The sequence below is a fragment of the Sceloporus occidentalis genome, unplaced genomic scaffold (assembly GCF_023333645.1).
Source record: "Sceloporus occidentalis isolate IW3139 unplaced genomic scaffold, rSceOcc1.0.p SCAF_132, whole genome shotgun sequence".
NCBI classification, from domain to species: domain Eukaryota; kingdom Metazoa; phylum Chordata; class Lepidosauria; order Squamata; family Phrynosomatidae; genus Sceloporus; species Sceloporus occidentalis.
This window is the reverse complement of record NW_028317112.1, coordinates 2,049,551-2,121,639: the sequence shown is the minus strand read 5'-3', so window position 1 is coordinate 2,121,639 and position 72,089 is coordinate 2,049,551. Positions and strand designations below refer to the sequence as shown.

Genomic DNA, 72,089 nt, shown 5'->3' with positions numbered 1-72,089 from the left:
GAACAGCCTCACGGTTTCCAAGGAACACATCCATCTTGCTGCCTAGATGGGAGAACACTGGGATTACCTGGGCCAGACTGGCAGTGTTTGAGCTTAAATTTTCTGTGGCATCCCTGAATGGTTTAAGGACTGCCACTAGCTGGGCGATCACTGTCCAATCCTCCCTATTCAATGGAGAGGTAATCCCAATATTGTGCTCTGAGGCAAGATTATGGATTGCCCTCTGCTGCTCCAAAATCCTCTCGAGCATGTCTAACGTGGAGTTCCACCGTGTACTGACATCCTGACGTAGGCAGTGTACGGGAAGACCTGACCTCTCTTGCTCTTCCCTCAAAAGTTGGCTAGCCTTAACACTATGGTGAAAGTGCCCAGCGATCTTTCTGCAGCGGGACAGAACTACTGCTGCCACATTAGTTCCTTCTGACATTGCTGCCTTCACTACAAGATGGATGATGTGGGCTGCACAGCGCACACCAACAATATGACCATCTCGCAGCGCTTTCACCATATTGGCACTTCCGTCAGTTACCACAAAACCAACTTCGACATTGGTGCCCGCCTCTGCTCCCACCCAAAGGCTAAACATTTTCCTCATCGCATGCAGAATGTTTTGGGAAGTGTGCTTTTCATCCATCACTTCTGCATGGAGAAGGAAAGATCGGTAGCCTGCTGCAGCAGCTTCCTTAGACACACCGGGCTGCCACCAGTGTGCTGTCAAAGAAAGAAAGGCATGCTGGCCGCTAGGTGCACTCCACAAATCTGTAGTGAAATGAACAGACTGACCAGCAGCCTTGGAAAGCTCCTCTTTCACTGCTGCAACACAGGACCGATACAATGAGGGGACAATGTTCCTGCTGAAAGTGGAACGTGACGGAACTGTATATTGTGGAGCCACAGCCGCCATCAATTGTTTGAAAGGCTCCCCTTCGATCATAGAGAAGGATGCCCCTCCAACAGCAATGAACTGACCAATCAGTCGCGTTACTTTATTGGCCTGCTGTTTGGGCATTGACCTTTTGGATTGGAATGCCACAAATTGTTCCAGGGTGGGCTGGACATGCAGTGCTCCAACCTGCCTTGGTCTCTGGCTGCCAGCACTAGTTGCTGCTGCTGCTGCTGCTGCTGCTATTGGCTCAGAAGAAGAAGCTGTTGGGGTTTTTCCACGGCCACCAGCTATGCTGCCTGCACTAAGTTTTCCCTCTGCATCTTTCCCCAATAGCACAGCGTTGTGTTGAGTGCTGAGGTGATGCTTCATGCTAGCACTGGTAAAATGGCCAGACACTTTCCCTCTGCTTATTAGCTTCCCACAATGTTTGCACTTTCCATAGCGCCCTTCTTCAACATTTTCAAAGTGCTCCCAACTTGGGGCGCGCATAGCCTTGGAGTGTGCCTTGGGTGCTGCTCCTACTGCTCGGGGTGGATGAACAGAGGCAGAACTAGTGGTGGTGGGACTGGTGGTAACAGTACTGGCCATAGTGGGACTGCTAATTGCTTTAGATTTGCTAGGTTTTGCTGCTGCTGCTGGTGGTGGTGGATTTGGTGATGATCGTAGCGGAGAAGGTGGAGGCTCAGGGGAAAATTGTGCACTAGTCATTTGGACACTGCTCCCTGAGGAATCTGATTCCTGACCACTCATCTCCTCTACTTCCTCTGGCTCATAGTCTAGCTCTTCATTAGCCAGATCGAATGGAATTCCTGCTAGGCTGGAGCTAAGACTGATATCGTCGTGAGACTCGTGACTAGTAGTAGTGCGAGCAGGAAGAATAGACTCTGCACTTGGCCTCTCAGTCTCAGGCTCCTCTGCTACCTCGCTAGGTGGAGTTCCACTATGTGTAGCCCTCTCTCTAACTGTCTTTACAAAAATTTTGTAAGGACTTGGTGGCTTGCTAGAGGTACTAGGAGGACATGGCGTGGCGGTACCAGTGGGAACAGTAGGCGCAGCACTAGTGGTGGTAGAGGCGGTAGAGGTGGGGGTGGTGGTGGTGGTGGTTTTCCCTACAAAGGAATGAGATCGCTTTGGTTTGGGACCCCTCTGAGTCTTGCTGCTAATTTGGCTCTGCTTGGTACCTTGCATGCTGCTGGTGGATGGGGAAGATGCTGCTTGGGGCAAAAGGCACTTCTTTTTAGTCACTGGGCTGGTACTACTTGTGCTACCCTTTAACTTTGAACGTGCTTCTGGTGCTTTAGGCTTTCCGTAAAAAACCATAGAGCTTGTGGGCCTAGCCGCACTACTACTGCCTGCTTTTGGTGCCTTTCCTTTACTTGATGATCCTTCAAGCAATGCTTCCCCAAATGATAAGCGAGAGCTTGGCCTACTTGGCCGACTAGACTGACGCAAAGGCTGCATCTTAGAACTGGTGGTGGTGCTGGTGGTGGTGCTGGTGGTGGCGGTGGTAGATGGAGCTTGTCCCTCCTTAGTCCCAAAAGGAGGATCCATTTCAAATTTTGTCTTGTGTGTGTAGTGTAGTGTAGTGTTTAAAAAACTATAAAAAAAAAAAATAAAAAAAAAATAAAAAAAAAGGAAAAACGAATTAAAGACAAAAAATTAGAGGAAGTTCTCTTCAGTGCTACTGCTTAAAAAGTAAAACTATGCACTACTGCACTGTGCTGTGTGCAATCTGCCAAAGTGCTAAAGTTATTTAAATTATTAACTCAAGATTAACTATTTAATAACTAGCAGTATTTTATTTTTAATTTGAATTTACACGGGCCTAAGAGCTTAGCCTACTACTATGCTAGCCTAAAGCTATATTTCCTTACTATAAGTCTACCTCTAGGCAGACGCTCTCAAACCCACTAAGCTAAAGTGAGGTTAAATCAGATTCAGTATATGATTTATTAATTAATATTAAGTTATATAATATTAATAGATTAGAAATAATTTACTTATATATTATGTATTATAGATAGAAGAATATAGATTATGAATTAGAATTTAGAATTAGAATTACTTATATTATAGATTATGAATTAGAATTTATATTGTTATATATTATTTATAATATATTATAGATTAAGATTAAAGAAGATTAGAATTATTTTAGTACTACAGCTAGTAGCTTGAAGCTTTGCTTAGTACAGCTCGTCACAGTCAATTTTTCTTGAAAAGAATTAGAAATAAAATAAAATGTCACAGCAAAACAGTTAGCTTCACTGCTGGCTGCACTCACTAGCCCAACAAGTTCACTTCACTGATGGACTGAGGTGAGCAAAACAAATGAAATAAAATGAAAGATTAATTAAGAAAAATTGACTTGGTCTCTTGCTGTTGCTAAAACAAAGCACAAACTATAGAGCTGCAGCACCAGTACTAATAAGATTAGCTGAACTATACGCTAGTAGTAATTATTTAATATTATTACTTTTATTTATAGCTAATTTAATTAACTATTAAGACAAGAAAGAATTATAGAATTATTGATATTACTGATTTTAGATTAGACACTAGTAGATGTCTTGAATGTCTACAGTACACTCTACACTAGTATACTATTACTAACTATAACTGACAAATATATATAATTTTATAATGAATTCAATTATTAATTATATTAATTAATATTACTGATTTTAAATTAGACACTAGTAGATGAATGTCTACAGTACACTCTACACTAGTATACTATAGTATATATATATATATATATATGACTGACAAATATATATATATATAATAATGAACTATTAAATTATAGATTCTATTAAATTATTATTTATAAATTCTATTTAATTTATTTAAGCAGGACAGGCAATAGGCACTAGTGCCAGCCCAGGGCAAGGGCACCCCAGTGCCACTGAGGCACTGGGTGCACTGTCAACTCAACAGCACTTACACTACAGTTGATGACAAATTAAATAAAAAAAATTAAATTAATCAAATTATTATTATTAATTATATTAAGTAGCACTGAAGTGAGGATGAAGTACACAGTGAGAAATGGCAGGCTAAGGCTTACCAGTCTCACACAGAACAGAACAATCTCTCTCTGTAACGCTCGGATGCAGCACAGCAGTGTTGCCAAAGCAGTCACAGCGAAAAATGAATGGATCTCTCAGGCAAGCTCTGGTCTTATAAAGGCGCCTTCAGAATTCAAAAAACAGCAGCACAGGCATTGGACGAGACCCTTAGCGTGACGTCACAAGAGTGAGCTGATTGGACAGACGAGATCAGCTCACTCCTGTTTGAAATTTTGGCGGCTGCGCTGCAAAAACGAAGACAATCTTCGATTCTTCGTGGTTGTGAGTCTTCGTCTTCTCCTACGTTTTGCCGGCACTGTATTCTCTTCGGTGTATAGTAAAATTGTTTGATAACACTTATACCCCACCTGGAAATGAAACGTGCCATACATTAGACTTGTTGTTTCCCAAGGTTAAAAGGGCTCAATTACCTCCAGCAGTGCAAATATATGAGGGAAATTACACCTGTATGGAACTTCACGGTAATGGCAGCTATTTTGATTATAAGGATTTGTCTAATTCACTATGTGTCGAGACTTTTCCCACAGGACTTCGGCAGCCAACCCAGATGAGAGCAGATATTTGGTGGTTGTGCGGAGACCAAAAAATAAGACCTTTCATCGATCCAAGAGGAAAAGGAAATGTGCTATATACAACTCATCATACCTTTGAACCTATTAACTTCACGGAAGGAACCAAATTCTAGGCTTAAACGATCAATGCAACCACAAGGATCGTTTGATGATCGAATATATATTGATGAAATTGGAGTACCACGAGGAGTTCCAAATGAGTTCAAAGCCCGAAACCAATTTGCTGCAGGTTTTGAATCGGTCCTTTTCTGGTGGACTACAATAGCAAGACGTCTACGCTATGCTTTTTCTATATATATATATATATGCAAAGGGTCAAGTATAGGCCATACTTAATTATGCAGCTTAAGAGGCGTTACCTGCTTGAAAAGCAAGCAATCAGAATATATATATTATTAGAAGTAGAAAAGATGCTATATAAACCATGTAATCTAAACATGTAATTAGACAATGCTTCGATTTATGTGTGTTTTGTGCCTTGCTACAGGAAAGAGGTTTGTTATGTCCTGCTGCACGTACATACATTTCGCTCTGAGAAGTAAAAGCGTGTATTATTCCACGATCTAAAATTCTGAATTTTAACTTTCTGTGGGATCCTTCTGCTTTTTTAGGGTCTAGGAGTTCCCCTGTGCCGGAGCAGTTTGCTTGGAAAAATCGCGTTGTAACACCAGCTTTACCCAGCGCGGAATACAAGTACGATATCTTTTAGTGCCAAATGGGGTTCTTTCTGATTTGTTTCTTACAAAAAGATCCCCGACCAAATAAACTTTTTAAAGGAATGGCAGCAACTACAAATCCAAAGGTGGCTTACAGATTTAATCATAATATATTAGATTTTGTATTGAGAGGTCCCTTTAAATTCCCATTGTGGCCCTTTGCCCTACTCCCCCAAGCTCTTTTCAATGCAGGTGAAATGTTTACCTTCTGCTTTATTTGTGAATGCATTTAAATGTCATACATTTTCTAAAAAAATATATGCCTATGTCCATTACAGAAAGCAGGAGCAATACAGAACTGCCAAAGGAGACCATGAGAAAGTGGACTTTGATAAATACAGTTTCTACCACCTGATAAGGTAAGAATGAAAACATTTTTTAGCAATTTTTATTTTTAATACCAGTTATAGTCGATCTTTCTTTCAGCCCGTTGGCTTTTATTGCAGAGACGAAGGTTAATCTGAGCATGCCAGATATATACATATAACCAGAATTAGGCCGATCAAAATATATTTTTGAAAGAAAGTACAAATCTTTTATTTTTTAATTATATAAGCAGCTAACCATTGCTAGTACTATCAGTAGCATTTAGGGTTACAGTAGTTTATCAGGATAGGATTTCTCCTAACCATGGCCCGCAACGACTCGCAAATGGACATTGATGTCTACTCCAGCGATGACGTTAGCAGTGAGGATTTTCTTACTGGAAACATCGGATGCATTATTTTGCTGCTTGTTATATGCAATGACGTGTAAAATATCAATGACAATGGAGCTTTAGACACTTCCATTGGGATGTATTCATATATTCGGTATACTCTGCTGGGAAAAATAAAACAATGGAAAAAGAACAAAACAAAAAAGTAAATCTTTCTCTCGTATTAAGATTTTCTTCAGCTCGATTATAGCTGGGCCTGGCTTGTGAAGAATGAAGGCGTGTGAAAATGCCTTCTGTCCCTTTAATATTTCGGTCTTTGGGTTTTCCTTGTGCCGCCGCTGAGTGCTTCATGTAGTTAATCCTGATGTCTGGCTTGTGCCGTGCCGCTGGGTCTACTCGCCCTCCCTTAAGCCTGGTAAATCAGTCATAGGTTTCCAACCATCCGTGTGGTTTGTATTTGATGTCAATAAGTTGAATGATAATGTAAAGATTGCTTTAGTATTTATTGCTCCTTTTATGTATGAGATCCCATTTGTTCTTTCTTTTATACATTTCTTTTCCTTTTTTTTTATTATACAGTTAGATGAACCAAGCAACATCTCAAGTCCATCAGTGTCAGGGGAGGAAGAAGAGGAGGAGGACGAACACACAAATGAAACAAACGCAAGGTTGTATGATGAGCCATAATAATACTTTTACTAAAGAAACCCTGGAGTCATAGGCGAAAGGGGAACATGACCCTGCCAGCACTACAGGATGGTGCACATGGTATTAGGGCAGGAAAGGGTTTACCCAGCAAGGGTCAGTTTTCTCCCCTTCTCTTTTTCTCTTCCTTCTCAAGCTATTTCAGGGTTAACTGGTGGGTGCTGGTTCGGGTTTGGGGTTGGCTGGGAGTGATAGGGGTGAGGTTCGGGTGGATGTGTTGGAAGGTTTGCGACAGTTTATTAGGTTATTTGAGGGTGGGTCAGGTCATAATACCGGTGCTGTTGGTCCTCAGTTGCCATCTCAGGTGTGGGATGTATCAGCGGGTTCGGGGCCGCTGGCGGCGGCTGCCCCTGTTCCAGTTGCGGCTTCTGTGGCGTCGGTGGGGGATACGTCCGCTGTCGCTGCTCCCGTGGTTCCGGTTGAGTCGGTAGTTAAGGATTCTGAGATTGAGCATTTGTCGGATTTTGCCAAGGGTGAGGTATATGTCTGTTATGAAGGGCCGCTGGGGGCCCATCTGAAGAGTGACATGAGGGAAAAGATCTGGAAAGGTGAATACGTTGAGATTTTTTCCTTGCTTCCTTTAGAGCCTTTTAATTTGGATAAACCGTTGAAGCGTGAGGATGCCAAGAAGATTGAGAAGGAGGAAAAGCGTAGACACCGGCTTATCCCACATACTTTTAGTAATTGGTTGCAGGCTTTTGCAATTTTGGCTAGCGTAATTGGTGAGAAGGCGCCAGAAAAATTGCTCGGCTTTGTTTTGTTATCAGGATAGCATTGGTGAGGCTTACGGGACGTATGGGGGTGTTGGTTGGTTACGATATGACGAGCAATTTCGGCAGCGGAAGGCTGTTCGTCCGTCTTTGCGCTGGGATCAGAAGGAGATTGCTTTATGGTTGAAGGTTATGACCCCCTCTAGGTCTGGTTCCCAGCCCTTTCGGAGTGGCGCCTCCACGTCGGGGGCTGTTGCTGCCAAAAAAGGCACCTGCTGGCAGTTTAATGACGGGCAATGCTTGTGGGGCAATGCGTTGTAGCGGCAGCCACCCTTACTCCAAGTCCTATAAGAAGGATAAGCAGCCCAACCCGGGATCTGCTGGTAAAGGGGGTGTCTCTGGTGATCGTGGCTTCCTTGGCTTCGTGAATACCCTGATAGGGATGCGGCTGTTTTGCTTGAGCAGGGTTTTTCATTTGGTTTTAAAATCCCTTTTTCTGGTGATTCTAAAGGTTTTGTTGCTATGAATTTGAAGTCGGCACTTTTGCATCCTCAGGTTGTCACGGACAAGATTAATAAGGAGGTTGAGTTGGGGCAAATAGCGGGCCCCTTTTCTGAATTGCCATTAGCTGATTTGATGGTTTCGCCGCTGGGTGTGGTGTCCAAGAAGGAGAAGGGTAAATTTTGTTTGATTCATCACCTTTCTTACCCTAAGGGCAGGTCGGTGAATGACGGCATTGACAGGGAGCTATGTAGAGTTTCGTACACTTCTTTTGATGCTGCCATACGTTTGGTTCGGGAGGCTGGGCCGGGTGCCTTGATGGCTAAGGCTGATGTGGAATCTGCCTTTCGGCTCGTGCCTGTACATCCTGAGTGTTTTCGGTTGCTTGGCTTTTATGTGGACCGTTGCTTGCCCATGGGTTGCGCGATTTCCTGTGCGCATTTTGAGACGTTTAGTTGTTTCCTGGAGTGGGTGATCAAGCGTATAGCGGGTGTCCATTCACTGGTTCATTATTTGGATGATTTTTTATGTGTGGGTCCAAGGAATACGTCAGTTAGTTTGGTGTTGTTGGAAACGCTACGTTTTGTTATGAGGCGGTTTGGTGTGCCGCTAGCCAAGGACAAGACACCTTGAGATGAATACATTGTAAAATCTCAGTTAATGTCAGTTGGTCTAAATCAGTTATAAATATATTTGAACACATATATACTTGGTGTTATGTTCCTGTTCACATTTTTTTAACTTGAAGTTGACAGACAACCTTTATTACTTTGTGTGATGTACTTTACAATGTTCCTGACATATTTCAGCTTCCTGTGTTTTTTTATATTAAAGGCAGAGTGATTTAACACCTGTTTAGATTTGTCATCCAAGCCACAAAATAAAAAGTATGCCGTTTTCAATAAACTTTGCATAAAATAGTTAATTTGCATTTAATTTTAATGGTTCAAAGAATGTCAGGCAAAATGGTCGGCCCTCGCACATGTTCACTTCATCAAATCTGGCACTCTTCGAAAAAAGTTTGGACATGCCTGGGTTAGAGGTTAGAGTTAATGCCCTCCCGTTACAGGATTAATCAAAAACTTAAGGTGGAGCTCCCCTATGCGACCGGCGGTCGTTTGGACGATTGTGGTATCCGGCGGAAGGGGTAGTGTGAATCCATTGTCTGTGTTTAGGTTGGGAACCCTCAGCTGATTGTACACAGGTGTACAGAAGACTGTATACTATTTATACAGAAGTTATTATTAAAGTGTTTTTTTACAATAATTTATAAGATTGATGCCCGTGTAGTCAGAATGGAACGGAAGGGGCCTTGACAGGGATGCAGAGCAGGGCTAGGTCAGGGGGTCATAGAAAGTTCAGTGGGGAGGGGGAGGGAGTGAAAGGGGGTATATAAGGATGGGGCATAAGGGGGTTCGGGGCTTTTTGTTGTGCCAGCATACCCGGTGTGTTTGTCCCACCCTCCCTCCCTTTTATTTTATGATGTTTCCTGTGGTTATGTGACCTTGTTACTAATTTTCTTTGTTTTGTTTCAGGTTTTTGTCACAGCCTGGGGGCAGTAGCTTGCCAGGTTGCCGGGGGGTGTTATGTGGTTATTGCCACTGGTGTTCAAGTGTCGGTGGGAGGTTCCTGGCTGGGCGGTTGCTGGAACCTCAGGTGGGGAGGGGCATCATGGTATGCCCTCCCATAAGGTGATGCTTACGGTTCGGCCCCGGTTGGTCCTGGCAAGCTTACGGGTGTTTTATGGTATTTTGGGTCATTGCCGTGTTAATGCACCTTTTTGTGTTTACAGGTTGCGTGGCAATGACGTTAATAAATTGGCTGTGGCCTTTATTCATCCCACATTTGGTGTCTGTGTTTTTATTGGGGGGTGGTTGTCTGGGATGACATAGCCCGAGAGTCGAGGCTACCCCTGTCAGTTAAAGTTATGTCGAGACATTTGTTAAATAAATGTCTCGGCTTTTTCTAAGTCCAATCCTGCTGGTGTCTGTCTTTTATTTCGGGTTTGGGAAATGGGGAACCTCCTGGGTATGGGCAGTGCAAGGGTCATGTTATTTTGTAATCTTTAATCAGGTTTGTTGGAAGTAGTAGTGTATTATAGAATTTCCCATTGTACTTAAACATGTATGACACCTATATACAGCATTATGTAATAAAAGTGTCCTAGTTATTGCTTTGTATGTGAGTTGCCCTTATGCTGAATGCACAAAGGCTTTACTGGACCGTTTAAGTACAATTTACATTTTTAAAGGGAGAGTCCAGCCATCGTATGCACTTTAATGCATCAGAGACCTCATTATTCCTTTTAAACTATTAATGTTTCTATTGCAAACGCATGAAAGGATTCAGCAGTATCTCCCCATTTTCAATATTACCCCCCCTTCCGCAGCTCTAACCAGCAATGGAACTCATCCGATGAAGAAAGCGATTTTTCTCCAGCATCTTCTTCGCTACGACGCGCCTCAAGCCGGCAAATCCTTTTCTCCAGCGAGGACAGTTCCAGCAGCTCCTCTGAAGAGAGTCCCCGCGGAGCTTCACCTGATAACGCAGCCACAGCATCCAGCAAATGCAGCCAAGAGGAGTCTGGACGATGGCCCTCTGACTCAGGTAAATGCTCTGCGGGTTTTCTTTTAGATTAATTAACTTGAGTTGCTGTTTCCTAGTTAGTGAGTCTTTTTTATTTGTTTCCTCATATGGTTACTTTGCTAGTATTTGTCCCTTTTAACTTAAAAAGAAACAGCTTAAGTGGAACCTACTAGCTGTACGTTAGCACATAGGTAAAGAAAACACAGTAGGATTTATCAACGATGTACAGGCTAAATTAAACATTTGAACTCAACAGCCTAATAATTGTATTATGGCAAGGTTCTCCTGCTAAAAAGGACCAACATAAATGCATTACGCAGGGCCAGCTTTGGCTTCTGGATGACGCTCAAACTGAGAATGATTCCAGTAGCAGCGATTCGGATACTTGTGTTCCTTCCGTGAAAAACCAAGAAGCGAACGTCCTCGTTCTCCATCACCAGCTGGTACTGGCCGAGGACTCGCCGGATCGGATTCTTCCCTTTCCGATTGGAATCCACTTAACAACTTAAAGCGGAAACTCAGCGCTCCGTCGCGTGACCCGAAAAGGAAACGCTGCATCGATGATTGATGGGAGACGCACAACGGGAAGTAACGGAAGAACAGGCTGGCGAGAATCGGCGCCACTTATTTCTTGATTCAGGAATATTATTTGATTAAATACGTGATTTTAAAAAAAATTACTTGCACTTGCTCTGTAGGGCTTCAACCGTTCAGATGCCAGCTTGTACTTTCGACTCTGGACAAGCGTGTTGTTTTACTCAGATTCAGGACCTTTGTTGGTAAGTTTCCTCAGCTACCTATAAATACTAAAAAAAAAAAAAAAAACAACAACAAAAAGCCTCATTTAACTGCTAGGAATATTAGCCATTGAACAACAAATTTGCACAAATGTACTTTGTTTGCAGACTTCTCTTAACGTCGAGGTAATTTGTAAGTTTCAAATTATATAAAAAAGAAATGTGTGCGTTCCGGAGACGTTTAATACAACCTTCTGTTCCTCAAACCTGATCAGGGATGTTGCTTCCTATTGGTACATATCGATGCCATTTATTTCAACAAATTTGTTTAACCCCACCGTAGGTAACCAGTAACAAAGCGGAACAGTATAAGGATAGGGGTAAAGGGGAACAGAGGACGGGAAGGCGCAAGCACCGGGGAGCTGGTATAACCAAGCAATGATGAATTTACTTGGTGCACTTTTATAGGGTCAAACATGACATTTTGTGCATTCTTGCTCTTTGTTACCTATTCCTTGTATGGGGAAGTGGCGTACACGCTCTGTTCCGTGTGCACATGCGCGCCATGCTGCAGAGGCCACCTCATGCCCTGCTTATACCCTGCCTTATAAAAGAGGAACTAGGAGCGATGGAAATATAAACAAGGCCTTGCCGATGCATTTTACACAATGCATCGCTGCATTTAATTAGCATTGACAGTAATGTCTAATACTGCTTTATACATGCATTGGTCAAGCAGATGCAAGTATCTTTTCCTAGAAAATTAACCTTTGTGGGCTCCTTCTTTGTGTTTTGTAATGATCCTTTCACATAGGTGTGCCTATTATCTTAATTGGGGCGGGGGGTTATTCACTTATGGGATGGTGTTTTTTGTATAAATTGGCATTTTTGTTCACATTTTTTCTATAGTATGCCCGTGTAGGTGACCGAAAAGTCGATTTGACCTAAATTAATAAACATTTTTGTACTTTAATATGAAGTCCTGCGAGCGCTCCTAAAGTGTATTTATAAAAATAACTACATATATATATAAATAAATATGTTTTTAAATGGTTTCAATGGTGTTGCTGAAATCCCTCGATAGCAAGGCATTCGGTGACAACGAAATGTAAAAAAAAGTCCAAACGTTTATTATTATGAGCAACTGCTAAAATTAGTGCTGTATCTTCCCAAAAATCCTGACACGGAAAGAGTTAAAATACTAGCATTTAAAATACCCAAGGTGTGTCTACTTAAAAAAATCTATGGTTTTGACAGCTTCAAAGATACCCGAAATAGCACATAGGGGCAGAATTACTACATTTGGAAAAACTTTACTTATTGTACTTATTGCCCCATAACATGCGTAAAAAAGCAAAAAAAAACCATAAAAACATTGGGTTTTTCTAAACTCTGGACAAATAGTAGAATTTATTTAGCAGGGTTTCTTTAATTAGCTTTTCCATTATTTATCTTTTTTTATTTTTTTACAGGGAATTAGATAATATGATTAAACAAAAAAGTTCAAGATAATCCTGGAAAAAAAACAATATATTATTTGTGTGGGTACACTAAATGGGGGGGGGACCACAGCTAAACACGAAAGGGTACAAAAAATAAAAACAGCCTGGTCCTTAAGGGGTTAAATTGAGCGCCTGTCACTCATCCCCCCCCTCACCTCACAAAAACCCCAGTGCCTCCAATCCGTCCCCCCACCCGTACAATCTGTACATTTGCAGTATATATGTTAAAGATAAAATTGATACACGCGTGACCCTTCGTGACATGGCCGTTTCCACACAAGTGTTGACAGGGGTAAAATACACGCGTTAATTCGTGCAGTTGTAAAATCTTTTTTTTTTTTTTCTTCAAGCATAACTACTATGCACAACGCGAACAAAATACGTTGTTGCAAAGATACCTCTGTCACGCCAGGAGGGGGAGCTAAAACTGCAGAAAACCGTTAGCGATCTCCGTTGAAGCCGGATTTACAAATCGCAGCCTCTGCGGAGTATTTTATTCTGTAAACCCACTTTTGCAAGAGGGCTCGGAGGGGTTGAGTCTGAGCTCTGTGGACGTGAGGAGGGCAGTACGCCCGCTCTCCAGTCTCCAATCCTGGCCGGCATGGCAGAACAGCCGGGACCCAGAACATCCTTTATGTTAAATAAAGTAAAAAAAAAGCCAAAAAACGATGCTTTAATTTAAGTCCCGGGCAGGGGCGCTGTGAAGTTTTCAGCAACCGCTTTGCGCCCCTCACTCTCCGTGACTCCGTTGCGGTGCCGGCATTTCATGTTGAGCGCTGGAATATGACATCATATTCCGACACTCAACATGAAATGCCGGCAGAGCGAGAAGACGGATGCCTCCCGCTCCCATCGCAGGACTCCGGCAACAAGGTAAGTGAGGATAATGAGAAGTAGGGAGAGGGAGTAGATAGTGAGAAGGGGTGGGGGGGGTAGTGAGAAGGGGCAGGTGGGGGGAGGTAGTGAGAAGGGGCGGGGGGGTAGTGAGAAGGGGGCGCCAGAGGAGTAGAGCGCACAGGGTGCCAGAACATTTAAGGCCGACTCTGGGTGTGCGTGTGGGTACAAGAGCTCAACCGTGAGATAAACTATATGGAGCTGGTCTCCAAATGTTTCCAGGGCTGCTTTTCATTCCCAATCCGGCCCTGGCTATTGTATCCATTAAAGTGGATATGAAGGCTGGAGTGCCCCCTTTAAGTACGAGATGGTTACACTAATAAAGATTGACAGACTTCTGGCATGAAGCCCTAACAAGCAAATCTTCATGGACTTTCTAATAGGGTACCTCAGGGACCAGTATTCGGACCCGTACTTTTTTATTATTACACAAGTTTTTAATGGTGAGGTCTTTTTCAGATGATACAAAGGTCTGCAACCGGGTAGACCTTCCAGGTGGAACAAGTCAAATGGCAAATGAATGGCTGCAGTTTAATGTTGGTAAATGTAAAGTAAGGCACTTGGGATGTAAAAATCCCAAGGCACAATATAGCACTGGGGCACTGTTCTGTTAGCAGTAATTACTGTATCTGTTCAATTATAAGATGATCCTGATTATAAGACGACCCCCCCAAAATTTGAATATTAATTTAGAAAAAAAGAAAAAGCCTAAATATAAGACTACACTATAAGAAAAAAGTTTTACTAGTAAATATTAATTCACATGTAAACAATTTTTCATATTTAACACCTTAACGTCCATTGACAGGTCAGGCACGTCACGCAGAAACGGTCACTTAACGACCAATGATGTGCCTGACACGTAATTTCATTAAACAAGTTTAGAAAGTGATCTACCATAACGAGGCAATTAGCAACACCGAGATCGGCATCAGGGACCATGTCTGGCCCCTCCCCAGGGAGTCAACACTGTATGGCGGCGGACGCCGGTTTTAAAAGAGTTTAGGAGGCGATCGTCTCCTAAATTTTAATTGTGTCGCTGGATCAGAATGCATTCAGCGACACCGAACACTCACCCCAGGACGAGGGGGTTGCAAGATGGCTCTTGATGACAATTGCCGATCCGGGCACGTCACGGAAAAACAAGTAGTTTACAATTGACGTGCCAGGACCATCATTTCTTAAAACGGGTAAAAAATCGATCTGTGATCGATTTCTTCACTCAAACGATGTTGCTCTAATGCCTCGACATCGAGGCATTGAGCAACACAAAATAAAATTCTTGGCCCCGTACGATCACTCCTAGGAGCGAATAAAATTTGAAAGACGTCTTTCAAATATGGCGGCGTCTTCCGCTGACAAACGAGTTTAGGAAGCGATCGAGAATCGTTTCCTTCGCTTAGCTAGTGTTGCTAAGATGCCTCAGTAGCGAGGCATTTTAACAACACCTGTCTCGCAAAGGAAACGACTCGCGATCGCTTCCTAAATGTTTTACTTACCTTCCGGGTACTGGTGTCTTCGAAACACACGCGGTGTTTCAAGATGGCGGCGCCCAGCAATCCGGGGGGCGGCGCCCAGCAATCCGGGGGGCGACGCCTGCTGTCATCCTCAGGGGGTTGGTTTCTGTCCGTCAGTAGAAAGCCAGTGTGCATCAGGGCCTATAATAAGAACATGGGTGGAGTTGATCTGTCAGATCAACTCCTACAGCCCTACCTCATTATGAGGAAGACAAAGGCCTGGTACAAGAAGGTTGCTATTTATCTCATGCAAATTGCAATCTATAACGCTTTTTTGTTGCACAAAAAAAGCTGAAACTGTCTTTTTTGCAGTTTCAGCTCCAAGTAATTTGAGGTATCCTTTACCGGGATGCACCTGGTTGCCAAGTGGTGATGGGAACCAGCAGAATTGGGGCTACCCATTTTAATTTTAAAATCCCCCCTACAGCAAAGAAGCAGAATCCCCAAAAGAGATGCAGGGTATGCTACAGCAGGGGGCAAAGAAAGGCCAACACATTTTCCTTTCCAGATTGCCCTGGAAAACCTGCACTCGGTAACTGCTTGAAGTTGTATCTAGACTTGTGCATTCGTCTTCGGGCGAACATGGAAACGAACACGAAGAGTGCGTTTTCGTGTTCGTTCCGAAGACACGCCGAAGAGAAGACGGCGGCGGTAAAACGTAGGCGAAGACGAAGACACACACCGCGAAGATCTTCGTGATTGTCTTCGTCTTCGTCTACCATCCCCCCCCCCCTCTTCTAACTTACCTTGTCTTCGCGGCAGTTCCCGGAAGTGGAAATCCGCAGGTTCGCCGTCACGGGTTACAGGGCAGAGGAAGACCCTGCAGGTGACCAATAGGCTCACTCGCACGGTCTTTGTAACCCCTGCCAGCGAACCTATGGATTTCCGCTCCCGTTAACCCCTTCGATGCTGCGTTATCTAACACAGCATCGAAGGGGTTAACGGGAGCGGAAATCCATAGGTTAAAGGGCCGTGCAAGCGACCAATAGGCTCACTTGCACGGCCCCTTAACCCTTTAAAAAATAAAGTTAACCCCTAACTAATTGAACAGGGAGGGAGACCAGTGGGATGTGCCGGGTAAGTTGCAGCATTGGGGTTTTAAAACCCCAATGCTGCAACTTACCCTGCCGATGCCACTGGTCTCCCTCTCTGTTCAATTAGTTAAATGTCCGTACGAGCGACTTTATTGTTCGCTCGTACGGACATTTAATTAATTAAACAGGGAGGGAGACCAGTGGGATGTGCCGGATAAGTTGCAGCATTGGGGTTTTAAAAGTCTGCACGAGCGACCAAGAGAGTGGCTCGTGCAGACTTTTAAAATCCCAATGCTGCGACTTACCCGGCAGATCCCACTGGTCTCCCTGTTCTATCAGTTAATAAATGATAGAACAGGGAGACCAGCGGGATCTGCCGGACAATTACGGCACCAGGAGTTTAACAGTCTGAACGAGCGACCCTATTGGTCGCCAGCAGGGGGCTCGTCTGCCATCAACCAATGGCAGACGAGCCCCCTGCTGACGACCAATAGAGTTGCTCATACGGACATTTAAACTCCTGGCGCCAGAACGGCTTTAACCCCGTTTTAACCCCTTAACCGGGGAAAATGAAGAAAACCCGAACACGAAGAATGTCCGCGAATATTCGCCCGAAGAGAAGACAGGACCAGGCGAATATTCGCGGAATACGAAGTTTTTTTTTTTGCCGAAGACGAGCACGAAGACGAACACGAAGAGCCCCCTGGTGCCCAAGTCTAGTTGTATCACACATTTTTTGTATTTTTTTTTATTTTTTTTTTACATTTACTGTTTTTAAGGTTTTATTTGCTCCACCAGGCTTTCTTGTAACCTGTCCCTACTGATAGTTGGGTAAAAGCATTTTTCTTTACCCAGATGTAAAACTTCCAAGTTGAAAAACTGAATTGCTCATGTTCCAAATGTGGCCCTTTTGCCCCCAAACAATCTGACAAACCCGTGCATGTGGGGTATCAATGTACTCAGGAGATTTTGCTGAACACATATCAGGGTGTTGTGGGACATCAGGAGCTGTCATTTCACACCTGAAGTACAAAGTGTGTGAAAAAAACACCAAAAACAATTAATATCACAAACTTTGACAAGGGCTGGGGGTAGGATTAGTGCATGGAAAGGGTTAAACTATCAGCATCTGAAATACCCTGGGGTGTCTAGTTTTCAAAAATATATGGTTTGCTGGGGTAAATTTCATTAGCCGGCTTCAAAGATTACCCAAATACCACATGGAGACAGAATTACCAGATTCAGAGAAAAATGGTTTTGAATTAGCAAAACGCTACTTGTACTTATTGCCCCATAATGTGCAGAAGAAAGCAAAAAAACATAAAAACATTGGGTATTTCTAAACTCGGGACAAATAGTAGAATCTAGTTAGCAGGTTTTTTCAGTAGTTTTTTTATGATGAATAAAAGATTTTTCATATAAAAGTGACAAAATGTGGGTTTTTTTAAATTTTTCATCATATTTTATTATTTTTATTATAGGAAATTACATGATATGAAAAAAATAACATATAATAAGAAAGCCCTTCTTGTCCTGAAAAAAACAATATATAACTTGTGTGGGTTCAGTAAATGAGTTAAGAGAAAATTACAGCTAAACAGAAACACCGCAGAAACGATAAAACAGCCATTGTCACGAAGGGTACAAAAAAATAGAATCAGCCTTTGTCACGAAGGGGTTAAACAAAATAAAGTTAAAAAATGTTCGCTAGAGAACTCTGGCTCCACTTGCAGGTTGAATACAGGTACTGCATTCAACCTTGCAAGTCAATGGAGTCCACCTTGCTAAACACAATGTGATTAGTAAAATATTCAAAAAAATAATTTAAAAAATATGGCAAAAAACAAGCTTAAAAAAGTGGTAACGTTCAAAAATAATTATGCATCAGAGGAACCATCCAGTTCCAGCAAAATGTAAAAAAAAGTCCAAAAAGAATAAAATAAATAAAGTTTATTATTATGAACAAGTGCTAAAATTAGCACTGTATCTTCCCAAAAATCTTGACATGGAAAGAGTTAACGTAAAAGCATTTCAAATACCGAAGGGGTGTCTAATTTAAAAAAAAAAAAAAAAAAGAATGGTTTGATGGGGTAAATTGGAGTGGCCAGGTTCAAAGATAGGGCATAGGGACAGACTGACCAAAATGGAGAAAAAAGCACACACTTCCAAAATGTGGCCTTTTAAACCCAAACACCAGACAAACCCATGCATGGGTGGTATCACTGTATTCGGGAGATGTTTCTGAACCCATATTCAGGTGTTGTTTGATAGTGATGTATACCTGGAGCTTTAAATTTATACCCGAAGTACAATTTGTGTGAATTTTTTTAAAAAAAACATTACTACCACAAACTTTGGCAAAGGCTGGTGGTAGAATCTCATGTATGGAAAGGGTTAAATACTACCATTTAAAATACCTTGGGGTGTCTAGTTTTCAAAAAAATATAGGGTTTGATGAGGTAAATTAATTGGCCAGCTTCAAAGATGGCCCTATTAGGACATGAGGGCAGTAGGACCAGATGTAAAAGTTCCAAGTAAAAAAATGCGCTCTTCCTAAATGTGGCATTTTACCTCCCAAACAATCCCAAAAAACCCATGCATGGGGGGTATCACTGTAAGTGTCTAGTTTTCAAAAATATATGGTTTGATAGGGTAAATTGCATTGGCCGGCTTCAAAGATACCCGAAATAGCACATGGGGCAGAATGACCAGCTTTGGAAAAAATGGTTTTAAAATAGCAAAACGCTACTTGTACTTATTGCCCAATAACTTGCAGAAAAAAGCAAAAAAAACATTGGGTGTTTCTAAACTCAGGACAAATAGTAGAATCTATTTAGCAGTTTTTTTCATGAGCTTTTTTTGGATGAGTAAAAGATTTTTCGGGTAAAAGTCAGAAAATTTTGGGTTTTTTTCCAATTTTTCATCATATTTTATAATTCTTTATGGGAAATTAGATAAAATGATCAAAAAAACAATATATAACTTGTGTGGGTACCCGAAATGAGTGAGGAGAAAATTACATCTAAACACGAGCACCGCAAAAGTGTTAAAACAGCCCCGGTCCCAAAGGGTACAAAAGGTAAAAAACAGCCTGGTCCTTAAGGGGTTCATAATAAACTATGACTGAGAAAAATGCATTTTTTGTTTTTATTTCCTTTTAGTTGCCAACCTGTCCCCTAGTTATGCACATCTGCCCCACGGCTTTTTACTCTGCCCCCCTGATGTGCCACTCTGCCTCCTTGATATGCCTTATACGACCTATATTCCAGTTGGCCCCCTCATATGCTTTATACCCCCTACATTCCACTCTGCCCCTCATATGCCTTATACACCCTATATGCCACTCGGTCCCCCTGATATGCCTTATACTCCCCTATTTACCACTGCCCCCCTGATATGCCTTACCCCCCCCAACTTACCGATGCATCCCTTGACTTGGCCCCCGTGCTCCAGACTCCCTGGTGTCAAGTGAGGGCAGACAACCTCTGCTGCTACCCGGGACTTCCGCTGGGGCTTCTAAGACTGAGCTGATGATCCAGGTCTCCTGCATCGCTGCAGGGGATCCTCGTCTCTGGCAGCGAAGTGACGTCTGCTCACTGACAACCTCCGCTGCTGCCGGCTGGTACTTCCACCGGGGCTTCTATGATGGAGCACCGGAAGGTCATGTGGCGCCGGCGCGCCTTCATAGAAGCCCCGGCAGAAGTGCCAAGAGCAGCGGAAGTTGAGGATCCAGGTCCCCCGCAGCGCTGCGGGGGATCTGGATCTTAGTCTCATAGTCAGACCTCTATTTGAGGTCTGATTATAAGACAACCTTGATAATAAGACAGGGGTATTTTTCAGAGAATTTGATCTGAAAAAAACTCGTCTTATAATTGAGCAAATATGGTACTTGTAATGAACACGTCATCAGAGACATTATATCCATTCTAAGACCTTTTTTACAATAATATAAGCAAATTCAACTTTTCTCGCCTTTCTTCATAACTAAAGTGTTCCATTCCTCTTATTAACTATGTCCCCCCCCCCCCTCTGCGCTTTTTCAAGCTCCATGATGTCCTTTTGCATATTGCAGGTGGGATCTTACCATTGTCTTATACAGAGGCAAAACTAGATTTCAATCTCTTGAGCCAATATCTCTTTTTATACATGCCAATATCCTACAGTCTCTCGCAGAAGCTGCCTGATAGTAAACACTGTTGCCAAATGTATTGTCTACAATTATTCCCAAGCCCTTTTCAGTTTAATAATTTCTTTTTCCCGTTTCAAGTGTAATTTAAACATTGATTTATTTTCCAAAAAAATGCATAACTTTGCATTTGTCAACATTAAATCTCACCTGCTACTTGGTTGTCCAGTGCTCCAATCTGAACAAATCTCCTGGCAGGGAAGTCACGTTTAGTCCAGACATTCAGCAGTCCTTTCTCTCTCCATCTCGGTCGTGGATCTCGTAAGTTCCCTCATACTTACCGTTGACATCTCGGCTCCTGATGTGACCAATGCCCTCCTTACGTGATCGCTGTGTTTCCTTAGATGACCTGCGCTCGGCAGGGTCCTAGTTATAACATTTTTTGTGGAGTTTATATTTTGGAATATCCTCATTAATTCCACAATGTAATGTAGAGAAAGAATAGAAATGTGAAACAATCCAGAGACAAGGTTGCAGAAAAGGGATATTGTTGTATTTGTTTTAGGAACGATAAACCAAAGAAGTCAGCGATGCCTTATAGCGGACCAACGTTTATTGAGTAAGCTGGTGAAACGACCGCCCCAATCCTTCTACTTCCTCGTATCTCCAAGTGTCCTGAATTTCTACTATATGCCCCACTAACTGATTCCAACTGTTATCATTTATTACTAATGAATACTCAATTACCAGTAATTGGTAGAGCATCTTTAGCTGCCATAACAGACAGAATGTTGGAAGATTCGAGTCCATTCTTCCTGGCAGATTTGCTCCAAGTTGATTGGATGTCGCTAGTGGACTGGAGTCTTCGAATAGTGCCACAGATTTTTAAGATCAGGACACTGACTTGGCCACTCTGGGATAATTCAACCTTTTTTGTTCTTGGGCCACCATACTGTGAGGCACGGACAATGTTAGGTTTGCACCAACTTATGACTTTTGACCAAAAGGATGTACCTTGGTCATACCTAACCTCAAATGATACTTTTTGAGCCGTTTCGCACTTGCCACCTTCACATACAGCCAGAGCTTGTAATCAGTTTTGTGCAGAGCTCTTCAGAAGGTTGACGCCATTACTTTGTAGGTCCTTCATAGCGATTGATGGACTGTCTTTGGCTTCTCTCACAATTCTCTTTGTTTGAGGGCTGAGTTTGAAGGAACATCCTTTTCTCATAAGTTCACGAGGCAGCTTCCACTTCCTGATTATAGATCCAACTGGTATCACTGGAACACACTTGGATATGATTGTGCGCCCTCATGGTGTTCCTTAGCTCTAACTTCTATAGAACGTTCTTTGGTCTTCATGTTTCTTCAGATCCTCATTCTGACCATCAATCTTTCTTTGTATCTTAAAATATGGCAGCAACTTTAATCACAGGCGGAGGCCAATGATGATGTAACGATGTCCTCATTAGGGCAATTCCTTTCACAAGCTCGGGATCAAAAACGTATTTCAGCAACATATTATTATTTATTTTTTCTTAAAGCAATGTAACCTTACAGTAAGTGATTAGGAATTTCAGTGCTTTAAAATCTCACACAGAATGACATTTTAGTGAAACATTTATAATTTAGTAGTGCGAGAGATTATACCAATGAGCAGATTATGTACTACTAGTGTGATAATAAATGTGGAGTAATAATGGCAAGTCCGCCATCAGTGTCTGTAGTAATTACTGTGCCAATTAACGAGTAACGAAAGGCGTTTGTACAGAATAGAATTAAACATAAAGGATACGTGTATACAAAATGACTGGTTCTTCTTTTATGTTTTTTTTTTTGCAGTAATAACTTGATTTAATTACCTGTTTTTTAATAAAATGCAGGAAGTTAAAATATCTAACTACTTCCTTTTTTTGTTTAGTCTTCCTGCAGCACACAAATTTTGTGAAATCAAAATTTCAAAACTCACGGATGGATCTGGTTTCATACTTAGGTTTAATTTCCCCAATTGGTTCCCTCCATTTGTATTTTACTTGTAACGTTCCCTGCTTGTTTTCTTACATAGAAACATAGAATCCGCCGGCAGATCGGCCCCATTCGGCCCCCGTCTAGTAGGCCGTTTCTCCTGCTGTAAAGACTCAAACTTTAATCAGTCGTTGGTTTCGTCTTGGGTTCAGGAGCCGTATGTCTATCCCATGCATGTTTAATACCCTCACTGTATTACCCTCTACCACTTCTAATGGGAGGCTGTTCCACTTATCAACCACCCTCCAAATAAAATAAAACTTAAATACATTAAACTGCCAACCTTCTAGTTTTAGATTATGGGCTCTTGTTCTAACATTTCTCCCGAAATAAACTTCCTGCGCATGCTGATTTGTTTGCAAATATACAATTCTTCTTGTAATTTGCATTTTATTGATACTTAGGGAAAGAGTAATAAAAAATCCACCAATGAGTATACGCCGATCAGCCGTAACACTATGACCACCTGCGTAATATCACGTCGGTCCCCCTTTTGACCCGTTGAGGCGCGGACTGCACTTGCCCTCCGAAGCTGCGCTGTGGCATCCGGCGCCGAGATGTTAGCAGCAGATTCTTTAAATCCTGTAAGCTGCGAGGTGCGGCCCCCATGGACGGCCACATGATGAAAAAGAAACCGAGATTCATCAGACCGGCCACCTTCTTCCATAGCTCTATGGTCCAGTTCTTTTGCTCACGTGCCCATTGTAGGCACTTTCGGCAGTGGTCGGGGGTCGGCGTGGGCTCCCTGACTGCGTGTTCTGACTCCTTTCTATCAGAACCAGCAGCGCCCCGGAATCTGCTGGTGTTACACAAATAAATGTAATGTTGTGCATCTACGCCTCTTTCAGTCTGCGGAAACCCGTAACCGATGCTCTAATAGCATAAAGCCGATTCACAATTTCCACCGACTATCATTGAAACATTGTGCAAAATTTGCGCCCGCCGTCTCACCAGCCGTTATTTCTTTGCACTAACCTGCTAAAACTAAAACGATTTTTATGAACATTAATGAACATTATTCAAGCAATATGAAATATAAAAAAAATTGTAACAATGAATCCAAAAAAAATGCAAGGATCCTAATATTAACAGACGCATTAGGCTCGTGGGATTATACCACCTATGGGGCCAAATGCTCAGGAAGGAAAAATCAAAGATGAGAGATTCCAAGATGGTCCAAAAAAAAAAAATTGTTTCACTGCAAAAAAAAACCCAAAACACACAAAAACATAATGCGGGTCATTAAGGCAAAGGGGAATCGGGAGACCAAGATTTTAGAGACTATCTTAAGGATGTTTTGCCCATTGCTGGGTTGTGTTAAAGTTGCAGACATTGCATCTTTTTGCTCCGGACCCAACAAATGTTTTCTTGCCCGTTAACACAAGGGTTAACATACACACACATTATATATGTGTATATATATATATATAGATATAATATATTTCTCCAGCTATAGGAGGTCCACTTTCATGCATTAGAGTTGGAGGGATCGTCTAAGCGTTTACCCCATCATAGCTCAGCGGTCTTGTTGCAGAAAGGATCATCATACTAGATTTATTAACCCCTTAAGGACAATGGGCGGTCCCAAAACCCATTGAAAATAATGCATTTTGAGCCCTACATGTACAGGCTTCGTCATTAATGGGTTAAAAGGAAGTGTAAGCACTATACATAACTACATTACGGTATACAGCACTATTTAATGGACATACGGGTTCCTTAGTGGGACTTCAACAGTAAACACTGATAGCGAGACATGTCAGATTTATTCTGGATAACTGTTTAATTACATCATATAGCACGTTGGAACACAAGACAATGACATCAGATTTAATCGGCTTTTTCTTTGTAAGATGTCAGCACAGTTTGAAGAACATAAAAAAAATACATATAGCAGTAAGTGAATAGCGGCATCGTCATGAGAACGATCACATCATGCGTTTGGATTGTGGTTATTTAACTAGGACAAGAAAGGCATAAAGAAGGTGAGGGTAACAAGATTGCTTTACAACCAACCGCTACACTACGATTCATATCACAGGGAGCTATGCGTTGAAGTTTATTAGGAGGAAGAGTTGTAGTTATATATGTGGTATACAGTGAAGGGCCAAAACCCAGGTTGCTCCAATATGAATGACTGAGGCCATGTATTGTGTAATTTAATGGAGCCATTGAAGAAATCCAATTTAACTATACATAATACAGGACCAGACAAGCTTTCTGCAGAAGCTCATAGGGCCTGGCCCTCCATAATGTATAAAAGTCATGGCTGAAACCACAAGTCCCTTTAATGATTACTTTTCAGCAGAGCTGATTGATGTAGTGCAAGCCACCACCTAATTGACTCTTTGTAGCTTTAAACTAAACAAGATGGGTGTATTCTAGCTAGTGAAGGGAAATTAATCTTCAGGTAAAACTCACTGGTAACATACCATGGTCATGAGCTACACACTAAACATGGCTGGCAAAGCCCGAGTATGGGTCCTTCTGGTGTTGGGGGGGAGCTTTACATACATGTGCTGTAATGTTACACACCACTAAGCCAGTGTTATACGCAAAGCTTAATTTTAAAATTCATGCACAGGCAGATATTGGCATGGAAGGGCACAGACGCAAGTTCAGACACCGATAAGACGGGGGTGGGGGGTGTTATCAAAAGTTGAACCTATTAGGATACATAAATAAGTGTTTTTTGTTTTTACAGACACAAAACCGACAATTACAGTCCAACAAAATCCAGGTAAATTTTTAACCAGGTTTTATTGGTTTGGTGATAAGTACACAGACACTATCAACAATCTGTACATTTTTTAACTCTTAAACTCTAGAGTGGAAATCTAGGAAAATAAAAACATGTAGTTGAAATCATTACTCTAGCGGCTTCCCCTCCCCCCATCTTAAAGTTAGACAGCTTGTTTTGTAGAAAATCTAGCACCCCTCGTACCAGCATCTTTGATGCGATAAATACAACCCCGTTCTTTCCCCAAGGAGGCAAAACCGAATTTCATCCGAAAAAACAAAAAAACAAAAAAAACGGGGCAAAAGGTTGACGTTGGATCCACCACGTTCTCCTATCCAGTACGCCACATCACACACTACACACGCAAGGAAGTTTCCCCGGAGAGAGAGTCACAGCACTTTTACAAAAGTTACTGAAAATAAAATACCACTACCCAGAAAAAAAATAAAAACAATGTCACAGATAGTACACAATTCTTAGAGGGAGATCCGTCACCAGGGGAGTTTTATTAAGTTGTAAAATTGTACGCAAGACATGGGTACAGAACAGATAAAAATGTTTTAAGACATTTGAAAATGCAGATTTGTTTGAACCAGTCAGGTGCCAGTCTTAGCCGGGAGGCAACTGTCCGAGCTCACAGGTTACATCAGTTGCTATCTTGTCATACAAGAGACAGATTAAGCCGTCGTAGTCACCGGCAACTAGGACATTAGTCAGCCCAAGACCTACACTTCCTCAAGCATAACAATTTCATGCAATATTTTCCGACGGCGGAAAACCAGTATGCGATTACTACTCGTCCTATTAAACACAGGCATTGCAACTCCATCCAAATGGATAATAAAATTATATGGGGAGAAAAAAGAAATATGGAAAAAAATGCGGTGGGATTCCCTCCTATTTTAAAAATGTGTTTTCTAGAATTAAACTACTAAAAAACTTGAATTTACAAAATAGTTGATAAAAATATTCCTCTGAATTGTACAAGGGAGGTACAGGAACCACTGATAAAAGACTTGGTACAAGATGTGGGTTATTCAGACTTTGTTTCCTTGTCTCCTCCATCAGAAGCTGGGGCCTAAAGAGAGAAGAGTCAAGGTTAGAATGACAAGTGAGAAATAAGGCAAGATATACATGGGCTTCGGGTCATTGTAATAAGTTATAGAAGTTTATTAAAAAGGATCATTCCTTAGCTTACCATTAATGTACAGCACTGCTCGATATGATGGTGCGATACAAATCAACAACAATTCTAGCCAGAAGCTACACATTACTTTACCAGACTGCTGCTGCAATTAAACTAATCCTGCTTAACATCTTATGTTAATAAAAAGTTATCTTTTCAGTAATAGAAGCTACTAACCTCATCACTTTTTGTCTCCCCATTTTCAGAAGGCAGATCTTCCTTGGTTTCCTCTTTGTTAGCATCCTCAGTCTGTTTGCCTTTGGCTCCCTTCTTTCCTTTAGCTGGGACTTTTTTCTCTTCAGCCTTTTCCTGCAAAAATATATGGAAACATTTAACATTCACAGCTCGGCCAAACTGACAGCGAGTCTTATCAAGGGAAAAACAGGCTCAGTCTAGAAGCATAAACCTCTGCCAACAAAGTTAAAGCCATTGTAACGTCCACTTCCATCTGCTGGGTAAGCATCTTCTATACCAGGCTACTTGGTATGTCATAAGTGTTAAGTCTACCACAACGTCCAACGGATGCTTAGTGTTGCTCAATACACGCATCTAATACTGTGCAAGCCTCAAATTACTGAGGGAACACAAGTTACACCAGCGCATCACCAACTTGTTGCACAACAGGGCCAACAGTATACCAGGAAATACACACAAGACAAGTGGAGGATGGCATCAATGCAACTGCTTGGATTGCAAGTATAGACCCTACATTGGGGAACTCATGTAATGCTACAATGCCAAGAACTGGTATTTCCAGCCTTATGGGGGAATTTACATTGATGCAGTTCTGCTACACTGCATTTTCCTTAATTATAAACGTCGATGACTGCATGAAGCATTAGTGTTAAAATCAATGAGCAGTTTAACATTTTAGTTCAATACAGCATTAGAATCTTTTAGTAGCGCAAAAAGCATAAACAAAAGTTACATTTGCCACGTCTAGCTTTTCTGCTGGGAACACTTCAATGTTTGAGACACTAAAGCAGGCACTGAAATTACGTGGCAGAAACATGAGGAATAAGGGCTGCGGCTTAGAGAAAATTATCTGCCAAGTTATATTTAACGTACTTACAAATACAATTAATGTATTAAGTGGAAAAAGCGAACTCTGTCTAACCCCCCTGAACCAGACCAGCATTACACATGAAATCAAAGTCATGTCTGCAACGCGCTTAACCCGGTCAGAACCTGCAGCCACTGACGAGAACATTTCTAGTAGAGAAGCAAATCACATACATACCTTTACTGGGGCCTTCTCTTTTTTGGCCTTTGGTTCAGCCTTTGGTGGTGCTGGTTTCTGTTAAAAAAAAGCAAAATACAGAATATTTAAAAAAAAAGTTGAAGGCAAGCAAAAAAAGTGCTTGTTATGTACATAAGAGTTAATACACATAAAATGCATACTTACAGCTGACAACCGTGCCGATCTTCTCTTGGGCTGGGGAAAATAATTTACATATGAGAATATTAAAATAGAAATATATGTATATATATCTATAAAGTGGCAAAAAGATACCAAATTCTTACCTCATCTTTTGCATCCCCAGCTTCAGCTGCATTGACCTATAATAAAAACAATACACGTTAAGGAGGCTTTTCTAGAAAAAAAAAATAAGCTTAATATACTACATATTTATAAACAGCATATAACATGCTTGCTGTTGTGTATTAAGCAAATTGCAATACGCATCTTATGACAATAAGCCTGACCTTGGACAAGACAGCTATTTGCAACAGGTAGTTGGTCCTCCAATGATATTAAACCTGCAGAGGGCGCCAAGCTTTCGGATACAGAGGCAAGACTATTTCCCTCTGTGGTTAGACCAAGTTGGACAGCAGGGGGGTGTGACAAACACTCACGCTGCCTCAGACAAACAAGCACCCATAGCATGTGCATGTAATCTCACTAGCCCACCCCTCCTCCCCCGGAGCGTGGATCATGCCCCGTCTGTGGAGAGGCAGAGGATGTGCTCTCCCCCTGCGCTGGGTCAATTACACACATACACAAAACACTAGGGACTCGATGACTCGTGACGTCAGTCACCTGCTCTCTTATTCGCATGCCCATTGGCTGCGGGTAGCCTGAACGTTCTAGAACGCCTGGACCTCCCCGCCACACGCTGACCAGTACGGACTCTCGAGCGCGGAGGAGAACCCGCCAACGAGGGGGGGTGGGGGGCAGGAATGGCTCAGGCTGAGGGGAGGAGGAAGAAAGCAGCTTTTGCTCCCAATCCAAGTGCGCGCCATTGCTCTTCTATCCGACCCCCCTCTTTCAGTCAACATACGCACCCTCCTTTTTACACAGATCACAACGTAAACAACGCAGACAAAGCAAATTAAAAAAAAAAAGATTTAAAAAAAAATCCCATCACCGAACTCCGTGCAACTAAAATAAAACTCGGTAATAAAAGCGTCACGCAACTCAGTGCAGTTAGCACGCTGCATAGAAAAAAAAATAAAAAAAAATGTTGAAATCTGAGGTAAATAATGAGAAATGGTGTGCAGCGATGCGGAGCGCGGGATACTTCGCAGAGGAATTACGCGAATTAAAGACACCGAAGGAGAACAATAGAGCGAGAGTACTCGCCAAGAATTTGGCGGCAAAACAGAAATTCACCAGGCGGACCAGGTGCACGAGGAAAGTGGTGCAGGAAGGCGCTCTCTGACAGGAAAGCATCGCGGGACCGCCTGCGCCTCATAAACACGGCTCGTCCTTGAGCTCTCCACATCTCCCACTCTGCAACAGAATGTCCCCGAGCCGTCTTACCTTTCTCTTGGGCATGGCGAAGAGTTTGTGCTTCAAACGCTAAAAATTGAAAAAATAAATTACAAAAAAAATCCCAATTTGGAGAAAGCGCGTAAAAACAAAAAAAAAAGAGCGAAAAAAACAAGTCTCCGCGGCTTGCAGCTCCAAACACTAATGGACGCCTGAAAAGCAATCCCTTTCCTCCTGCAGATGGAGTCCTCACAAAGAATACCTCGCTCCCTAGCGCTTGCAAGCGGTTAATATGCCAGCCACAGAACTAGTTCAAACCGGATAGGATCCCTCCGCCTCTTTATCTATTCACCGCTCCAACCTGCTGGGGGCAGGGGGAGGGACGTTACCTTTATCCCGCCCACCTACCCCTGGGATTGGTTCGTCTCTTCTATAGAGCGCCTTTCAAACCATAACACGGGCACCTGTCTGGGTAGGTTAGCCTGTCAGTCATGTGCCCCCCTCCCTGCGCCACAATGTAAGGGGGGGGTGAGACCGGGGGGGGTGAGACGGGGGGGGGGGGGGGGTTGTGTAGTAAATCGGCTTTAGGTAATTTTTTTCCCTCCATCGGGGAGGCTTTTTCACGTTTGTTTGAATCGCTGGTGGTAAATAGAACGAAGCGCGCTGATTGGCTAGAGCGCGCCATGGTGGATGAAACGTCATCATCCTCAGCATTCCAAACATATGTTTAAACGTTCCATCCCATATCCCAATGTTCCAAGGAGGACGGAGGGGGGTGGGGCGTTACAGTATGGCGACTGTACCCTTTTAAAAAAAATGTATTTATTAAATTAAAGTCAATGTCAGAAACGATTAGAAAAGAAGTGCGTGGCTTTCCGTGCCCCGGTGCGAGGGAATAACATAACCCGGGTTTCACATCCGAGGCCCCCCGAGGGGTGGAGTTTGGTTATTGCTATTGTGTGATGTGACCGTAAAGCGGGGAACATGGCGGAGAGCTGTGCGTGGTTGCTAGTGCTGAGCACTGTGTTTTTGTGCAATCTCTTTAAAATCCTGCTTCCTTCCTTTTCCTCAATAGTAAGTAAGCAAAGGGACGCTTTAAGTGACCCCACGGAGGCAGATCACTTCCACGAATGATAAAGGGGCGGTAGATCTATGAATTAGGAGCCTCAGACGGGAGGTGTAGCGCGGGGATCGGTTCCGGTCCCGTTAGTTACCCACGTTCTTTGTTTATAGTTCACAGTGATGCAATGTAGCTTTAGAACGCGAACACCGGATTCGTGGAATCCCGGCCCTTCGCGATGAATTAGCTGCCATGTTCCTCGCGCGCTGTTTGGATTCGGGTTCACCTCACGTAACCCCAGAGCGTTAAAATGGAAAACACTCCACGCGTGCTCTTCACAGCCCCGCAAAACCAACCGGCGCGCAGGGCTATAATCCCCTCCGTGGCCATCTGGAGAGGGTCAGGAAAGGTGCCTTATCGGGCATTACCGGTCCCCTGCTGCAGACACGCACCGCCAGTGGGTTTCAGGCACCATTATACCACCCAACTCGGGGCAGGGGGTTACAGTAACCATGGTTACTAAACTTTGTTTTACCTGAAAAGTAATTTTAAGAATTTTTTTCTACATTGTTGCAAACTTCCCCATGGAAGTGGAAATATAGTGAAGCCCTTGTGTTATTAATAATTTCATTTATTATTATTATTGCAACAACAATGCGCTCAGCGCTCGTTACAGTACAGATATTCAGGGGTTAGGACCAGACTAGAATTGACATTTTTAGCTTCCCAATATTACCCAGATTGTATTGATAAAGATGTTTTATTGTCCCAATACTATATTATATATATATATATATATATATATATATATATATATATATATATACTGACTAACAATATACTATACATACTATATATTGTGTGTATATATATATAATATATACACTGGCTAACACTATACTTACTATATACTGTATATATATATATATATATATACAATGACTAACAGTATACATACTATATATATATATATACACACACACACTAACAGTATACATACTACATTCTGTATATATATATATATATATATATATATATATATATATATACACACATTGACTAACAGTATACATACTACATACTGTATATATGTATATTATTATATATACCCTATATGTGCCGATATGTGTCAGTGATCATTACTGATCAGGTAAAGTTACATTTTTAGGAGCCATGGCTACCTTCCTTTGTTGGGCATGAGTCCGTGTGATAGGAGTGATTTCACTTGAAAAGCACTAAAACCTCTTTACCCCCAGGCACCGTTATTATTATTTATCGTATTATATAGCGCCATCATATTCCACAGCGCAGTACAATGTGTAAACAGGAAAAATAGTATATAACAATTTGACTTTCAGACACAACAGGCGAGGAGGGCCCTAAAGAGCTTGCAATCTAGAGCGTATACACAAAATACCGCGCAAGCTCATATTTTTATTGTCAGTATGATTGAATTTTCAAAAGGCAGTCCCGGGCCACGTTACGAGATACACGGACCGTATCTTGTTTAGGTATCACCCGTTATCACCTCCTCGCCCTTCTAGCACCTGTGGGCTACATCTCCTAAGCAGCGGGAGAGCCAGAGGTTGCTGTGGATGGAGGGAATAAATAAATAAATTCTTCCCCCCCCCCCCCTTTTTCTTTCATTTCTTCAGCTGTCTCGCTTGTTGCAGAAGGATGCGGAGCAGGAATATCAGATGAGGTCTGAGATCCAGGGGATGAGGCAGGAGCTCTCCAACATCAGCATGATGGACGAGTTTGCCAGATACGCCAGACTGGAGCGCAAAATCAACAAGATGACGGACAAGCTCAAAACCCACGGTAACGATTGCAAGCTTCGCTGGCCGGATACATCTAGGCGCCTCTCATCGAGAAAAAAAAAACAAATGAACCATGGTGGCGCTTTGACGCCATGTTACCGATACGTCGCTCTAGCCGATTGGATAGGAAATGTATGGCCGGAATGGTCCGGAGCCAAACCGCAAATATGGCTGCTCGATGGGCAACGTGTACCGACGATTGTCACGCTGCGGGGGTCGTGTGCTGCCCACCCTCAGCCATATTAGTCATTCTTGTGTCGATGTCATCAGTAGGCACAGCTCTCGATAATTAAGGCTGGTAATTCCACCCCAAAAAACCCATACGTGAAGTCCTCTACCCCCCTTTAGCTCTATTGTCGCTTTTTGATCTATACGTCAATATTTTGTACGTTTGCTTCACGTAGGGATCAATGAGAAAAAATATGGCTGCTGAGATATTTATTTCCCCTAGTTATGAAAGTCCAGGCTTTGAAGGACGCCATCGAGAGATAGTCACCAGGATGTTCTGCACAAGGTGGTGGGTCTTTAGGGGTCATGTCAGCGGATCAATGGGGGGGTTTATCAGTTTATACATAGATTTATGCACAAGCTGGTTCATTGAACCCGATTAAATTAACGGAAGGCAATGGATTATAATTAGCTATGCATTATATAGGGTCTTCCAGGAGACTGAGACTTTAAGACACGGAGCCCCAGCTTATGATGTCATATCTAGGCACTTGGCGTCTAAACGCCACGCGGCACCTTCTAATGCAGCCTACGGGGGGCTGCGCTGTAACGGCACAGCCTCCATGGTGTAAATGGGCCGGTTGGGGAGATCAAAGATTTCCCTTCTAACCGGCTCGTCGAGCAGCAAAGACACCGGGGAGTCCGATCTCCCAAGATTGCTGCCTACCGGCCTAATCCAGAATGAATCTAAACTAGAGGGGCAATAGATGTAATGTAAGGAAGTTCTACTTTACTGAAAGGGTGGTAGATAAATGGCGCAGCTCCCAGCAGATGTGGTAGAGGGTCTTTAAACATGCACAGGATAGGCATATGGCTCCTGAATGCAACACGAGACCGACGTCTGATTAAGGTATAGACAGACAGGCAGAGCGAATGGTTCTTATCTGCCGTCCAATTCTTAAAAAAAAGAGAGGGATGACAATGTGCGATGGCGGCCAGCGTAACAAGCATGGAGTGAACACACTGTGTGCCGTTGATTGCGCCATGGTTTCTATGCTTTTATTTGATGTATATTTGTGTTTATTCATGTTTTTCTGTGTGCGGTTGGTCTCACGGTTTTGTACCTGCGCAGCGGGGCGCCTTCATCTTTATCAATGGCTCGGCCGTAGGTGTAAACGGTCTTTTTCAGATGGATGAGGCGGCCTAGCAGGAGCCCCGAAAACCCGGCTTTGTTATCCATTTGCTTTCTGTAGGTGTTTGGTCGCTGAGGAGAAAGACATTCACATGCATGAAACTAAACGGCTACACGCGGTTCTCTCTTTGCTCATGTAAATGCATACGAAGCGGGGCGGGCGACACACCGGGGGTCCGTTATTATCCCGCCACTTTTGCATTTAGATTACGTGGTAAAAGTATATAAACAGCCCTTCGCCAACTAAAGATAGTTCAAACGTTTGGGGTCACTTAGACATTTCCTTGTTGGGGGGAGCACATTTTGTCCATTAAAATAACACGAAATGGATCAGAAATCCAGCACAGACGGGGTTAAATGACTATTGTGGCCGGAAATGGCTGATTTTTAATGGAATCTCTTCATAGGCGTACAGAGGCTCTTTATCCCTCCCATCACTCCTGTGTTCCAATGGCCCTTTATCACTCCCATCACTCCTGTGTTCCAATGGCCCTTTATCACTCCCATCACTCCTGTGTGCCAATGGCCCTTTATCACTCCCATCACTCCTGTGTTCCAATGGCCCTTTATCACTCCCATCACTCCTGTGTTCCAATGGCCCTTTATCACTCCCATCACTCCTGTGTCCCAATGGCCCTTTATCACTCCCATCACTCCTGTGTTCCAATGGCCCTTTATCACTCCCATCACTCCTGTGTTCCAATGGCACGCTGTGTTCGCTGATCCAAGTGTAAGTTTCAAAGGCTAATTGATGGTTAGAAAACCCTTTTGTAATTATGTTACAGCCAAAAATTTCCTTGTTTTCCATGAAAACAGCTAAGTGACCCCAAACTTTTAAAAGGCAGCTGAAGTGTACCGCGAGAGGCACCCCGTATTAAACACCTTAACGCCGTTATCTCCAGACGGACTAACCGGTTTCCAGTAATCAAATGCAAGACCTGCGGGTTCCTCCTTCACTTCTTGGATCCAAAAGGCCGATGGAGGCCATTAGCACCATAATGGAATTTCTAAACGGGGCAGCTAAGCTGGCGTTTACCCCGGCTCCAGCCATACGCACGAAATTGAGTGTTTGTTTGTTTAGTCTGACTTCCACCTCTGGTTACTGACGCCTTCTATATCAACAAAATGTAAATTCCACCAATGGCTTGGACGACTTCTTTCTATTAAAGGTACAGGAGCATCATCACAAAGAAAAAAAAAAGCTCCATTTTTACCGTACATTTAGCTGTAAAACACAGGTTTTTAGTGAAAGAGAGGAAAAAAAAAAGGCCTGAATATAAGACGAGCCTATGGGGTAAAAACATTTATGTACAATAGTGTATATATAGAACTGGGGGGTAGTAATGTGGAGTGGTCATTTAATCCATAGGCGTACAAAATCTTGTACCGAGGATCATGGGATATGTAGTCCACGAAGATTTGCATGTTGGCTTGGAGTTCACACTCTGGCAAGTCTTTGAGTGCAGGCGAGCGCGTATATAATATGTCCGGGGGGCTGCAGTAAGCGGCTGAAGGGCTCGGAGGATTTTTTTTTTTTTTCCCTGTAAAATATGGTATATTTGGGGAAAAATAATAAAATATTCCTTTTTTAAAAAAAATTCCTCATTTAGGGTCTTGCATAGTTTGCATGTTTTGTGTCCAAATATTTTTAAACTTTTCCGAAATTTTGAAAGTACGCCCAAATATTTTTCAGTATTTTTATAATATGTTGAAACGACGGGCACACATTAATATACGTTAAAGGTGTGCATTTTTTCAGTTGAAAAATACGAGATTCCGTTTATTCCGTTCACCGGTTTTGCTCTTTACAACAATGAACTAGAGGGACGTCTATTTATTTTTAGATTTATTAGTTTATTTCTTAAATATTATTTATTGCTACAGTTTAGGCACTAAGATTAAACTGCCCTCCTCCTCCATGAGAAGATACTTGCCTCCTACCTGAAATCAATGGGAGCGTTTTCCCGCGCAGGCACACAAGGGATCCGAACCACACTGGTTGCCAAGCCGTCGCTGGCGCGGGGGGTGTGCGTATATTTCGCGCACGGAGATTTGTTCAGCCAAACACATCACCTGCACGGAAAATAGCCGAGGGGTGGGGAAAATGCATACGGGGGGCTTCTGCGGTATCACCAGAGTTTAAAGGGGCCATGCGTTGTGAGCCCGTACATATACGGGCTTTGTCATGAAGGGGTTAAATAGGATTTTCTGGCTGTTCCCTGGTTCCTCACCTGTTTGTATGCAGATATTGGTCATGTCAGCAGCACCCTGTAATCTGTATTTAAATTAGGAAATTAGGGATTATTAGAGGGAACTCCTCAGGCTAGAGAAAAAGATGGGTTTATGTTACAAAAGAAACATTTGTATTATACCAAGTGCAACGAGGGGCGACGTCATTACATAAAAATTATAAAAAAAACATCGTGGGAGAGAAAAAAGGGAAAAAAAAAAAAATACCCCTCGTCCGGTTCTCGGCAGGAAGGTTTCTACCCTGGCGCCCATTGCTGAGACGCCCCCCCCCCATTTTAAGGATAGCTGATGTAAGGATGCGGAAACCCCCTGGTTACTAAGGGGTTAATCAGTGACAGACACACAAATCTGTCTACTTATCGCTAGGTTTTACAGCACTCTAATCTTCCGAGATTAAACTCTTATACAGCCAACCATGACATAAAACAAGACAATTCATCAATATTATATATATGAGTGTATATATATATATAAGGATCTCCATGAGATTTTGGGGGGGTTCTGTGGGAATTTTTGCCCGTTCATCCAGTAGAGCGTTTGTGAGGTCCGGCACTGATGTTGGACGAGACGCCCGGCTCACAATCTCCGTTCCAGTTCATCCCAAAGATGTTCGATGGGGTTGAGGTCTATATACAGTGTATATTTATATATCTATATATCAGCTCTGTAATATTTGGCCGTAACGACCATAGGCGTCCCAGATATTTAAGGGTCTCCTACTTGCAACTCCAAGGTGTGGATTTTGGCTTTATTCACACGTGTCATTTTAACAAAGTCTTTCAAATTGCAGCCAGGCCTGATCTCTGCCCTTGAGTATAGCAAATTTCCAAAGTTTCCCACCAATCAGATCAAAGTAAAAAATTTTTTGAAATTACCATAGCGAGGATGAGGGTGGGGATGGCTTCTGCCCCCAATTTGGCGGTTACACATTTTTTCCTGAAGTGGTTAAGCCACCCGTGGTTGCTGCAATAAACGTGTGTATGCTTTGGCAATGTGCCTATAAGTAGAATTTTTAACAAGATTTTTTATGGGTTGTTTTTTTTACGTCATTAAATGTATTATGACATCATAACCCAGCACTCAAAGCCCCTTACAAAACCCCCCACCCCATTCCAAGAAGAAACCAAGAGGAGGGATAGTAGTGGTGTGTTGGCGTGAGCGCTAGTTTAACTAATGAACAGCGGTAGTATAAAAACAATTTTAATATTCGCTTGCAGCGTCCCTAACAAGCCAGTCGCCGGCACTCATCCAGCCCCCGTCTCTCGGGAATCATCCTCCGCGCTGTTCTGCCAACGCATTTTACATCAGAACCAACAACTATCGTTTTTAATCATATCGGGAGCGTCCCGGGCTACACAGCGATAGACTTATCTATTAAACAAGAAAGTCTCTTTATGTTCCATTCGACAACCGCTTACCTGTGAAGAAGCCGGAATCGGTGAAACGCATCGGGTCATCCGCAACACCATTTATTTTGGTGCCGGAACATAATAAGTTCAGAGACATACAAGCATATATGTCATCAGAACCGTACAATTCTTCATTTTTATATGCTTGTTTTTTACAACAACATTGACTATTAAAGTAATTGTTTTTCCTCACTGTATTACCCTCTACCACTTCTGCTGGGAGGCTGTTCCACTTATCTACCACCCATTGAAGTAAAAATCCTTTACATGTCATCTAAGCATCTAGCCCTCTCCGGAGGCACCGAGACCCCCCCAGTATTGGACTTTGCTTTTGCTCTGCATTAGTCGGACGGTCGATCCAGTTTAACTCTTTACTTACCCCCCCCTTCTTGTTCACTAACCAGGATTTCTTTTACAGTTAAGGCCAGAACTGCTCAGCTTGCGAAAATCAAGTGGGTCGTCAGCATTGTATTTTATGTTCTACAGGTAAGTGAATTCTGTATTCTAAACAGTTTTGGGGCATGTGGGGTGGGGAGGGAATTATCTACACCTGCCTGTATTGTTTTATGGCATCAAAATATAACACTTGGCTGGCTAATCGAATCACAATATCCCTGTTTAAAAAGGTACCGATTGGGGGGGCTGAAATGCTCTTAATAGATCCCCCTAAAAGGGTCCGTCATGTCTGTTTATTTTGTATTCCCCAATTTGGAATCTTTGAAGCAAATATTGTTATCCAACCTGCGGCCCTCCAGCTGCTGCAGGACTACATCTCCCATAATGCTCTTTCAGCTAAGGGGCTGACTGAGGAGGATGGGAGATGTAGTCCCGCAGCAGCTGGAGGGCCACCGGTTGGACACCCCTGCCATAGATGAAGGGGCATACCCAAGAAGTGCTGGAGAGCCTTTCGAGGAGAAACACTCCACATAGCATGTCAATAGCAGAAGAAGAGATAGTTAGGGGTGTCAAAGTTCATTTACATTAAACTGTCCCTTTGCGTATCATCCAAAGGGGCTCCTCCTCGGCTGCCATCATCACCGTATAGCGATCGTATATGATGTCATATCCCTGCGCTACGTGTCATAAAGGCATGCGGTTGCTTTCATGGTATCCTCCAAAATGTAAATGGCAGGATGCCGGGGCGTGGAGATTGGGGGTTCGATTCCTGAAAATAAGGACAGAGGAAGACTTCGGCAAGAATGGTTATTCGTCCCATTAAGTTACTCCTCCGCTTTGTTGGTTGGAATGGACATAAGGTCAGGGCAGGGTGGCAATTAGATATTTGGGTTTTGCCCCCAACTGTCACACAACCCAGCTTCATTAAGGTAAAATAGCCCCTTTTAAGGACAATATCTACAAAATAATTGATGAGTAAAAGGAAAGAGCAGCGGCTTCCTCCGTGGTGTCCTGTCATGAACTCTATGCCTGTTCAATGTTGTGGTAGACTCATGAACAGAGATGTTAACCGGCTTCAATGATTCCTTCAAGACTTTAGCTGTTACTCTAGGGTTCTTTTTTCACCTCATTCAGCATTCTGCGTTGTGCCTTTGAGTCATCATGGCTGGGCGCCTTACTTCTAGGGAGAGTAGCCACAGCACTGAACCGTCTCTATTTATGAACAATGTGTAACTGTGGACTGATGAATATGTAAACTCTTTGAGATTACTTTGCAGCCCTTTAACCCCTTAACGTCCATTGCCGGGTCAGGCACGTCATGCAAAACGGTCACTTAACGACCTATGACGTGCCTGACATGTCATGAGACTTAAACAAGCTTAAACGGTGTTGCTGTAATGCCTTGATGTCGAGGCATTCAGCAACACCGAGATCGGCATGATGGGCCATGTCTGGCCCCTCCCCGGGGCGTCAACATCCGCCATACATTGTATGGCGGCGGACGCCCGTTTTAAAAGCGTTTAGGAGGTGATCAACGATCACCTTCTAAACTTCAATGGTGTCGCTGGAATGCCTTGATCAGGAGGCATCCAGCGACACCAAATACTTACCCGAGGGCGGGCTGTGACCGCTCCGGAGAGCGGTCACAGCCGCAGCTGCACGCAGTCTTCGCCATCCTCAAGATGGCGGTGGCCCGGGAAAAAAAATAATAAAGTTGAAAAAGTTCGCTAGACGGTCTCCAGACCCTCTAGAGAACTCTGGCTCCACTTGCAGGTTGAATACAGGTACTGCATTCAACCATACAAGTCAATGGAGCCCAGCTTTCTAATCACTATGTGATTAGTAAAATATTAAAAAAAAAAAAGAAAAAGCTTAAAAAAACATGGTAATATTTAAAAATTATTATGCTTTAGAGGAACTATCCAGTTCCAGCAAAATGTGAAAAAAAAAAGTCCAAAAAGAGTAAAATAAATAAAATAAAAAATAAAGTTTATTATTATGAGCAAGTGCTAAAATTAGCGCTGTATCTTCCCAAAAATCCTGACATGGAAAAATTTAAATAAAAGCATTTCAAATACCCAAGGGATGTCTAATTTAAAAAAATGAATGGTTTGATGGGGTAAATTGGAGTGGCCGGGCTCAAAGATAGGGCATAGGCACAGACTGACCGAAAAGGGGGGAAAAAAAAGCGCACTTCCAAAATGTGGCATTTTAACCCCAAACACCAGACAAACCCATACATGTGGGGTATCACTGTACTTGAGAGATGTTGTTGAACACATATTAGGGTGTTGTTTGATAGTGACGTATACCCAAAGTACAATTTGTGTAAAAAAAAAATACCAAAAAAATACTAACACAAAGTGTGGCAAAGGCTGGTGGTAGAATCTCATGCATGGAAAGGGTTAAAATACTAGCATTTGAAATACCTTGGGGTGTCTAGTTTTCAAAAATATATGGTTTGATGGGGTAAATTGAATTAGCCGGCTTCAAAGATGGTCCTATTAGGACATGGGGGCAGAATGACCAGATGTAAAAGTTCCAAGTTAAAAAATGTGCACTTCCTAAATGTGGCGTTTTACCTCCCAAACAACCCGACAAACCCATGCATGGGGGGGGTATGACTGTACTCGGGAGATGTTGCTGAACACATATTGGGGTTTTGTTTGAAAGTGATGTATACCAGGAGCTGTAAATCCATACCTGAAGAGCAATTTTAGCAATAAAAAACACAAAATAAATTACTACCACAAAGTTTGACAAAGACTGGTGGTAAAATTAGTGCATGGAAAGAGTTAAAATTCTAGCATTTGAAATACCTTGGGGTGTCTAGTTTTCAAAAATATATGATTTGATGGGGTAAATTGCATTGGCCGGCTTCAAAGATACCCGAAATGGCACATGGGGGGAAGAATTACCAGATTTGGAAAAAATGGTTTTGAAATAGCAAAACGCTACTTGTACTTAATGCTCCATAACGTGCAGAAAAAAGCAAAAAAACATAAAAACATTGGGTATTTCTAAACTCAGGACAAATAGTAGAATATATTTAGTAGGTTTTTTCATTAGCTTTTTTGGATGAGTAAAAGATTTTTGGGGTAAAAGTCAGAAAATGTGTTATTTATTTTTTTTTTACATTTTTCATCATATTTTATTATTTTTTTTATGGGAAATTAGATAATATGATTAAAACAATGGTATCTGAAGAAAGCCCTTCTTGTCCTGAAAAAAACAACATATAATTTGTGTGGGTTCACTAAATGAGTGAAGAGAAAATTACATCTAAACACGAACACCGCAAAAGTGTTAAAACAGCCTCGGTCCCAATGGTACAAAAGGTAAAACACAGCCTGGTCCTTAAGGGGTTAAAGCTTTATGCCAGTCAGCAGTTCTTGATTGTAGGTCTGCTGAGGTTTATTTTTTTTGTGAGGTGTGGTTCACATCAGCCGATGCTTCTTGAGAATAGCAAACAAAAAATGTTTGGTTTTTTTGTTTTTGTTTTTTTTATGTCAAAGTAGCTCTAAAGACACCTCCAATCCAGTTTCATTGGTTGGGCTCCAGGTTTGCTGACTCCTGACTCCAATTAGCTTTTGTTGAAGTGATAAGCCTAGATGTTCGCCTACTTTCTCCAACCCACTGTATGTTTGAATGATGCATTCAATCTGGACAAGAACAATACAATCATTTGTGTGTTATTAGATATTATTGTAACTTTGATGAAGATCATATCATATTTTAAGACAAATTTATACATAAATGCCGGTAATTCCAAAAGGTTAGGTTAGCTTTTTCTTTCCACTGTATATGCAGGTGTGTATGTTTTTATGTGGGGATATCTGTCTATGAATGCATAGGATTGAGCCTATTAAGCATATGTATGTATGCAGGGAGTGCTGGTACCTTCTGGCAAAGTGGCCCCATTGACCCCTTTAACCCTCTAGTAACTAACATACACACTCACTCATACAAACGTACACACTTATGCTACCACATATACACATTCACACTAACACACAATTGCGCTAACACGTGTAGACACTCATGTTAACACATACACATTAACATACACACTAATTTGAACATACATACATACACACATATGTGCATACTGAATCCTACCTGACTCGATTACCCTCTCATTCCCCCTCCCTAATTCCTTTACCCCGTACCTTTTCCCAGAGCCTTCTTTGGAGCTGCTCACACACACACCTGACTTGCTAAGATTTGGTTATCATAAACCCCAAACTCACTGCCTACGTAGATTTCCTTTTCCGAGGCAGCCGTAGCTGGGAGGAATACTTTGACCACTGTCTATATAATTCTGTTACTCCCCAGATAATACTGTAATAAAAATAAATTTTGATGTAAAAAGGCAGGATATCTTGTCACATTCATCCAATGTGTGCCATATGGTCACTTTGTCTACGGAGGTGTTTGTTACAAATGAGGAGCTTTCTGTCTCCCTTAAAGCTCCCACTCCTCGCTTGTCGTTTCTGTTGAGTCTCATTTGGTCTCTTTGAACCACTCTTGTTTGATCATTACTTAGCAAAGCCTCCTTTGGGCTCAACATTTATGTCCTCCCCTTTGCTTCCAGGGATCCCTAGTGTGTTGCCCAGCAGCAAATAAATCTCAAGAGCCAGGTAGCCATGACTCCTGTAATTTTTTAGCTTATGTTTTATGAATGTTGATATTAATCTTTATGAATATTGTCCTTTGTGGCTCTCAAAATGTTGTTGTCTCCTAATTGGCCACAATTATTTACGAAGGTTATTTCTTCTAGACATATCTGTTACATGTGACACAACGCACCACCTATACAGAAGAGTATAAAATATATCCTCCTTATATAAGCTACCGAAAAAAACCAAAAAAACCCCAAATTGTTACTGGTTTAAGCAAACAAAATAATACTATAATCCACCCCGGTTCTAAAGCTTTGATTGAAATAATTAAAATATACCTCGAGCCAAAAATGTAGTTTATTTTCTGCAGATCCCGCTGGTTTTGTTCTATGAAATCCGAGTATTTAGTAGTATGTAACCTCCGACCACCCACTTCCATTCCACCTTATTCATAAGTTTGGCCCTTGTTCTCCTTCTTTTAGTTAGTGTTCCACAAGGTTCCGTTCCGAGTCCTCCGCTTTGGATTCAGTTTTACATTGGTTCATATGGCAAACTGAGAAAATAAAATAAAAAGAGTAAATTAGATTTCAGTGCCCTTTGTACTCCGGTAATAAAGGTATGCCATCGACGGACTTTTCTTCTTCCAATCTTTCTGCTGCACCTGCGGACTATGTCATGGAATGCCTCTCCTCTATGAGTGGATGCCTGGCCTCTGATTAAAGAAGAACGGACATAATTAGTCCTAAGTCTCGTTCATTCTCCACATCCAGCCTACTTAGCAAAAAAAAGTTTCTATGTGTCCCTTACCAGAGAAGATGGAACCAAAGCTCTAACTTCTCCAACATCAGCCATGATGCCCTCATATATGGTCTCCAAACCGAACTCCTTTGCCACTTACAGAACATAATGGATGCAGCTGCCCGCCATAGCGTCTTTACCCAAAATGTATGTTACACGCTGCTGTGAAGCACATTCTCACTCAAAATCAGTCTTTGACTATTGACTTGATTGGCGATTATAGATTGGAAGTCAGAAACTGAGAAACTTGTGTTTGAGTGCGGAGGAGGTGAACGCCATCACACCTCTTAGACATTCGGTGACCGAAAATAAGATGGAACTGGAAAAGTAAATTTTTTTCCCCAAACATTTTAGTTTGAATTATTATTATCAACAATATTATTATTTTTTATATAGTGACATCTTATTATGCCAAGCCAATTATAATAATATAATAATAGTATAATTATTATCATTATTATTATTATTAGCCTTTATTTAAGGCAAACATTAGTTTTATAAAGTACAAACATAATTTTTTTTAATTATTTTCTTTATTTTTTTTAAATTACTTTAGAAATTACGAGATCTCAGAGCAGCTCACGTTTTCTTGTATTTTGATCCCTCAACCCGTCCTTATCTTCTTGGCTGTCTGCTTCATCCCTTTTTAAAATAAATGTAGCCTGTTTTATTACAAGTGCTGATAACAGGATATTGTGAGTGCCCAAAATGCCCATATAGTAAATTGGTGGCTATCAATCGTTTTCTGCTGTGTGTGTGTAAATTATAAAAATGTTGGAACCCTGCTTCTTATAGCGCACAAAATATATAAAACATATAACATTATATCTATTATATTACTTATTATATTTTATATTAATTATATAAATTATTATTATTATTATTATTAAATACCCAAATTACTATGCTACTTTATAAATAAAGATCACATTCTCATGTAAATACGCTCGAGGAGGAGTAGGCATGGATGTCCGGCTACACCTCTCACAGTATGTTTGGTTTGTATTCGGTTTCCATGGAAAGGATCTGTTAACGTTACCAGTTATTTTATTAAGTCATCCTCTGATGTAATATATAAACATAATTTCAAGGGCATTCGAATACCTTATGCGCTCTAGATTGTAAGCTCTTTACCTTAGTCTGTCTATTGTAGTGTTGTCATTCTAGCGCTGTCACGCCCAGTGTGTTTGTTTGTACGCAGAGGATATCGCATATATATTTCCCTCGCTGTAATTGAAGCGTATGCCCAGGCTTCTGCCCCTCCCTAATGTTAAATAATTCGAGCAGAAAAAAAAAAAAAAGGCGGTTGAGATTTTTGCCCCCGGCGAAACCTGGCTTTCAGACTTCTTCTTTTCCGTTGGTGGAGTCTAAGCATTTCATGCCAAGGTTTCATTTCTTTACATTCCTGGTATAGACACACACCTGCATTTTTTAAAATCTCAAGTTCACAATTTCGTTTAAGACCATCGTAGTATCGCCCATAAAAAAAAAAAAATAATAAAAAATAAATAAAAAAAGTGCTGCGTTTTCACCAGAAGAAAAAGTCCTCTGCAATTTAGGGGTTCGTCCTACTGGCGCATTAGGGCTTCGTCCTACTGGCACATTAAGGGTTCATCCTGGCACATTAGGGGTTCGCCCTACTGGCACATTAGGGGTTCGCCCTACTGGCACATAAGGGGTTCCCCCTACTGGCATATAAGGGGTTCCCCCTACTGGCACATTAGTGGTTCGCCCTACTGGCACATAAGGGGTTCCCCCTACTGGCACATAAGGGGTTCGCCGTACTGGCACATTAGGGGTTCGCCCTACCGGCACATTAGGGCTTCGCAGTACTGGCACATTAGGGGTTCGTCCTACTGGCACATTAGGGGTTAATGGAGGTATTTATACAATATGGTTCGCCTCCTTGCTAATTGTTTACACCCGGTGGAATTTCCTCACTGGGTAACGCCAGAAGGTGAATACTAGCTTGACTTAATCATTCATCACGAGATGCAGCAGCGGAAACGTCGGCCGTTTGTTGAATTTAAGGCGGAATTTATCTTGAGTGGAAATAAAATAACAAGAAGAGGTATTAAAGGGCAAAAAGCTCAGACTATAGTTTTTTGGGTTTTTTTGGATAAATAAATTAATCGAGGCTAAAAGCTATGTAGACGGCAGTCCCACTTTAAGGGGTGAGTGGTGCATGACCCCTTCTTACGGTGATCACCTTGGAGACTTTTCTTTGCTTAAGTGCATGACGTCGGCCAGACTGAAAAATAAGATGCGATCTTGGGAGTTTGATTACAAAAACTAAAAACATTATTCCCTTTTTAAATAACGACATCTCCGAGTACAGAGGAGTGGAAACAAATACTAAAGTCCCGTGGAAAGATGCATATTTTTGTTTTAGCATTAACCCTTCAACAACCCTTTAAAGCTGATTACTTTTGTGATGACATGAAACCTAAGTGTACTGTGATATAGTTTAGTCTTAAAGAAAAATGAGGTTTATTTTATTTTGCCCCAATAAACTCCCTTTATCTGCAGACCTGGAGCCGCCATTGTTGTCAGTCGTGTGATATTTTGAGTGACTTTTCCGGCTCAAACACCACACTGAGCTGATGCTTTATGGCAGTGCTAACAAAGTCAGTTCCTACATAGACTTTCATTTGTCAGAGTGTCTGGCTGGGTGATTAAGACTGAGCAGCAGATCTGCTCCTTTAGTGTGCAGCTGCTGTCTGAACGCACACAGCCACAAACAAGATTGTAGTGTATGCAGTGGCGTAACTAGAGGGGTTGTAGCCGGCGACCCCTTCTTCCTGTCTTCTGTAACCGGTTCAGAATTGTATAGAAAGGGGCCGTCCGACTTGGACCGCACCAGTCCAGGTCGGAAGGGCCCTTTATAAACTATTTTGAGCCTGCACAGGAACATATCGGAGAGAAAGCTGCAATAGTGGTGAGAGATAATTGTGTGTGTGAGCATGGATGTATAATTGTGTGTGTGTGAACATGAGTCTATAATTGTGTGTGTGAGCACGGATGTGTAATTGTGTGTGAGCATGGATGTGTAGGTGTTAGTGTGCGCGCATAGATGTATAAGTGGGGTGAGATGGAGTGTTAGATTGAATGTGTAAGTGTGTGTCATTTGTGTAAGTGTGTCTACATATGTGTGCCAGAGTGTATGTTGGAAGGAGGGACAAGGGGCAAAGAAGACACAATTTGTTTCGAGGCAATGATGGCACAGGTAAGCTGTTTAGGGCAAGGATGGCACAGATAAGCTGTTTGGAGGCATTGACAAACTTGTGTAGAGATGGCCCAGTCTTGTTTGGGAGGTTAGAATGGCTCCGATAAGCTGCTTGGGCCAAAGACACTCACAACCAGTTTGGGGCAAAGGAAGAGCGGGGCCACCTTTGCCTTGCTTGGTGATGTTGGGGGACTCTGTGTACCCAGCCAATGTCATTTATCGCCTTATTGGTTGAATTATTGTTCAGGGCTCTGTATGCAATTGTATGCAATTTGAAAGCCCAGATGGCAGACATTTATACAAGATATCTTTTGCTTTTGATTTTTCCAGGCAGTCTTGATGATCTCCTTGATATGGAAATATTACTCTGAACCGGTGACTGTGCTACCGAGTAAATGGATTGCGCCTTTGGAGCGTCTGGTAGCCTTTCCAACAGGGATTGCAGGTAAGGTTAATAACAGCCAAATCATGGCTTTAATGTTATTCAGTGTGGGTATAAAAAAATTAAAAAAGCCCTGCATTCTCCTCCAACTGCTCCCATGTCCCCGTCTACTTCTCCGCAGCTCCGCTTCTTCTCTCACCCCTTCTTTCTGCTGTCTTCTTTCATCTTCCTCTCCTCCGTTAACCAGGCCTTCCGGAGAGCAATTCTAATGAACACCGATACTAAATTATGGAACTGGGATTCCAAGACGATGCTAAGGATAATACCAATACTAACATACAGAGATTCCATTCCTACAGAATACTGAATGTGGTACCAAGGGCTTTGTAGGACAGTTGCAGTTCCAACTGACTTCACTATGAATTGTGAAGGACCTTCCGAAGTGTCCCCTTCAAGAAGGGCAGAGCTGCATCATCAGAGTTATTTAGCCGCATCATGATATATGTAATAAAATAAAAATATATCATTGTTAGTCACCTGAAGTTTCAACCGTTTACATATAGTTATAATGCAATTAAGCATAAACTTTGGGAATTGGTATGGTCTAATACCTTCTTCTATTCTTCTTCTATTCTTAATGATGTCATACATTAGCATACAACTAAAGGTTTTATATAATAATATATTTTTTTTAACGAACGTCGTCTCCTGATGAATCTAGCACAGTCCAATCCTGCCTAATAATTTACAGCGATAAGTAAGGTGACGCTCAGTGATGAAATTTGATGACCAGGGAAATAATAGAATGACAGGAGATTTGTGACTCCAGTAGATTTGTAGCCCTCAGTCGCACTGACGTTGCCTGCGGGGCTGGCCCCACACGCAGGAAGGCTGGCCGCGGTTGCAGGGAAAGTGGGTGAGGAGTGGGGAGTGCTGCCTCTCCCACGAGCCAGAGTTTATCAGCGATGACCCAGAGACCCTGGGAAGTGGCACATCACCCGGCCACTGGGGGGTCCCCCGTACATCATTCAGGGGCTGCTAACTTTAAAATGCCCGGGCCGTTTTTCTAGAGTGACAGGATATTCATTTTTGGAATATTTTACGCCCATCGAAAAAAACCAATGCACTATTTTTAAAGTGTTTGACAGTCTTCTAGTGGGTGTCCAAAAAGCCATATCTTCAGTTCCCTGTCAGTCTTCCACTTTCATTTTATAAACATTACAGTCAAAAGTTTGGGGTCAGTTAGCTGTTTTCATGAAAAACGAGGAGAACATAATTACAAAGGGGTTTTCTAACAATCCATTGGCCTTTTAATCTTAAACTTGGATCAGCGAACACAGCGTGCCATTGGAACGCAGGAGTGATGGGAGTGATAAAGGGCCATTGGAACCCAGGAGTGATGGGAGTGATAAAAGGCCATTGGAACACAGGAGTGATGGGAGTGATAAAGGGCCATTGGAACCCAGGAGTGATGGGAGTGATAAAGGGCCATTGGAACCCAGGAGTGATGGGAGTGATAAAGGGCCAATGGAACACAGGAGTGATGGGAGTGATAAAGGGCCACTGGAACACAGGAGTGATGGGAGTGATAAAGGGCCATTGGCAACAGGGGCAACTGCCCGGGACTTAAATTAAAACATCGTTGCTTTTTTTGTTTTTTTAAACTTTATTTAACATGGAGGATGTTAAATAAAGTTAAAACAACAAAAAAAACCCAATGTTTTAATTTAAGTCCCGGGCAGGGGCGCCGAGCGGTCGCTCGTGAAGTTTTCAGCAACCGCTCAGCAACCCTCGCTCTCCGTGACTCCCTCGCGGTGCCGGCGTTTCATGCTGAGTACCAGAATATAATATAAGAATAAATATATCCCAAAGAATAAACAGTGAGTTATGTAAAATTTAGAGAGAGAAAAAAAAAGCATAATTTTCCCGAATCGTTCTATTAAACGTAACATTTTCTCGTTCCAGGTGGTGTCGGGATTACGTGTTGGCTCGTAGTTTGCAACAAAGTTGTGGCTATAATGCTCTATCCTATCAGTTAAGATGGACGACGCACTGACAACGCGACATTCCATGAACGCAGACCCGCGCATGCGGACAGAACATGTAGCAAGCAGCTGCTTTACACTTTGTTTACATTATTTGTTATTTATTTAAATGGATTAAAGGAATCTGAGGCCCGTGATGCGATACATACACTAGATAGCTAAGAAGATCAGCGCTGTTTAGATCTCGTCATCAAGTGAATATTATATGCATGTTTTGTGTGCGTGAAATAAATTAGCGCATGGATATTCCGAGGCTCAATGCTTCTATTCCTGTTACTCATTTAGTGAGTTTCTAATAATCCATAATTGAAAGTGTGTATCAGCAACAGAAAGGATCGCATGTTCATATTACATTATCCTGCATCTTTGGGGAAAATCTTTATTTTTTATTTCCTATTTTTGGTGATAAATCTATATTTTAATTTGCTGTATGAAGGATATTTAATGATAGCTGCTTGCCTTTACACTTTTACACTGACTTCACAATATAACGTATATATATTTGACACGTGCCACTGGGCCAAAAACCAGACAGATTTTTCGGTTCGTTTTTGGTCCATTTGTTTTAAGGCAACGGTTTTCAGACACTGCCCGTTCGTTTCGGTTGAACATTTGGGAGCATTTTTAATTCAGGAACAAAATTCGTTGCCCCATGCCCACATTCACTCACACTCTTCAGCTCGACCGCTTCCGCATTTTCTCCCTTCTATTCTCTCTGTTGAACTGAGGGCAATATGACGGCAATATTACGTCCTCTGGCCCTGTAGGAGGATCTGGGAGGACGTCACCGCAGCGCCGCCATTTTGGCAGAAGTTGTCCGTTTATGTCTGCAGAGATGTGGCCGAAGAAATAAGGATTGAAGATGAGAAGATAGAAGGGAGAAGATAGAAGAAGATGCAGATGCGGAATTGGTCGTCAGAGAAGGTAGGAAAACATTAAGAGAGCGTGAGAGGGAATGAGAGTGTGAGTGAATGTGGACTCATGCATTTCGGATGTAATTCTGAGCTTTTTGCTTAGTTTTCGTCCAATTCGTGGGGATCTGGCCTAATTTCCGGGGCTTCATACGAATTGCAGAATTTACCAAAATTCTGTAAATTTGCAATTTGGACGAATACGAACGCGCAATAATATAAATATGCACTCTCTAATAATACTTATGGTGGTGGTGGTGGTGACAGAGACGGCACATTGCCAGGGATTGTATTAAGTATTATTTTTGCTCCCAGTTAAGTTTAGTGTGAGAATCTTATGATTTTGACAACTTCACTGACATTTAGAAAATCTTTCCTGCTCATCCGCCTGGTGAGTTTGGTAGGGCATAAAATAATGTCTAATATATGTATTTTACATCATTACCCTAATAATAATAATAATAATAATAATAATAATAATATACTCAGTGGGTGTCTGTGAACTGTAGATAAGTCCTCTGGTCAGAGCCTCGGCTAGCATCAGTTCAATGAATATGTGTATCTTCGGGTGTATTCCCTGATTCTAAAGTTTGAAGGAGAGTTTTAACTAATTATTATTATTTATTGTTTTATATAGCGCCATCAAATTCCGTAGCGCTGTACAATGGGTGGACAGGACATAACAAGTAGTATGTAACATAACAAATTCACTTACAGAGACAACAGGTGAGGAGGGCCCTGATCAAACGAGTTTACAACTAATCTTTCTGCATTATTTACATTACATACATTACATTTATTTATATAGCGCCAGCAGATTCTGTAGCGCAGTTACAATCACTGGAATAATTTAAAGTCACATACAATAACAAGCTGGTACAAAAAGGAGAAGACGGGCGTTATGAGACGACATCTGCGTGTAAGGACCCTGCATAAAGCTAACCTGGATCGATTATTTGGAATCCATCTGGAGAGAAGAACTGAGGTTCCGAAAACCTATGTAACTTCATGCTGGCCCAATAAAAAGTATCCGCTTAGCTAAAGACTCCATTTTTGGCTAGTACCGTGTTTTGTTTTTTTAATATGAGAGTTTTTGGAATTTTATTATTTTTATGAAAACAGACGGCGCCCTCTGCTAAATAATGTGTTTATCATGACTTTAGAACATCTACATATTTAAAGCAAGTCCCATATCTAAGATCTATATGTGTTTCACTAAAATAGATTGCTAATGTATAGCTGGTTACATTACTTTATATACCTCCCTGTTCCCATTACCAGCCGCCACGGTGAAAATTAGACACCTGAGAGACGTCTAGAAGATCGGGGGGAATTTGCTACTTTTAGGTGAATAAGGCTAGGAAAGGCGAGGCGGGGGTAGCTGGGAGAAAGGTATTTTTGAAGGACTGTACACAACGGGGCAGGCGTGTAGGCAAGGACCAGGCGTTCCAAAGGACAGGTCTTGTAGGCTTGTATGAGACGTAGAAATCAGAGCAGAGGACAGGCAGAGATCATCAGACGAGCGGCGGGACCGGCTAGGAGTGTATTTAGTAAGAGGAACCGCTGTGGAGAGCTTTGTAGGTGGGAGTCGGGCTTTTCAATTGAATCCTGAAGTGCAAGAAGAGATTAGATAGATGTCCGAGAGCAAAATATTCCGACAACACCGAAAAATCACAAAGAAAACACCGATAACCATTGACGTTAACCGTTTTTAAAGATACATTGTGGCTCTACTGCCTTTTCTAAGCTAAAGGATGCACTCTTCAGAATCGCTGACAGGCGTGATTGCTCCGACGTGCAGACATCCATCCGTATGGTAATATAAATGATTTTGGAACATCTCAGGAATGCAGATTTCTTTTCAGACACTGTCTTTTCATTTATATCCTGAATAAATCACACTAATTCTTAACTCTTGATCCAGCTGCAAAGGAAACATTAAGATCCTTCAGATAACACCTAAAGGTTAAAATTAATAATAACATCTAATAGATTGTAAGCTTGCGGGCCCTCTTCTCCTTCTGTACCGGTATTCTTTATCATGCGTTAGTTCTTCTAATTGTTAATTTAGACTATTGTAATAGAGCTGCGGAATCAGCTAGCATTCTATAAAAATATGTAATATGATATGATTATTATCTGTTTCCTTAATTCTATACTTTTCTTTTAGGATTTTTTTTATTTTTATTTTTAAAAATTTTTGTGTGAAATCTGTTCATATAAACCAATTCATGAAGAAGAAGAAAAAAAAAAAAGCCTAATTCTTCTGTTAGAGGGTTTGTCCTTCCGGATAAATGCAATTAACAAGACAAGGACACGACAAATGGTAAAATTGGATAAAGACCGTAGACCACAAATGGTGAGAGTTACAAAAACAGAACAAGCGTTTTCTTGTAGAGGGGGGGGGGGTTGTACCACACCGACACAAGTGCCGTAAAATGAACAAATGTGTTATGTCAAAAGTGTGCTTTTGTATGGTACATTTCCAGAGAAATTAAGCTTTGGATTGAAAATTAAAAAAAAAGAAAACTGAAAAACAGAAGATCCGTAGAATGCGTGAAAGCGTTTGGCTACGGAATGTGGAATAAGTCTTACAAATAGCGATTGTTAAGATTACAGATGTGCATGAATATGAAATCTTAAAAAAATAAATAAATCCAGAAAGGGTCCTTGATATAAATTCGTAATATTTTGCAGAGAACGGTTAACAAAACCTACACTAAAGCTTCATAGCCGTTTCATGGAGCCGGTACATTAACCAGGCTTGCCATTTCTGATTATCATAATGTACCGGCTCTTTTCTTTCTTTTTTTTTTTTTCTTCTTCTTCTTCTTTTTTTTCCAAACGTCCATTTTAAAGCCGGGATTGCGAGGCTTCCAGGGAACAGTTAAACACACACACAATGGATCCGCCAATTGGCGGAAAGGAAGGGGGGGGGGCTCGGCGCTGTTCTCATTAGAGGCTCGGGAGATACACAGACACAAAATGCAGGAATAAAACACAGCTGAAACCTAGCAGCTGTTTAGTGTGTACGTGTGTGTTTTTTTTTGCATTTGAGTCTGACACCCCCCCCCTCCAAAAAAAAAAGATCCTTCCATAGTATTCCATCTGTGGCTTTAGCAGTGATAAAAAAAATAAAACAATATTAGCAATATGATTTTTTTTCTATTTTATTGCAATTTTCTTAAATCATGTATAATGTTAACTTTAAAGAGAAATAACTAGTCATCTTGGTCAAAGGGTTAAATCTAACGGCCCGTGGCACGGCGTAAGGCAACTGGCTCTCTTTTTATTGCACATTCCGCAGTTCATCATAATTAAGACAAATAGATTCCACGGGGTGTGTGTGTGTCGCCATGCCCAACGGTTTTAGCCAAGGAGGGGTTAATAAGGCACATTGTTAACGTTGATTTCGTGTATTGCTGGCAGATGTAGCCTCGGATCCCGCTCCAGAACAATAGCCAACGGAGATCAGATGGTCTGATTTCTCCAAGTGACCCATATTTTATTCATGTTTAAGCATTTCTGCTGCTCCCGATTTATCTTTAGAAGAAAAAAAAAAAGAAAAAGTTTCCTACAGGATTATTTTTATAGGAAATGATACAATTAATAATATATTGACATTGTATCCCACACACTACACATCTTCATTGTATCAAGAAGGGATTCCTCTGACATCATAATCTTTGTTATCGCTACTTCCTGGCAACAATTCCAGTGTCCTGAGAACAAAATGGTTGTCTTCATTATCTGCAGAAGGATTCTGTTGGGTGCAGAAATGTCCGCAGATATATATATATATATATATATAAAAAAATAGTAGGTAGCTGAAGATATTTGCCACAGAGGCGGGGGGGGGGGTAAAGATTTCCACTTTTGAAAATCTGCCCTGGTGTAGTGTAGCAATGCCTCCCAAGTTAAAGAGGTTTATGGTCACTCTGGATCTCCTGGGGATCTCTGGCGATCACAAGGCAGCCCCGGCACTTTAAGGCCAGCGGGCATAAATCAATATTTGGCAGGTATTTAATTTAATAGTAAAGATCTATTTTACCCATATCTACATCCAGGAAGATGAGCTCCGTGGCAAAAAGTGGCAGAACTAGAACTATGCTGGTATCCTCGTCTTTACAAAGGCAACAGGAACCAATCACCTTTCACCAACTTACATAAAATTCCTCCCAATTGTCCCTCTGTTAAAGGGACAGTCCCTCTTCGGGACCAAAATCACTCTTACCCTGACATCCCTCTTTTCTAAGAGAAAGCTTGCTGGATATGAGGGTGTCACATGGTTTTATGGCCCCAAAAAGCAATGTGGCTCTGTAAAATAAATTAGGTAAATAAAACTTCTTCTAAATGCCTTACTTTGTTATATAAACAGCTATGTGGCTGCTGGTAAGCGTACTGGAAGCACTATGACCATCACTACCTTTTTCACCTACCCCTAGGCCTTCTTGGCTGGTGGAGGAGGAAAATCTTTTTTTCGTGTGATTTCTTTTGGATTCACCATATCTGCCGACACTGACACTGAAAATGCCATAGATTGGACCTTGATCCCAGAAGATTCATCTTTTTGGTAGGAGAAGCGGTCTTACATTTTGGCTCCCAGCACGTCTTGTGGCAAATCTTCATCATCGGGTGGCCACTGGCCTTAAAGTGCCAGGGCCATCCTGTCAATGCCAGACTTTCCCTGGATTCACCGCTGGAGACTAATTTTCTCAACACTCTTTATCGCTGCCCCACTTTGCCAGGTCCTCTACTGGCTCCCCATACACTCCATACTAAATGTTACGCTCCTGACAGTGGCGGATCTACCGGGGTCGCAGGGGTCGCGACTGCGACCGGGCCCCGGCGGCAGGGGGGCCCAAGCCAAGGGGCCGCCCGAAATCTTTTTTAAGTTTTTTTTTTAAATAAGGCAGGGGCGTCCAACAGCCACGGCAACCGATCTTACACGAGCCGCACCTCAAGCCCTGCTACTTACTTGTGGGAGGGTCTTCTGGACAGCACAGAGGAAGCGGAGTTCACGGGACTTCCTACTTCCTCTGTGCTTTAGCAGAGAAGGCAGAGGGAGGCCGCGCCCCCTGCTGAAGTCTGTGAGCGGCATCGAAGGGAGATGCAGTGCAGGTAAGGGGGTGGGGAGGGTGTTTGAATGAGTGTGTGTGATTGAGGGAATGAATCTGTGAATTAATGATTATATGAATAAATGAGTGTGTGTGATAGCATGGATGTGTAAGTGCTGGAACCTAGGCATGATGGGACTGTGATTGCTGTTAGCAATCACACTCCTATCATGCCAAGTCAGCCAGTACATGCTGAAACCTGGCCAGCTGCCCCCCTTGTGTAGTGATGCTGCCAGCAGTATGGGGTCTGCACTTACAGCCACCCTGTACCAGCATGTACTGGCTGACTTGGCATGATAGGAGTGTGATTGCTAACAGCAATCACAGTCCCATAATGCCTAGGTTCCAGCATTTACTGGATGGATGTGTAAGTGCTGGAACCTAGGCATGATGGGACTGTGATTGCTGTTAGCAATCACACTCCTATCATGCCAAGTCAGCCAGTACATGCTGAAACCTGGCTAGCTGCCCCCCTTGTGTATTGATGCTGCCAGCAGTATGGGGTCTGCACATCACTTACAGCCATCCTGTACCAGCGTGTATTGGCTGACTTGGCATGATAGGAGTGTGATTGCTAACAGCAATCACAGCGAGCACAGTCCCATCATGCCTAGGTACCAGCATTTACTGGTTGCCTGGGTATGATAGGAGTGTGATTGCTGTTAGCAATCACACTCCTATCATGCCAAGTCATATTGCTAATTTTGTCCAATTGTGTGTTACCTACTTTTATTAAACATGTGAGTTTTTATTATTATTTTTAAAGGTGGGGGTCATTTTCGGTTTTGGCTAAGTGAACCCTGAATGTTTTGGTCCAGAATTTTCATTTTAGTTCATCCCTAGAATAAATCTAGGGAATCCTGAATTTGTAGTCGCAAAACTTTCAAGGCCCAGAAATCAGTGAGAGGAAGAGTAAAGGTTTTGTGTCATTTTACTTTATTTTAATCTGCATATTTTATTAAAGGCCATATTTTTTGTCACAGTGAAAAATGAGTGCGGCCCGCGCACGTATACAATTCTGATGAAGTGGCCCACTGCAGAAAAAACTTGGGACACCCCTGGATTATGCCCTTTGTACATGCGACCCTTTTTCTTTGATTTTTTTACAGATATGATTCAATATGTAAATTGAATTTGTTGAATTAGTTGAAAAAAAATTGTTGGGTAAAAATCATGTTTTTTTTGGGGGGGTGAGGGGGTGGGGGGGTGAGGGGGTGGGGGGGCCCTTAACAGATTCTCGCACCCGGGCCCTGAGGCGTCTAGTTACGCCTCTGGCTCCTGATCCTTACTCACAGTTCCCTCCTATATCTTTGCTCTTATCTCTAAATACTCTTCTCGCCCCCTTCTCACTCTTCCCTCAACTTGGGTCTCTTCTTATGGCATCATTCTCTTAACTGTTCTCACTTCTTCCTGCTACCACCTCCATGATTTCCCCCATCCTACTTCTTCTCTGAAACCCCCTACCTTGTTCTCTTAGGCTCTTCTCTGTTTATTCTGCCTTTCAAAGCTCAGTAAAATCCCACCTGTTCGCAGAATCATTTTATTACCCCATGTCCTGTATTCTGGAGAGAAACCATCTGTTCCCCCACCTTCGTTACAATCAAATCATCCTCGGTCAAGCAGTCTCTTACCTTCTGTCTCATCATAATAGACTGTAAGCTCACAAAAAGAGGGGTTACTCCTTCTGAACCGGTATGTCTCATGTTAGTGTTATTATTGTCAATTTACGTTAATTTATTTTTGTAATTGTAATAGAGCTACAGAGTGTATTCTTCCTCATTGTAATAACTCTATGGGAAAAGCCATACTTGCTGCTTGCCCAACTAAAATATGAGATAAAGTTGATTTTGTAATATATTTTACCTTTAGGCTTAAGAGGGACACTTTAGAGGATGAATAATAACCATTTTTGCAGCCGAATAGTGACATCCACTTATTTTTTTGTAAATCAGACAGGATGTCACAACCAATGTTCCATCTAATTTTTCTTAGTTTGTGTGCGCATAAAATTTCTCTTGTGCAAAAAGTTTCACAGAGCAAAAATTTTGTGCGCACAATATCCGCGCCGCATAAAGTTTCAAAAAAATTATAATTTTTTTCTTTTTTTGGGAAAAACTGTTGTGCGCACAATTTTTGGACATGTGCGCTCTCTATAAAAGCTATGTGCGCGCACGCAAGCGCACAGCTTAGAGGGAACACTGGTCACAACGCTACCTGAAACTTAATCTTTCTATAACTGAACTCATTATCTTCCCTCCTTCCATCTCCACTCCACTACCTGAATTCTCTATCACCATTAACAACACGACTATCTCTCCTACTAACCAGGCCCGATGCCTCGGGGTCATCCTTGACTCAAACCTCTCCTTCATCCCTCACATTCAGTCCCTCGCCAGATCCTGATGCTTCCACCTAAAAAACATCTCTCGTATCCGCCCATTCCTCACCCAAAAATCCACAAAAACTCTGATTCATTCACTTATGATTTCCCGTCTTGACTACTGCAACACTCTTCCGGTTAACATTCCACTGTCTCGACTCTCTCCTCTGCAGTCTGTCCTAAATGCCGCTGCTAGGCTTATCTTCCTTGCACGCCGCTCCTCTTCTGCTTCCCCACTCTGCGAAACCCTCCACTGGCTCCCAATTACCTTAAGAATTAAATTACAAATAATGGTACTAACATATAAGGCCATCCATAACACTGCCCCCCATAACACTGCCGGCCCCCATTCTGCTCCTCCATGCATTTCTGCCATAAGCAAATACTCTCCTACTCGATCCCTACTTTCTTCCCATGGGCTAAGGCTCTCCTCTCACTCATCACCTCTTCTTTTTCCCGTCTACAAGATTTCACTTGTTTCCCCCATATCTCTGGAATCTACTTCCACCGAACCTTCAGCCTTCACCCTCCCTCCCAACATTCAAGAAACATCTCAAAACCCACTTCTTCAGAGAAACCGCACCATAACCTCCTTGTCATCGATACAAACACCACACTACCTCTCACCCTTTCTCTGTGCCTTATGTTTGTCACCCCATTCCCTCTAGATTGTAAGCTTGCGAGCCGGGCCTCTCCACCTAATGTATCGGTTTGTCTCAGTCTGTCAGTTCTCGTCTTGTCAGACCCCTTGAATATATATTTTGTATTAAGTTCTGCGTAAGTTGTCGGCGCTATATAAATAAATGATAATAATAATTGAAACTGGCTAAAATTGGATACTTGGTAGAAACTGTGTGGTGCTGATATTAACCAAAATCCACTTGGATCGTTCTCCAGACACCAAGTTCTACACTGGTGCAATGGAGATTTTCAGTGTATCCTTCTTTTCTATTTTTTTCATATTCATCAGATACAGGTAACATTACCTGATGGGATAACGCAACACAGCCTCATTGCCAGGAAAAGACATGTATAAAACCAACAAGGGAAGGGAAGGGTTATAAGGCCATTTCTACTGATGTTAAGTCCAGCATTCTACAGTGAGAAAGATTGTTCAGAAGTGGAAAACATTTAAGACAGTTTCCAATCTTCACAGGAGTGGACTGAGTGCACCCCTCAGGCTCTACAGGGCTCAGTTAGCATGTTAAAGTTCATGACAGTAGATTTAGAAAACGACTGAGCAAGTCTGGTTGCCAGGAGAACGCCTCTTCTCTCTAAAAAAAACATGGCAGCACAGCTTAGGTTTGCAAAGTTTTATCTGAACGAACCACAAGACGTCTGGAATAATGTCCTATGGAGAGACGAGACCAAAGAGGAGATGTTTGGCCATAATGCACAGCGCTATGTTTGGCGAAAAACCAAGCACAGCATCTCAGGACAAACACCTCATGCCAACTATCAAGCACGGTGGTGGAGGGGTGAGGATTCGGGCTTGTTTTGCAGCCAGAGGACCTGAGAACCTTGCAGTCATTGAGTCAACCACGAACCCCTCTGTTTACCAAAGTATTATAGAGTCAAACGGGAGGCCATCTATCCGACAGCTTAACCTTGGCCGAAATTGGGTCATGCAACAGGACAATGATCGCAAGCACACCAGCAAATCTACAACAGAATGGCTGAAAAAGAAAAGAATGAAGGTGTTCCAATGGCCCAGTCAAAGTCCAGACCTCAACACGATTGAAATGCTGTAGTGGGACCTTAAGAGAGCTGGGCATAAAAAAAATGCCTGCAAACCTCAATGAACTGAAGCAACGTTGTAAAGCAGAGTGTGGGCCAAAAAGTGAGCGACTGATAAAGTCACACTAAATACAATTACTACAAGTTATTACTGCTAAAGGTGGTTCTACTAAGTATATCATAAGATATACTTAGTTTTTCACACATGGCTTCTCCATTTTGGCTTTATCTCTGTTGAATAAATCCTGACACGGTATAATATATCATGTGTTGTTCATCTGAAGTTGTATTTACCTATTTTTTAGATCTGCTAAGGAAAAGATTATTGATATTATATCCTGATATGTGAACCTATAGAATTCAAGGACGGTGTACTTTCTTTTTTACACGACTGTGTGTATAAATATATTGCAAAATTGATTTCACGCACGTCTTGGTCCTGGCCATGTGGCTGCGTTGCGTTATCCCATCATGTAATGTTACCTGTGTCTGATGAATAAAAAAAAAAATAGAAAAGAAGCATAAACCTAAAATCTGCATTGCACCAGTGTTGGTTTTTTTTTTACGGGCAAAGACATCATGGTGTCATGTGGAGTCTGTTCCAGCCAACGACGGAGAACAAACATTGAAAAATTGCTCCGTTCTAAACCGACGCGATCCGGCCGCAGCGAATCATAACGGGATTTCAGATCATCCTTCATGGGCCAGAAATCATTTCTAGTGCTGGAAATTTAATACCGACACTTTCTCTCTATTGCACCGAAAAGACTAGAGCTGTCCCTCTCGCCTACGGCATGGAACGCGATTATACCCTGCTAAAAATAAAATTGTCTCTAGGATGGAAGGCTGAATCCGAGCCTAATTACCTTCCTATCATAATTACTGTTGCTGATACCTTATTGCTTCTTCCTATGTGCCAATTTAAGCCGCTAGGAGGGATGTGTTTTTTGTACATTAATGTAGAATGTTGGAGACTAAGTGACTTTTTAGGTTTTTTTTTTGTGTTACATTTTTATTTAGGGTTTTTCGCGTGGCGTCGGAATATGTTCTATCCGTCGGATTATACCGGGGACTTTATAACCCAATTTTATGGGTGCTAGACTTTTCAAGAGCTGCCGTAACAGTAAAGGGGTGGAAGGTATATTGGAATCACGAGAGATTCCTTCACGGCAGTCGAAATTCTGTAGCAGGGAATGATCACAATTCAACAGCACAAAGCGGGACAAAGGCTGCGATTGGAAAATGCTAGATTATTTTATAAAATAAAGTTTATTAGCACAGCGATCGTGCTGACATCGCGCAGTTTGAATTAAGTAGTGGAACTGGCACTTTAAGGCCTGATAGGGTCAGTCCGGCCGACAGCTGGATATGTGCTGCTGATCAATGAAAGGATATATATATATATATATATATATATATATATAGAGGAGGGCTGGTAGGGGGACAGGGGCAATTGCCCCCTGGACAGCTTTGAATGAAAGATTTTTGGCCACTATCTGAACTCTGTTTCTTTTGCTTGTTTCTTCATATTTGGCAACCAGAGTGTCTGGGCTAACAAGTACATTGGGTAGTATTTATATGGGGACTGGATCCTTTCTGTGTTTCTCTGGGTTTATATACTCTTTCTTAAACTATATCTGTATGCGTCCGGATAATGGACATCGGGGGCATGTCGTGTTGTCTTAGAAATGTGTTTGGGTTTCTTTATGACTTTGCTATGAACATGGACTGGTTTCCACTTGGTCGTGGTCAGTGGCAGTCTGACCCAAGGGGGGCAATTACCCTGCAGGCTGGTCCAAACTTCTTCACGGAAGGTCAGCGTGGCCATCTCGCAGAGACAGGAGGCCACGTTATGTGACCCCCTCTGTACTAGGATGGCCACCCACACACAACACATGCCCCCACCGTGTACGTACCTCGTTTTGGTCCTTAATGACTCTGTGTCTGGACACGTCATTGCACGCGTGATATTATATATTATATATATTGTCTATTTTGGAGTAACACAGCGCAACTCATGCTGAGGGCTGCATTACATCATTCGCTTGCGTTTAATGTATTTGCATAAAAGCTGAGACTATTTGCATTCAGCGTGTCCGGAAATTTTGTTTCGCGTTTGTTTTTTCGCTTTGAAAACTTTTATTTCATTAAATCTCACGTCACGGTTTCTGTGCATTTTACTGCAGCACACGGCAACTGGTTTCTACGGTACTTAAAGTAGCCTTTTGCTCTTGTCTTAGATTCAGGAGCCATTTACCTATCCCATACGTTCAAATCACCTCACTGTATTAGCCTCTACCAAATCTGATGGGAGGCTGATCTGTGCATCTACCACCTGTATTTTTTTTTCTAAAATGTCATTGTAACATTAGGATGTCCTTTCCATGGGATGGTCTTCCAAGAAGGGTAACTGATGGGTAACTCATGTCATTTTTTGAATTACAGGTATCAAGTTTTCAAAAGTATTGCGCTACTTTTCATAATATAATGTTTCACCACATGTTACCACAGAGGTGGTAGATAGTGAGAAGGGGCAGAGGGGGGAAGGCAGTGAGAAGGGGCAGAGGGGGGAAAGGCAGTGAGAAAGGGCAGAGGTGCTAGATAGTGAGAAGGGGCAGAGGGGGGGAAAGGCAGTGAGAAGGGGCAGAGGTGGTAGATAGTGAGAAGGGGCAGAGGAGGGAAGGCAGTGAGAAGGGGCAGAGGTGGTAGATAGTGATAAAGGGGGAGAGGGGATAGATAGTGACAAGATTTTTTTCCTTTCTTTTTTTGGGATGGGGGAGGCGCCAGAGGAGTAGTCCGCACAGGGCACCAGAACACCTAAGGCCGGCTCTGGGCTCAGTCTCAATCACCGGGCCAGACAGTTCTGACTAATGAAAGCCTATGGAGTAAAGGATTTAATTGTACAAGCAGGACTTCATTAGCATTGCCATAACGGATCAGCTCAGTGTGGTGTCTGAGCAGGAAAGTCACCCAAAATATCACATGACTGACAACAATGGCCGCCTCCAGATCTGCAGATAAAGGGAGTTTATTGGAGCAAAATGAAAAAAGCCATGTTTTCTTCATCACCCCAAGTCTAATGTGCGGGGTACACAAGCACTGGTGGTCTGGCACCCGCACGTAAAGGCACTTCAGACCCCACAAAGCACTTTTCTTTTTAGCTTTCACTGTCTCAGCCTTTTAGGGCTGGGGCCATAGAGGCACTTTTATTTTTTGCACTCCTTAGTCCCTGGCCTTATCCTATATCTAGCTTAGCCTTATGCCTATCCCATGCTTGCTTAAACTCCTTCAATGTATTAACCTCTGTCACTTCTGCTGGAAGACCATTCCCCGCATCCACTACTCTTTCAGTAAAGTAATATTTCCTGATATTACTTTTAAACCTTTGCTCCTCTAGCTCTTGTTATGGTAATAATTCTTATTTTAAATAAACTCTCTTTCCTTTAAGTATTTAATGTATATTGTATAACGATATTGTAGAACCACAGGGACATGTTGGATTTTGCGATCATATATATGCAATATTATATATATATTTTTATTTTTTTTTGACCACATTGGCCATTTTTTCCCAGGACACGTACATTTCACATGTGACCAGCACATGTAAACTGCTGCCCCCCTTTTTTGTTCCCATCAATGCCCTTTGCCCCCCCCATTAAATCACTTGCCCCTGTCATATACCCAGTCTCATGAAAAAATCCCACCTTGCTCTCAGATACCGTACCCCTTGTCATAAGCCTGTCCTTCAGGCCCCTAGTCGTATTGCTCCCCAGCCTCTGTATTGTCTCCTACAGCCCCTGTAATGGACCCCCCAGCCCTTGTATTGTAAAAAAAAATGAGAAAAATTTTAAAAGAAAATAAATATTTATTTAAAAAAAACGTATTTTAAAAAGTTTGAAGAAAATAAAAAGTGTAAAAAAAACCCCCACAAAAATAATCCCCTGCACCACCCTGTGCCCCTCCCCCTTAAAAATAAAAACTATAAAAAAAAAATACTGCCCCTCGCTACAAAATAAATGGGTATAGGTTCCAATTCTGGCCCAGTAGCTCCACCAAAACATGCCGAACCTAGGCATGTGGGGCATCGCTGTACTCGGGGAATATTTCCCCAATTTTGGAGGGAATGGGTGCATGAAATATGTCAGAATTATCATCGTGTGATTCCCTGGCTTGTCTCCTTTTCATTTTTCACTTTTCTGGGTTTTTAGATCTCTGGGCGCTATTGAAGCTAGAGACTCAAAATACCCAATTTGAAAAAAAATGTTGCGCGTCTTTAAATATTTATCCTATGACTGCCAAAATAAAGGGAAATCCTAGGTGTATGAGGGGTATCCAAACTCAGCACATGCACATGAATACATTTTAGGTTTTAATCTCTCTTTTGGACTACCTGCCTACAATTTATGACAAGTAAAACCATAAAATGATGTTTTCTCCCCAAAATATTCCAGTTTTTAAGTACATTCTTTCACATCAAATCATATATTATATAATATAGTCTTATGTGGTTTAAAAAAAAAAAGCCCCCAGTATAAAATTTGTGTGGGTACGCTTAATGAGAAAGAGGGAAATTACAGTTGAACAAGGACCCCCATTGACAGTTAGTTATGTATTGACAGTAATCCCTGGAGCTCCTATGCTGGATACTTGATATCTGTTCCTCTGGGACCACTGCTTTCCTTCAGATTCACTAGAGACAAGACAATAGGACAGAGTAGTTGTCCCCACATACAGAGATCACTCTGGCTTATTGTAGAGAGACTGGAGTCTGCAGGAACCAACATTTCTGGTTCTATGCTTACAGCCCCAGTGTAACGGCACACGGTTCCATCACCCGACCGAGCATTCTCTTTCTGTAGGTATCAATGCTGAAACGCACAGGAAAAACTGAAAAGAAGACCCCTGCTGGCTGATCATAGGTACTGCAACCAGCAATTCAGGCCTATTGAGCCCTGCTTCGTGTGATCAGTACAACGGAGATCATAGATGTAAAAAATAAGAAAACAAAAACATTGTAATAAACTCCAATAAATGCAGTTAAAATGTAAAAAAATATATAATATAATAATAATAAAAAAATAATATAAGAAAAAAGTAGTACTTATAAAGTAGTAACTGAATTGGTCCAATGGAGGATTTTTTTTTAACCCTCTGTAGATTTTTGAAAAATCCCATTTTCTATGAATTGGGCTAATATATGAGGCGCTATAGCTTTAAATTTCCACTGTAAAAATGCACCATATTCTCAGAAAAAATAGAGGGGCATGTGTTTGAGATATCAGCAGTATAACTGTATTGGTCCAATGGGGACATTTTTTTTAACCCCCTGTAGAATGTTGAAAAATGGCAGTTGCTGTCTACTGGGCTGATATTTGGGGCGCTATAGCTTTAAATTTCCACAGTAAAAATGCACCATATTCTCAGAAATAATAGAGGGTTATGTGTTTGAGATATATACAGTGTAACTGTATTGGTCCAATGGGGGAATTTTTTTTAACCCCATGTAGAATGTTGAAAAATGACGGTTGCTGTGTACTGGGCTGATATTTGGGGCACTATAGCTTTAAATTTCCACAGTAAAAATGCACCATATTCTCAGAAATAATAGAGGGGCATGTGTTTGAGATATCTGCAGTGTAACTGTATTGGTCCAATGGGGACATTTTTTTAACCCCCTGTAGAATGTTGAAAAATGGCAGTTGCTGTCTACTGGGCTGATATTTGGGGCGCTATAGCTTTAAATTTCCACAGTAAAAATGCACCATATTCTCAGAAATAATAGAGGGTTATGTGTTTGAGATATATACAGTGTAACTGTATTGGTCCAATGGGGGAATTTTTTTTAACCCCATGTAGAATGTTGAAATATGACATTTATCAAGTACTGCGCTGCTATTTGGGGTGCTATATCTTTAAATTTCAACAGTAAATATGCACCATATTGTAAGATATTATATAGGGGTGTGTGTGTGAGATATGTGCAGTGTAAATGTGTTGGTCCAATGGTGGAATTTTGTAATATATGCAGAAATGTTATAAAAGGTAATTTGCTAGATATGAGCGTATATTTACTTTTAATTTGTTTAATAAACGTATCTAATTTTGCAGGGAGATATATTTGTGTGAGAACTCTGCAGAATCCACTAAAAATTTTAACATTATATGATTATTATCACATTTCCAGGTCTAATGCACCTTTTGCTATTCTAAAGAAAAAGCGTCTGATGGCATGACCACTGATTTGAAAGTGTCTGATAGCTTGACTCCAGTGGTATATGGCCCCTAAAATAAGTCCAAAGCCTGATTAATGTCTGAGTCTTTACAGCAAGAAAATTAGGGAGACTAGAATGGGCCGAATGGTTTCTACTTTCTATGATGATGCATTTTATATTGTCCAAGTTAAAGGTTACGTTTGGTCGCCCTCTCCTAATGAATAGAGATGCTAGACTCATAAACAGTAATAACAGTGAAGCTTGTTAGAATTGTTTGCAGGAACTCTCAATTTGTAAGGTGAATGAATGAACCATTTATAGCTTTTACTATTCATTACTAACAGGTGCGTATTCCCAACATCACTGGGTTTGCAAGCTTGTGACAGATGGCCAGTGAAATATTTATTTATACCTACATTATAAGAAAATAAAACAGTTTTACCTTTATTTGCAGAATAATTTATAATATAACTCGGCCTCGTCGTTTTTTTCTGCAAATTAAGGGGTTTTTGGTTTTATGGATCAGGAATTTTCGGTTCGTATGTTGTTCATATGTTTATGTACATACTGAATAACAGACACGGTATTATATAACATGCAGATATTGCTGAAGTCGAGTTATCGTACATATCCGCATGTGACGTCACGCCTGGGAAAGTCACAGTGTGTGGGTAGCATCAGGGCAAAGGGCAGCAAATGGTGCCAGGGGCTGCTCTGATCTAAACATTTGGGGTCTTCAGCCTTTTCATCTGCCAAATGTGGTTTGGGCTTCTTGGCTGAACTTGCACCCCGGGCAGTCATCTGTTGCATATACTGTAGTTGGGACCCAGAGAGGCCACGTTTCACCCAGATTCTCCGGAGAGTTTCCAGGTATGTTATTGATTGGGAGATTGTTGACATGTTTTTAGAAACTCAATGGGAAGCGAGAGCCTTCTGTCCTCCCCTGATGTTTCACTTATCTAGCGTGATAGAGCCACAAATTCATTTGTTTCATTGGGGTCCCTCCTCAACATGGGAAGCCTGAAGCCACACTTGAGTGCGACTAATCCTTGAAATAAATATTATAACACAATAAATAACTTTTCCACTAAATTATTTCAGGGCCTTGAACGTTTTGTCCCCTGAAGTCACTACAACTTCAGGAGGGCATTTTATCTCTGGATAAATATAAATTAAATAATTCCTACTGTAAGTTAAGTGCCAGGAAACAGATGACCAAACACACACACCAACACAGGCTCTGTCACACCGACACCCAGACACACACACCAGGACAGGCTCTGCCACACCGACAACCAAACACACACACACACCAGGACAGGCTCTGCCATACAGACACCCACACACATCAGGACAGGCTCTGCCACACCCACATCCAAACACACACACACACCAGGATAGGCTCTGACACACTGACACCCAAACACACACCCTAGGACAGGCTCTGCCACACTGGCAACTGAACACACACACACCAGGACAGGCTCTGCAACACTGGCAACTGAACACACACACACCAGGACAGGCTCTGCCACACCAACACCCAAACACACACCAGGACAGGCTCTGCCACACCAACACCTATATACACACACCCGAGGACAGGCTCTGCTACACTGATAAACTACTGGATGCCCCTGCTGCCCATATATATTAATATTAGCCCCAGTTGCCGATAGCAGGTATAGATCAACACATTAACACACAAACCAAGCTTTGCATGTATAGATCAACTGAAATTCACTTGTGATCTCAGCACTGATGGTATATATCAAATAAACAGAATCAGACATACAAATCCTGTATTTGCAGGTATACAATAGTATATGAAACGTAGCATTGCAGGTATAGATCAAATAAATACATGGAAACAGCATTGCAGGTATTAATCAACTGAATAAGACATACAAACACTGTATTTGCAGGTATACATAAATAATGTATGGACATATATAGATATGGATCTACAGAATAACGCAAAAACCCAGCTTTGCAGGTATAGATCAAATGGAATTCACATAAAAACACGTCAATAAAAGGTATATTTAAAACCCCCCTAAATTACAGGCATAGATCACAGGTTGCACACCCCAAAGCCAGCCCTGGCGTCCACACTGCCCACACAGCAATCACACTCCTATCATACCCAGGCAACCAGTAAATGCTGGTACCTAGGCATGATGGGACTGTGATTGCTGTTAGCAATCACACTCCTATCATGCCAAGTCAGCCAGTACATGCTGATACAGGGTGGCTGTAAATGATGTGCAGACCCCATACTACTGGCAGCATCAATACACAAGGGGGGCAGCTAGCTAGGTTTCAGCATGTACTGGCTGACTTGGCATGATAGGAGTGTGATTGCTAACAGCAATCACAGTCCCATCATGCCTAGGTTCCAGCACTTACACATCCATGCTATCGCACACACACTCATTCATTCATATACTCATTCATTCACAGATTAATTCCCTCAATCACGCATACTCATTCAAACACCCTTACCTGCACTGCAGCTCCTCGATTCCGCTCACAGACTTCAGCAGAGGGCGCAGCCTCCCTCTGCGTTCTCTGGTACTGCACAGAGGAAGCAGGACTGGAGCAGAGTCATGTGATGTCACGTGAACTCTGCTAGGTTCCGCTTCCTCTATGCAGTACAGAAGACCCTCCCACAGGTAAGTAGCAGGGCTCGAGGTGCGTCCCGCGTAAGATCGGTTGCCCTGGCTGCCTCTCTCCTCCGCATAAAAAAAAAAAGACTGGATTTAAAGTCGCATTGCGACTTTATTCCAAATTCGGCAGGGGCGCAACAGGGGGGGGGCAAGGATTAACCTAGGGGGGGCAATTGCCCCGCCTTGCCCCCCTGTAGCGACGCCACTGGTTTTATGTGCAGAGGGTGGAGCTGCTGGATAGTGTTGTGTGTTGGGGGGAGCGATAGAGAAAAAAAAAAAAAACAAGAGAGGAGAGTAAAGAAAATTGCACTTCATTTTAATTACATGGAGATATATAGTAATATATGGGAAAGTAACAGATTTGATTTAAGTAAGACCAGAGGGATCCTTAAACAGACAGGTCAGAGAAGTGGCCAAAGATCTGTTCGTAGTAAGTGGAAATCTAATTTGCAGACCTGGACTGCTGATCTGGCACACAGGGCAAATGGGCGGTGGGATGCGGGCCAACCATGCTGTACCCAGGGCAGGGCCACATGTTATAGGATCATAAAAACATGCTGTCACCAGTTGGCTCTTGGCCTTAAAGTGCCAGGAATGCCCCTCCACTGCTAGTCTGGCCTTGCTTTGCATAATACTCAAATCCACCTTTTATCGTCTTTTATCATTTGAATAAACTGATTTATGAAGGAGATTGGATTCTTCATTCTGAGAAGCTTGTGATTGAATGAGTTTTTCAAAAACAATGTCAAAACAATGTAAATGAGGTCAATCTCCATAGTTTCCACTAGGAGATGCTATTGCCCAGTGGCTTGGGTAAAGCCTTTGCCACATTATCATATATATTTAACTTAAACACGGTGAGTCATTTTAATTGCTCCGATACTATCATTGTTATCTGTCTATAATATAATAATATAATATAAGCAGTACGTCTCTTCATATAGCTTTTGTACATTCCACCCAAATAAAATTAAGATGCTGATTTCAGGTGGATTCAAGACTGATTCAATGACGTAGCACAAAATACCGCTGCAATAAAGCTGTGTTGAGGACTCCTTCTCCATCCATGTATCCTGTTCTGTGCATGTGTAGTTTTAGCAAATAAACAGAAATTGCAAACTTGTCTGGAATTTTTAATCCATCCTCAGCTGTAACGAGCGACACTCCCTCGAACAAAAAGTAAAATTTTTATTTTTGTGGGCAGAAAATAGTTGAGACTTGGTAGTTTATGCTCAAAACTGAATGCAGTAGGATCAATCTTTCGGTGATGACCTCTTGTACTTTGTTAAATCCCTTTATGTATTTAAATGTTTCTATTGCATCCTCTCTCTCTTTTCCTCCAAGCCGGACATACTGAGATTATTTAGTCTTTCCTGATCATTTTTATCCTCCAAACCATTCACCATTTTAGTTGCCGTCCTCTGAACTCTTTCCATAATGTCAATATCCTTCTGGAGATGGGGTCACAAGAACTGTACACGATACTCTAGGTGAGGCCTGACCAGAGATCTGTAATTTGGCAGGGCAGCACCCCATTTACCCCTCACTACTTACCTCCGTGTCCACCATTTTCTATAGGCAATGCTGGGAAACGACATCATATCCTGGTGCTTTGTGTTTCGTGGAGTGAAGTTCACAATGAAAGGTCTCTGATCTCCCCAAAAGGCCAGTGGAGCAGTGGTGCACAAAGGAGATTGATCACTGATCAATAGGGCAATCGTCATCGATTATGGGGCAGACGGGGTGCCATCACCTGGAACTCGTCAGCCTAGGCCAGAATGTGCCACTGTATCTTACCCTAATTTAATCATTGATTGTGTTGGCAGTATAGGCACCTAACAGTCCAGTAGTAGTAGGTCTATAGTCAGTAGGACAAAAGCGGCAGTTGCCAAGGGTCCATACATGATTTAATAAGCTACAGGGCATGATATCCTCAAAGGCACTGGAGAGGCTAGCTTTATTTTATGTACAAATGGAGGCAGTATACTTGCCTTATTATTAATGAGACTCGGTTTCCCTATAAATGCCATCACATGGGCATGTATTAGCCCCTCAAGCCCATTATATAGCACATGGCGCTATATAAACGGCGCTATATAAAACAATAAATAATAATAAATGCATAAAACATATGTGTGGGGCCCGACAGCAGAGGCTTGCCGATAAGAATTTTAGATAGTCCTGGTCACCAGTCTCTGAGACAAAATACATTGAAGTAGCCTGAGAAGGAGCCACTTCTTGCTGCCAACAGGGTTGACTACTAGAAATATTTGCTCTCAGTTTGACAAATGACTATTGAACATAGTTACGAAGTTACATAGTTATGCTTGAAAAACCAATTCAACATACATAATATGACCAAAAGTATGTGGACACCTGACCATCACACCTATATGAGCTTGTTGGGCATCCCATTCCAAAACCACGGGCATTAATATAGAGTTGGCCTCCCCGTTGTGGCTATAACAGCATCCACTCTCCTAAGAAGGCTTTCCACAATATTTTGGAGTGTATCTGTGGGAATGTGTGTCAAAGAGCATTTGTGAAGTCAGGCATTGATGTTGGACGAGAAAAGTCTTGTTTGTGTTCAATTAATTCCAAAGGTGTTCGATGGGTTTGAGGCCAGGGCTCTGTGCAGGTCACTTGGAGATCCTCCAAACCAAACTCATCCAACCATGTCTTTATGGAGGTTTCTTTGTGCGCTGGGGCAAAGTCAAGCTGGGACAGGAAAGGGTCTTCCCCAAACTGGGGCTACAAAGTTGGAAGCATACAATTGCCTACAATATCTATAACATTAACCTTCACCGGAACTGGCAACAGTTTGGGGAAGACCCTTTCCTGCCTCAGCTTGACTTCGCCCCAGTGCACAAAGCAGGGTTCAAAGATAAAGCAATAGTTAGTTTTAGAAGAATTCTGATTGGTCTATTGTTATACTTTGCCTTTTAGGGATTACCACGGCCAACCTAAACTGATAGCATGTATTAACTAGCGTGGTCACAACAGATGTCTTCAAGGACCAATGATTTTGTCAGCTGCCAGTTCCCAAAATATCTTGGATCCAATGATTAGGTTGCAATGTGCATGGCCCTGAGTGCTTTAGAGGCTTACAGGCAGTGTGTTGGGTTACCGTCTGCTCGAAACGCACTCTGGATCCCTGTTACGTATTAATAGGGTTCTCCCCTTTTCTGCAGCCGAAATGGTTATTAAAGTTTTCGTAGCCACCGTTGCAGGGTCCACCGCGGTAAGTTTAAAAAAATTCTTTATCAAAAAGCTGCATTTCCAAAAAAATAAAAAAATATATATATATATACAAATTTCTACATCGCACACTATTTTAAATTTTACTTTCATTTGGGAATTTGGGGTTCTAAATATATGTATGTGGTTGTGTGATTTGACATCCCAATTTTCTGTTGTATGTGTGATTTTTAGCAACTCAAGTTCTAAATTGGGTAATAATGTATTTTTTTTTTTTAGTATTTAAAATTAGACACGTCGTATGTGCTTTTTGATTATTTTATAGAAATAATAACAAACCCTTGTAAAGAGACTTAGGAGAAACTCGCAGAAGAATATATGTAGTTAATATTTATGGTACGTTAAGTGGACTGGGTGGAAGGGGGATGGGAGACGGGAGAGAGTTTCTTTATATATCCCTGGGTGACAGATGATCTCAGTTGAATTAGAGCCTTGTATCTGACAAGTACCAAAGATCATTCTTATCTTGTTTAGATGGTACTGCAAGAATGCCAGGAACCTTAAGGAAAGTTCCAGATACCGACTTCCACTCAATCTGAACGAAGATTGCTCAAATTAAATTTGATTTGGTTAATTATTAAAAATGAATACATTTCACTTTTTATGTTGCGTGTTCCATAGATAAACATTCACAGACTAAATTAAAATAGACAAAAAGTATGAAATTTCAATTATTTGGTACCTGGAAAAAATTGTCTGGTTTTGGCATTATAGTCAGTTTTTGCTAATCATTTTTGGTAATACAGCACATTTTTTTTAAAAAAAGAAGTTGTTTTATTTGATATTTTTATACATTCGGCATGGTTAGTAAAAAAAACAGTTTGACTATAGCTAATGGGAATATTTTGAAGAAAAGTATATGGTAGCTTTTTCACAGATCTTATAATTACTTGTGAAGTTTGAATCTTTGAATTTGATCCATACATTGCACAGGATGCGCAAACAATGTAAGATGGATAGATGTGCCTGAGACGCGTTAAAGGTGCATATAAAAAGTTTGAGTGCCAGGTTATGACATTATTTCCCAGCAATAAGCCAAAGCAGCGTGTGAGGACTGTGAGGGAGCAGAAAGCTGTCATCTGAGCCAAGAAAGGTATGTGTGTCTTAGTATGCTAATGTGTATGTGAACATACTGTATGTGTAATTGTGCTACTGTGTGTAAGTATGTTAGTGTGAGTAAGTATGGTAGTATGTTATGGACTGCTTTAACACCATTATAAGCCCTGGGCAAAGCAATGCACTGGGCCCCTACAACCCCCCCCCCCAAGATACATACACTGCCCTTACAAACCCCTGACCATACACACATATATACAGTGTCCATTTACACTGCCCTTACACATATACACATGCCTGCCCTTACACACTTATACACTGTCCATATACTCTGCCCATACATATACACTACCCTTAAATATGCTGCCCATACACACATATACACTGCTCTTACATATACACTGCCCTTACATATGCCTGCCCTTACACACACATATACACTGTCCATATACACTGCCCATACATATACACTGCCCTT

The 72,089-nt window shown here is 41.9% G+C and overlaps 3 protein-coding genes across 3 annotated transcripts in view; 2 read left to right on the top strand and 1 right to left on the bottom strand.

The window, feature by feature from the left end:
- Positions 1-26,034: 26,034 nt before the first annotated feature.
- LOC149281455 (non-histone chromosomal protein HMG-14-like) lies at positions 26,035-28,966 on the bottom strand. Its single transcript, XM_089499305.1, has 6 exons — positions 28,952-28,966; positions 27,712-27,747; positions 27,593-27,622; positions 27,428-27,484; positions 26,365-26,496; positions 26,035-26,079 (listed from the first exon to the last, which is right to left on the bottom strand). Exons 1-6 carry the CDS (start codon positions 28,964-28,966, stop codon positions 26,035-26,037), a joined length of 315 nt encoding a protein of 104 aa, XP_089355431.1.
- Positions 28,967-29,884: 918 nt separating this feature from the next.
- On the top strand, positions 29,885-48,262 carry LOC149281454 (guided entry of tail-anchored proteins factor 1-like). The gene is made up of 5 exons (XM_089499269.1): positions 29,885-29,974; positions 31,616-31,781; positions 37,218-37,285; positions 46,172-46,286; positions 48,189-48,262. Exons 1-5 carry the CDS (start codon positions 29,885-29,887, stop codon positions 48,260-48,262), a joined length of 513 nt encoding a protein of 170 aa, XP_089355395.1.
- Positions 48,263-70,471: 22,209 nt separating this feature from the next.
- LOC149281453 (adapter SH3BGRL-like) overlaps positions 70,472-72,089 on the top strand; it is a 10,324-nt gene continuing 8,706 nt past the window's right edge. The window contains exon 1 of the mRNA XM_089499304.1: positions 70,472-70,538. Coding sequence (XP_089355430.1) covers positions 70,494-70,538 — 45 coding nt within the window. The 5' untranslated portion in view covers positions 70,472-70,493. The remainder of the gene's footprint in view (positions 70,539-72,089) is intronic.

What these genes read in the sequence shown, in the direction of transcription:
- LOC149281455 (XM_089499305.1), bottom strand. An exon ending in GATCGGCACGGTTGTCAGCT is followed by an intron (nt 27,485 to 27,592) that starts GTAAGTATGCAT and finishes TTTTTTTAACAG; the next exon opens with AAACCAGCACCACCAAAGGC. An exon ending in AAGAGAAGGCCCCAGTAAAG is followed by an intron (nt 26,497 to 27,427) that starts GTATGTATGTGA and finishes ATATTTTTGCAG; the next exon opens with GAAAAGGCTGAAGAGAAAAA.
- LOC149281454 (XM_089499269.1), top strand. Translation starts at nt 29,885, where the DNA reads ATGGCGGAGAGCTGTGCGTGGTTGCTAGTGCTGAGCACTGTGTTTTTG. An exon ending in GGACAAGCTCAAAACCCACG is followed by an intron (nt 31,782 to 37,217) that starts GTAACGATTGCA and finishes TTTCTTTTACAG; the next exon opens with TTAAGGCCAGAACTGCTCAG. An exon ending in TTGTATTTTATGTTCTACAG is followed by an intron (nt 37,286 to 46,171) that starts GTAAGTGAATTC and finishes TGATTTTTCCAG; the next exon opens with GCAGTCTTGATGATCTCCTT.